Below are 72089 nucleotides of genomic sequence, written 5' to 3'. Positions count from 1 at the left end.
ACTCTAATAGAGCTCGGAGTCTGTCCTGCTCTAATCTTGCCTGCGCTCTTTCTCTGTCGATGTCCGCTTGTTGATATTCTCTGTTGTATCTTCTTGCCTCTTCTAGTTGTGCACGAAGTTGGTCTTCTGATTGTATCCAATGGTCTTTTCCCTTCTTGAATTGTGCTATGTCTTCTTCGGATTGCCTATCTTGGCGTTCCTTATTAGATCTGGCTTCTTCGTTTAATTGTTGGATTCTTTCTTTTGCTTTGCTCAACGCCCTTTCGTTTGCAGCAAGAATGGAATCATAATCTTGCATTCTTTCAAAAAGATTGGCGATGGTTTTTTGATCCTTCCAACTCCTCATTGGTGTTTCAGAAGCCTTTTTCAATTTTTGAAATCGAGCATGAAGATTTTCATTCTCACAAGCTAGACTCTTCTTCTCGCCTTCGGCTTCTTGTGCTTGCAAATCTTTCTCCAGACTGAGGCTCCTCAGATTTTCCTTTAGGGCATGGATAGTTGCTTTGTACCCTTTTTCCTTTTCTCCCCAGATCAACCGCTCTTGGATTTTATCATTAAAGTTTTGAATATGGGGTCTTTTTGTTGGCCTTCTTAGCTCAGGTTCTGGTACATCATCCACGCGAGACCCTTTTTCAAACCACCTTGCATATCCAGGATTTATCTCACCCTTTGTAGTGTCTGGGACTTGAGTATCACTTTTCAAGTATCGACATCCATTCCACATCTGCTGAATTAGAGCCTCGGGAATAGTGGCTTCTGGGTGTAATTCGATTACTTGCATACTCAAATCTTCATCATCAGGAACTACTTGGTATCTCCCTAGTTGTCTTAGGACTCTTAGGGGTGCATATGGCTGGATGCTTCTCAATCCCAATAGTAGCAAAAAACTATTTGAGGTTGACATGTGTATCACTTCCCTCATCGGGAGCCATCCCAAAGTCCACTCAATTTGATTTGCCGTTAAAGCCCTTAGATGAGATACCCATGTTTTTATCCCTTCTGGAGACTTATAATCTTTTATTCTTTCCTCATAACTTTCGATGCAATTATCATTGCTTGGCCCATACTGTATGATCTTGGGCTGTTGTTGAAGATGTTCAATCACCCACATTTGCAACAAAATTTTGCATCCTTCGAAGACTTTTGCTCCTGATTTACATAAAGTCAACGCCCGATAAATGTCTGAGAGAATGATGGGGACAAGGGTGTGATTTTCCTTGGTGGTGAGGACTTGCACAACTTTCGCGGTGCGAATATCAATTGTTCGCTCTTTGTTTGGGAAGACCATGATTCCTAGAAAAGCCACCATGAAGGCAAAGCGACGGTGAATCTGCCAAGTGTCTTTGTTTTGCTTGTTAGTAAGGCCTTTCTCATGAATTTCGAATCCATCTGACTTTCCGAACCTTGAATATAAGAAGTTGAAAGAACAACATCCGTTGATGACATTGCTTTTCCTGATTTGATTACTGATGTTCAGAAGACCGAAGAATCGATGTACCGAGGGAGCCTTTGTGAATATCAGGCTTTGATTTCTTAGACTTCCTTCAAAACCAGCATATCCAGCTATCTCCTATAATGTAGGAGTAAGCTCGAAATCAGAGAAACGAAAGACATTGTGAACAGGGTCCCAAAAAGTTACTAGCGTCGTAATCAGATCATCACGGGGTTTAACTTTCATAATATCTGTGAGATTTCCCAAATGCTTGACGACCCATTTTTGAACATCTTCGCCAGAAACGAAAGACATTGTGAACAGGGTCCCAAAAAGTTACTAACGCCGTAATCAGATCATCACGGGGTTTAACTTTCATAATATCCGTGAGATTTCCCAAATGCTTGACGACCCATTTTTGACCATCTTCGCCTAATTCATACCACCACATTTGAAGCTGAAATAGAAACTCGTCTGTATTCGTGGATGGGGGGTTTTGTGTGGTGCTCATTTTGTATCTGAAATTTAATTTTAATAAAGTCAAGACTCATTTTGAAAATATAAGAAAAAAATCATTTTCAATTTTTTATTTATTAAACACCTTTCTTTCAAGATTTAAAACTATTTTTCTTTTGGGAATTTCTTAAAACAACCCATTTTATTCCTCGGTTCTCACAATGATTTCAATTAAGCTGGTCAACAAGCATATTCGAGGCAAATGAATGCACAGGTAGCAAGTAGGATGCATCAGGATGGTCTTTTTATTTCGGGTTCACCTGTCCTAGACAGACCCAACCCCTGTGTTGAGTCTCCAAGGTCAGATGTACATGATGCAAATAGACGTTCCTACTAGGGATCCGGTACATGGCTGAGTTATTCTAGGTAAAAACCTGAGGCATATTGTTCTAAACCTGGCTTACCCAAACGGACAGTTTGAGCCGAAGTGGGGGCAACGTACCGGGAGCACGAAAGTCTACCCGGCCTAGTTACTTGTCCCAACTTCGTCTTATTTGGTATGACTTTAACAGAAAGGTGGGCCACGCGCACGTGTACACCATAAATTCAGAAGACTCAGAAAGAAGGGGGTTTCGTAGCAGTTGTATATATTCACAATTCAAATAATATTAAAACGGTAAAAAGCAACATTTAGCATATTAAGCATATAAACAGTTGAAAATCATATAGTAAATAAAGCCAATTATCACAGTTATTTTAAGCTCGAATTCATTAAACCCTGAACCAGTGGTTCTGGGTTATAGGTTACCCCAATATTGTCCCCAGCAGAGTCGCCAGAGCTGTCGCACCTCCTTTTTCCGCGCCCACGAGGGTTCGTAGGGAGTTTTCTCCAATTAAAGGACAGTCGAAACGGGATTGGTTTATTTGTTTCAGAGTCGCCACCTGGGAATTTTAAGGCGTCCCAAGTCACCGGTTTTAATCCCTGAATCGAGGAGAATATGACTCTGTTTGTTATTCTGCGAACCAGAAATCCTGAGTAAGGAATTCTGTTAATCCGGAAGAAGGTGTTAGGCATTTCCGAATTCCGTGGTTCTAGCACGGTTGCTCAACTGTTTTTATTCTTGGCTTAATTATCTTGATTTTACTAAATACATTTTTATTGCATGATTTTGTTACCGCTTTTATTTAGATTGTTTACAATTATATAAACGAATTACGCGTACGTATACTCGTATCATATACCTTTTATAATCATAAAGAATCATGCCACGCATACGTGTACATAAAAAGGTTGATAAAATTTTTTATTTTTTTATTATAAAAAAATCATACGTTCGAAGTTAGAAATAAAATTAAGAACATCGTCGCCCTTGTATGATTAAACAGTGAACTGCACATCTCGGGTTATATGAAATTATTTTAACATCCTTGGAGAAATCCCTTTTATTAAATATTCGCTCGAAGTTGCGCGAACGCATAATCCGAATTTGCTTTTAAAAATATAATCAGGTTACGCGAACGCATCACTAATCGCGCAAAATATTCATAATGGTATTATGGATTTTCCACAAATTGTTTATTATATCCATACATTTTTATGTGAAAATCATGAGAAATTCCCATTTTTGAGATGCCCTTAAATTCTTCGAAAAGAATTCACAATTTATTAAATGTTGACCGCTGATTATATTTTCCGCGTATGAATTACATTCCTCCAAGCTATTCAAATTTAAAGATAAGAATAAACATATGATTAACACTATTTTTTATTAAATACAACATATGTATACTAAAAATGTGAATAGCGTATGAAACTAAAAAAAAATCAATTCTTGAAAGGAAATGATATTTTCGAAGAATTCTCATTATTCTTTTTGCAACGAATGCTATTTTTGCACTCTTAAAATTGTTACATGTTATAAATCTAATCTACTTCTACATCGCTTGTTCTTGATCCTATATGCATGATTATTTTAGTTAATTCTGCTTATGATTGAGTTTGGGATATACATAATCGAAACGATTTCTATTCTCAACCTATGCGAACTATTGGAAAACGCTAACTTTCGCATTGTAAAATTCCTAGGCCATTTGTTATTAAGAAAGAGAACAAATCTACCTGTTGACTTAATAAAATGATATTGCATACAACATTATTCGCCATATTTTGACATTGTGAACATAGCGGATTTTACTAATGCAACTTTCAACTATTGATTGTAAACATAACCATTGTTATGCCATAATATAGCAAAATGCAACCAACATCACCTAACTTTAAACAACAACTAACTAACTAACAAAATAAACCAATAATGTATTTTTTCCTTGATATTTCCATATTATGTTGTACCTAACTAACAATACCATAAAGTTTAAATAATGGCCAACTTTTTGTCATGTTCCTTATTTTGACAGTTCAAATATAACTAAACTAATGAGATTTCGAAATGGATAACATTATTACAAAGCTTTTATACGAATTTCAAAATAAGACAATTAACTTATAACCATCATGTCGAACTCACTACTAGTTAACCAACATGAAGCAAAGCTGAAATTTAAACTAATGAACTTAGACGAATGGAAAACAGAATTATAATTTCCAAACTTCATTTATTTGTCATGTTGAAGCTCTTCACAATATGAATTTAAAAGATATGTACCTGGAAATGAAGGTAGAAGGAATAAATTTCAGCAGTAATAGCAGCAACAAAACACCGGCAGAATATATCAATAACACAGCAAGTCTGAACAAGACTCGTTAACCCGGATGAACAGTGACAGAAATTTGAGGAAAATTTCAGATTTAAACCGAACAATATCCACAAACAAACAACAAATAGATTCTAGAAAGGTAACACTTCAGTTTTCAGTTTCTTTCTTCTATCTGTTTCGGATTCCTATTTCTGATTTTTCTGTTCAGTTTTCCTCTCTTAATTTCTTATCTCTTTTTTTAAAAATCTGAGTTCTTTTCTTTTCTTCAAAATCTGAGTCTTTAAAATCAGTCTTCCAAATCAGTCCCTGTATTTATACAGGTCTGCCTCTCTTTTTGCAGCCTACTGTCTGGACCCCTTTCTTCTTTTAAAAATCAGAAAGTCCCATTAAAATCTGCTTTTACTACTTTAAATCCCATTAAGTGATCTTATCCTGACTTTCAGCAGCCCATTACCCTTTGTTTCCCATTATTCCATTAAATTAAAAGCCATTAACATTCCACTTTCAACCCACTATTATTATCATATTACCCTCACTGTTTTATCCCAGAAATACCCTAGAAATCCTACTGTAATTACTGTTATTACTGCCTTTAAACTAAAATTCAGAATCTGATACAAACCAGATTTTAAAATCTGTCCAGGTTTAATTATCCTTCTGATTTAAACAACTAGAACCAATCCTAATCAACTTCCTAACACAGTTGTATCTAATCAACCCTTGTAAACTTGAATTCAAACTTAACATCACAATAACATTACACTGAATTTAGCACAATAATTCAAACTGAACTTCAACTTTGAACTAAAATCAAACAAACACAGGAGCATTGTCAATATACTGACAATGCCCTGAAACTTAATGTTCAGGAAACAATATATACACAACATTTATTTTGACAAACTCATTGAAATATAAACAAAGGTGATTTAACTGACGAGTATTAATTAAACTGATTATCTACAACATTTGTCAACAAACAATCTATAAAAATAGAAACAAATTGTTTCAATCAGTATTATCATAAACAAGAATTCATAATATAACTAATCGACGAACTTAATCGAGTCAATTACACACATTGTAAATAATCATACTGACAGAAACAATAGTATAATTCTGATCAAATAGACGGGTATGAGACAGAATCAAAATAAAAGATGGGAAAATTACACAGACTAATGAAACAAACATAAAATGCACGTAGAATACACAAAAGAAATAGAAAAAATACCTCTGAATCTTCAAATTTATTCAGACACAGACTCAACTTGGATTCGGACATTTTTGAGGCTGAACAGACTTTATTCGAAGTATTCTCAGTTGAGAATACCTCGATTAAAGTCTCTTAGACCTTAATCCCTCGCTTGAATTGAAAAAATTCCAAGATTGGAAATTTTTTAGGGTTTCAGATTCGAGGATCTTAAATTCGAACACTTCTGGGCAGATTCGAAGGGAACCAAAGATGACACAAGGGTGAGGGAAGCCTAGAGGTCATTTGGTGTTAATTTGGAAGGAATCTGAGTGAGTTCATATTTGGCTCGAATCTTCAAAAGAAGATTCGAAGAACTCTGAGGTGATTCGAGCCAAACCAACACCAGATCCATAGCTAGGGTAGTTAGGGGAAGCTACAGTGTGAATTAGGGGCTGTTTGGTTTAGATCTGAGTTTGGCTCGAATCTTCAAATGAAGATTCGAGAACCTTCAAGAGGATTCGAGTCAAGTGGCTAACAGATTCGGATAGAGGATGTTCAGGGGGTTCCGGGGTGTTAAGGTGGTGACCGGTGGCGTTGTTGCCGCCGGGTTTCAGGCAACGGGGAATTAGGGCGGCTAGGGTTAGGGGTATGTTTTTTGGAGACGATGATGAATAGTGGAGAGGGGGGTGTTTAGTTAGGGGGCCGGGGTATGGGTTTAGGATTTATATAGGGAAGGGGTGGATGGATATTTACCGTTAGATCAAGTAGAATGGATGGATAGGATCTATTCACTTAACCAAACGATGTCGTTTGGTTTAGGTTGGGGAGACGGGTTGAACCGGTACTGGATCGGGTAAGGATCACGGGTTAGGTTTGTAAGATCTCAGCCGTTGGATGGATTTGATCCAACGGCCCTTGATAAAACATGACCAAACGTCGTCGTTTGGTTTTGGTTGCATTGGACCGGACATGGGTATTTGGATTGGGCTGTGAGGGGATTAATTGGTTTGGGCCTGGATTTTAATCCAGGTCCGATTTTTTTTTTATTTTTTTTTCAACCTATTTTCCATTTCCTAAATTTATCCCTAATTATTAAAATCCTAATTAAAATTATAAAAACAAAATTACCCTTACAAAGATATTAATTACCTTTTTAACAACTATTAACACATAGACAAAACATTAATCACACAGTGGAACATTTAAAATAGAACAAATGCATATTTTTTGTGATTTTATTTTTAAATCAATTATTAAGTGCATAATTAAATCCTAGATATGCATGAAACATGTATTTTTATTTTAATTTTGTTTATTTATAAAAAAAACATTTACGGACAACACAAATAATTAACAAACACCACACAAATTCTAAAAATTGCACACTAACAGAGATTTGTTTTATTTATTTTTGATTTATTTTGGAGTTGTTTTCGTGAGGCAAAAATCACGTGCTCACAAATATCTGGGAAGCGCTCATAGAACCAAGCACATAACGGATATGGAAATCCACCAACTTTATACTCGGTTGAACGAAATTTGTTCTGCTTGTCCAATGCATGTTTTAGTGAGTAAATGAGCTTCTCATAAGCCATATTACCCCAAGGATATTCAGCACAAACCTTATCATCTTCAACAATAGATGCATATTCCTCCAGCACAGATGACTCAGTCTTTTTCCTAAACAAAATAGACTCTATAACAAGAATTTCCATAAGCTTCACAACATCATCATCCCTCTCGCATACGTGACTGTGATTCACAGCATTCTTTGGAATTTCATTCCGAGTCATAAAATCTCGAATATCCTTCAAGGTCACACCCTTGGACTTACCAAAAATAGCGCTTCAGAATATTGCTCTCTTGATTAATTGGTTTTTTAACATTATGTGTTGTGATCCGCAAACCGCACATAATGTGAAAGTCTTCAAGGGTGAAGGAAACAACACGGCCAAAAATCTTGAAACTAATGGAGTCTCGATCATTGGTGAATATTTGAGAAAGACACAAACAATGAACCAACTTCATGCTGCATTTGAAATTCTCCATAGACATAATGTATCGAAATGTACCATTATTAAGCTTATCCTGTTGTGTAGGAGTCAAGAAACTTGCAATTAAACTCTTCAAATTGTGGTTCCCCTTCTAGTAACCCTTACAGTTAAACCAATCTCGAAACTCAAAATATCTTTGCCCTGGTCTTGTAGGTCGAGGAGCAGGGACATAAAGACCTGGGGGTATTATAGGTTGTTTAGGTTCTTTAGGTGCATTAGCTGCATTAGGATCTTTAGGTGCTTTAGGTGCCATCTATTCAAAAAAAGTAAAAGATGCAAAAAATAACATCAGGACATTATCAAAAAGATTAGTTAAAACTTCAACTCTAAGAAGGCTGAAGTTCCACAGTTACAAAACAAAAACTTCAGCTTTAGAGCTGAAGTTCGATAGTTACAAAACAAAAACTTTAGCTCTAGAGCTAAAGTTTGCCAGTTACAAAACAAAAACTTCAGCTCTAGAGCTGAAGTTCACTAGTTACAAAAACAAACACTTCAGCTCCTAAAGCTGAAGTTCACCAGTTACAAAACAAAACATTCAGTAAAAAATATGTTGTAGTTTTTACAAAAAAAAAACACAAATTCAAATCCAAAAATAATGCTGAAGTTCATTAAAAAATATAATAAAAAAAATACAAAACATGAAATAAAACTTCAGTTCCTATCTAAGGTATCATTGAACTATTATAAACTTCACACTTTAATAGTATCATCTATTTAACTCTCAAAATTTTTAAAAATTTCGACGTCTAATCACTAAAGAATTTATAGAATTTTCATCAACAACATAAACACACGTTCAAAAAACCTAAAAACACAATCGTAAAAGTAAAACTAATGCACTTATCAAACTAAACCGTAAGAAACTATTTGATCATAAATATGACTATCAAAACTAAAACCAGAAATTAAATCGTAAAAATTAATACTAAAATAAAATCCAGAAAGTTAATGCAATGTACCTGTGATTAAATCGTATTGTTATTGGGAAACAATAACAAACTAGCAGTTGAAAAATCAAAAAACAACGACGAAAACTGTTTGATTTTAGAGAAGAACAAATCAAAAAATGTGACTAACGGAGAGAGAGAGAGAGACAGTAGAGGACTAGCGTATACTTGGAGAGAAAATAGTCTTTTAATAAAGAAGGGCAAAATAATATTTTTAAAAGGCATTTAACAAAAAAAACGGGTACGGGTGCAAACAGAAAAACAAAGCCGCTACAAGTTAAAAAGGGGTGCCCAAATAGGGCGCCCCATGCAATTTTTACTCTAAAAAGACAAATGATGGCAAGTCAGAAACATGCATTTATTCATGATATGCGAAATTAACAAGAAGTTACAAGAGAAATTTTCATAAAACACTATCTTTTAGTAGTAATTAGCATCTATAGATACCATTTGCTATATTACAGATTATAAATACCTTTTATGTGGTTATAAGATGTATTTGATGTATTTAAGCTATTGTATTCATGAATACAGTAGCAAAAATAGGCGTGAATCAGGGAAGTCTAGCTAATCAGTTGTTGTATTCGAGTGTATTCGACTGTATTCATGGAGTGAAACATGGAATTACAGCTGGACAAATTATTGTATTCGACCGTATTCGACTGTATTCACGGCGTGAAATAGGGGATTATACTATTTTTAAAACGGAAAGTGAATCAATTAACATAATAGACTCCTAATAAAATCAACAAAATCAATTATAACATACAAATTTTGTATTTTCAGTTATAAAAAAGATTCTCAACCGAAAAATACCCCAAAACATAGTAATCTTCAGAGAAATTATATAATACATCTGAATACATAAATTATATTAATTTAAAAAAAACTTATGAATACATTCATGGCATATAGTGAGACAGTGAATACAATGAAATACATAGAATACAGCGGGATACATTCAAATACAATGAGCAAAAAAGGCAGTGAATACAATGAAATACATGGAATACAACGAGATATATTGAATTACAATGAAAAAAAAGATAATGAAATATATTAACAGAAAATCAAGTTGCTCAGCCCCAAACTCCATCGTCTTTGTTCAAGATAACAGTAGGATCTTTTGTTATCTGCCTATTTGGGCTGAATTTTCCGATGCTATTTTTGACATATGCATATCTAAATGCAAAAAATCTTCATAGTTTTCTTTGTTGCTGCACAATGCCGATTCTCTTTTCTTTCCTTTTGCAAATTCCTGATCAACAAATAGAGACTCTGGGTCATGCACATTCGATATCTGCCACATGATTCTATGATGTCAAGCCGAGACCTTTTTTTAGCTTTGCTTAAACTTTACTATACCTATTGGTATGCGGACCTGTACTTCTCTGTTATAAGGCTCTTTCGTACTTTTTGTTTGCTCGCGTTGTTGATTGTACAGACTCCTGCTATTTGGTTAACTGCTTGATAATTAAGCGAGAGTTTTTTCTATTGTAGGTGGTTCTCCGAGTAGATCAACTCAAAGCCATTACTCCGTCAACTAGTAAGATCAATCCAAATAAGGAACCCTAATTGGATCAATAGAGATCGAGAAAGTGAACCTGATCTGAAGTGGGCTTTGCACAAATCCGGTGGAAGGAGGAGGAGATCGGAAATTTTAATGGGATGGGGAAAGAGAATGGGATGTATCAAAGTAGAGAGAGAAAGAAAAAAGTGTAATTGATTAGCGTATTTTGTTGCTTAGTGTCACGACCCTAAACCCGAACCCGGTTGTGATGGCGCCTCTCGTGAAGACAAAGTCAGCCAATTAAACCCAATTCACTTTTTAAATAGTTAAATAACATAAAAGCAGTCTAAAACATGATATAGCAATGCTAGGTAGCGGATAATGTCAATAAAGTGTGGAAGTACAACCCAACACAACCCTAACCGGGGTGTCACAAGTCATGAGCGTCTATAGGCCATAATATAAGTCTGCTAAATCCATAAACTAGTACAAATGTTTGAAGGTAAATAGAAATGATAGAAGAGTAGAGACACGGGGCTGGGACATCAACAACTACCTCGTAGTCTCCGAACGCTCACCTAAAACTAGAGGGATCAGCACTCAGGAGCGGGACCAGCTATGCCTGAATCTGCACACAGGGGTGTAGGGAGTAAAGTGAGTACTCCATCTCAGTGAGTAACAAATGTAAATAATGACTGAAAGTAAGAAAACACGTAAAGCGCAAGGCATTCTATATCGAAACAGTAAAACCACTTAAAATCAGTAAAACAAGTAAAATCCTCATTCAACCAGTAAACAGGTAATTTGATAGATAATTAAGATAAAGTAAACAAATAGAGGTTTGCCCCTCGGGCACAGTATCAACAAATCTGCCCCTCGGGCAACATCTCAAATTAGTACCAGCCCCTCGGGCTCAATCTCACATCACAATGGGTACCTGCGCTCACTGTGGGTATGCAGACTCCTAGAGGGGCCCCTTACGGCTCAAGCACAATAACAAACCATCTCGTGACATCAGAACTAGGCCCTCAGCCTCATATCAATCAAACCACCTCGTGGCATATATATATATATATATATATATATATATATATATATATATATATCAGGCCATCGTCCTCAAATCAGTATCAGTGTTTCCTCACAACTTAGCCCCTCGGCCTTACTCAGTCAAAAATACTCACAAGCCCCTCGGGCAATAGTAAAACAGTATTTTTCAGCCCAAACATCATTTAAAATATCATTTAAGTCTTAAAACTGAGTAACATGGCTGAGTATGAAAACAATGAAAAATAACATGACCGAGTTCAAGTATAAAGTCAAAATAGTGAGGAAATAGCAACGAAAATCTCCGAAGGGTTCAAATAGTTAGCACGAAGCCCAAATATGACATTCAGCCCAAATAATGATGATAGCAAATAGTTTTCAGTCAAATACGCGTTAAAATCATCAACTTGGATGGACCAAGTCACAGTCCCTAATAGTACACAACCCCACACTCGTCATCAAGCGTGTGTCTCACCTCAACATAGCACCACGATGTGCAATCCGAGGTTTCAAACCCTCAGAACATCATTTACAATCATTAATCACCTCGAACTGGCAAAATCTCTTGCTCATGACGCCTTTGCCCCTTGAATCAGCCTCCACACGTGTCGAATCTATCCAAAATTAGAACGAGGACGTCAAAATATGCTAAGGGAACAAAGCCCAAGCGAAAACAATCAATAAAGGGCACAAATCCCGAAATTAGCAAAACCCGACCCCGGGCCCACATCTTGAAATTGAGAAATTTTTATACCAATAGATTCCTTATCTTCTCATGAGTTCATACATGTCAAAAGTACTCAAATCCGACCTCAAATGGTCCTCCAAATCCCCAATCAAAAGTCCAATTTCTCAAGCCCTAGTTCTTCAATTTTAGGCTTAGTTTTCATGATTTTCTAGGTAGATTTTACAATAGAATCGAGTTTTAAGTCTGAATATCTTACCTCCCAATGATTCCCCTTGAATCCCTCTTCAATCTCCTTCAAAATATCCCAAAATGGCCAACTATGGAGGAAATGAGCCCCAAAATCGCGGACAAGACGAGTTAAAAACAATCTGCCCAGGCCTTAATTTCCATCTTCGCGAACGCGGTCAAACCCTCGCGTTCGCGAAGCACAAACTTACTTTGACCAACTTTCCTTCTACGCGATCGTGACCAAGCCCTCGCGAATGTGATGCTTCACCCAGGCGACCCTTCGCGAACGCGCTCCATCTCCCGCGAACGCGAAGATCCACTTGACTTCCAACCCAGCTGACCCAGTTCTTCTACGCGATCATGAACACCTTCTTGCGAACACGATGCACAACCTCGCAGCCCTTCGCGAACGTGTCACCTGCCTTGAGAACGCGAAGCATAAACCTTCACCTCCCTCAGCAGACTCTTCGCGAATGCGAGGGTCCTCCCGCGAACGCGAAGACCAAAAATGTCTGCAACTGCTGGAACTATTTTTCTGCAATTTTTCAAACTCCAAAATGGTCTGATTGACCACCCGAAACTCACCCGAGGTCCCCGGGATCTCAATCAAAAGCACCAACATATCCTATAACCTTATTAAAACTTGTTCCAATCATCAAAACACCTCAAATAACATCAAATCACCCAAAACACATCGGATTCAAGCTAAGTTTCTAAAATCTTCCGCAATACGTTTTTGATCAAAAACCCAACCAAACCACGTCCGAATGACCTGAAATTTTGCACACACATCAAATATGATATAACGAAGTCATTGCAACTCTCAAAATTCCATTCCGACCCATATATCAAAATCTCTCCTATCAATCGGAAATCGCCAAAATATCAACTTCGCCAATTCAAGCCTAAATCTACTACGGACCTCCAAAATTCATTTCGATCACGCTCCTAAGCCACAAATCACCTCCTGAAGCTAACCGAACCATCGGAACTCACATCCGAGCCCTCTAACATATAAGTCAACATCCGGTTAACTTTTTCAACTTAAACTCACTCTAAAGAGACTAAGTGTCTCAAACCTTGCCAAGTCTTTTCCGAACTCGATCCGACCAGCCCGATACCACATAAACACAGATAATTAAAGCATAGCAAAACAGAAATAGGGAAAATGGAGCGGCAACTCATGAGACGACTGGTCGGGTTGTCACATCCTCCCCAACTTAAACAAACATTCATCCTCGAACGAGTCAAGAAACATACCTGAAGCCTCAAACAAGTGAGGATATCTGCTCCGCATCTCCCGCTCGATCTCCCAGGTAGCCTCCTCCACAGGCCGACCTCTCCACTGCACTTTTACTGAAGCTATATCCTTTAACCTCAACTTTCGAACCTGACAACCCAAAATAGTTACTGGCTCCAAATCATAAGTCAAATCATCATCCAATTGAACCGTGCTGAAATCCAGAACATGAGACAGGTCCCCAATAGACTTCCGGAGCATAGAAACATGTAATACCGGATGCATACTCGACAAGTTGGGTGGCAAAGCAAGCTCATAATCCACCTCCCCAATCCTCCGAAGCACCTCAAAAGGTCCAATGAACTACGGACTCAATTTCCCTTTCTTCCTAAATCTCATAACACCCTTCATGGGTGAAACCTTCAGTAGAACCTTCTCGCCCACCATGTAAGACACATCTCGAACCTTCCTGTCAGCATAACTCTTTTGCCTCGATTGTGCTATATAAAGCCTCTCCTAAATCACTTTCACCTTCTCCAAAGCATTCTGCACCAAATCTGTCCCTAATAGCCTAGCCTCACCGGGCTCGAACCAACCAACTAGAGATCTACACCGCCTCCCATACAAAGCCTCATATGGAGCCATCTGAATACTCGAGTGGTAGCTATTATTATAAGCAAACTCCAAGCGGTAGAAACTGATCCCATGACCCTCCAAAATCAATAACACAAGCACGCAACATGTCCTCCAATATCTGAATAATGCGCTCGGATTGCCCGTCCGTCTGAGGGTGAAAAGTTGTGCTTAACTCAACCTGAGTACCCAACTCTTGCTGCACAGACCTCTAAAATTGCGATGTAAACTGAGTGCCTCTATCTGAAATGATGGAAACTGGGACACCATGCAAACGAACAATCTCCCAGATATAGATCTCTGCCAACCGCTCTAAAGAATGTGTAGTACACATAGGAATGAAGTGCGCGGACTTGATCAGCTGATCCACAATCACCCAAATAGCATTGAACTTTCTCAAAGTCCATGAAAGTCCAACAACAAAGTCCATAGTGATCCTCTCCCACTTCCACTCAGGAATAACCATCTGCTGGAGCAAACCACCCGGTCTCTGATGCTCATATTTCACCTGCTGACAATTGAGATACTGAGCTACGAACCCCACAATATCTTTCTTCATCCTTCTCCACCAATAGTGTTGCCTCAAATCCTGATACATCTTCGCGGCACCCATATGAATGGAATACCACGATCTATGGGCCTCCTCCAGAATCAACCCCAAAGCCCATCCACATTGGGCACACAAATACGACCCTGTATCCTCAACACCCCATCATCACCAATGGTCACATCTCTAGCATCATCATGCTGAACTCTATCCCTAAGGACAAGCAAATGCGGATCATCATACTGGCGCTCTCTGATGCGATCATATAAGGAAGACCGAGACACCACACAAGCCAATACCCGACTAGGCTCTGAAATATCTAACCTCACAAACCGATTGGCTAAGGCCTGAACATCAATCGTAAGAGGTCTCTCCCCAACTGGAATATATGCCAAACTCCCTATACTCACTACCTTTCAGCTCAAAGCATAGGCCACCAGATTGGCCTTTCTCGGATGGTACAATATAGTGATATCATAGTCCTTAAGCAACTCCAACCATCTCCGCTTCCTCAAATTAAGATCCTTTTGCTTGAACAAATGCTGAAGACTGCGATGATCAGTGAACACCTCACAAGATACGCCATACAGGTAATGCCTCCAAATCTTCAATGCGTGAACTATGGCAACCAACTCCAAATCATGAACGGGGTAGTTCTTCTCATGGGGCTTCAACTGACGAGAAGCATAAGCAATAACGCTACCCTCTTGTATCAATACATAACTAATCCCAACTCTCGAAGCATCACAATACACGGTATATAAACCTGAAGCTAATGGTAAAACCAACACTGGAGTTGTGGTCAAATTTGTCTTAAGCTTCTGAAAGCTCTCCTCACACTCGTCTGACCATACAAATGAAGCACCCTTCTGAGTCAACTTGGTCAAGGGCGATGCAATAGATGAGAATCCCTAAACAAACCTGTGATAATAGCCTGCCAAACCAAGAAAGCTGCGAATCTCTGTGGCTGCGGACGGTCTGAGCCAACTCTGAACCGCCTCTATCTTCTTCGGATTAACCTGAATACCCTCGCTGGATACCACGTACCCCAAGAAAGCCACTGAACTGAGCCAAAACTTACACTTAGAGAATTTTGCATAAAGCTTCTCCTCCCTCAATCTCTGCAACACGACTCCCAAATGCTCCGCGTGTTCCTCCTGACTATGCGAATACACCAGAACATCATCAATGAAGACTATGACAAATGAGTCGAGATAAGACCGAAACACGCTGTTCATCAAATGCATGAACGCTGCTGGGGCATTGGTCAGCCCAAAAGACATCACCAAGAACTCATAATGACCATATCGGGTCCTGAAAGCTGTCTTAAGAATATCCGAGTCCCTGATCTTCAACTGGTGATAACCTGAATGGAGATCAATCTTGGAGAACACTCTCGCTCCCTGAAGCTGGTCGAATAGACCATCAATGCGAGGCAAAGGATACTTGTTCTTAATTTTTACCTGGTTCAATTGCTTATAATCAATGCACATTCTCATTGTGCCATCCTTATTCTTCACAAACAGAACCGGTGCACCCCAGGTGACACACTAGGCCGAATGAACCCCTTATCTAGGAGTTCCTGAAGTTGTTCCTTCAATTATTTCAACTTCGCTAGTGCCATATGATACGGCGGAATAGAAATGGACTGAGTGCCCGGCACCAGGTCAATACCAAAATCAATATCCCTGTTCGGTGGCATGCTTGACAGATCTACAGGAAACACATCGGGAAAATCCTTCACAACTAGAACAGAATCAATACTGGGAGCCTCAGCTCCGACATCCCTCACAAATGCTAGATATGAAAGGCAACCCTTCCCAACCATACGCTAGGCCTTCAAGAAAGAGATCACTCTAATAGGAATATAATCAGTCACACCTCGCCACTCGATCCGTGGCAACCCTAGCATAGCCAATGTGACTGTCTTAGCATGACAGTCCAGAATAGCACTACACGGAGATACCCAATCCATGCCCAAAATGACATCAAAATCCACCATGCTCAATAGCAATAGATCCACTCGGGTCTCCAGACCCTTAATAGTCACCACACACGATCGTTACACACGATCTACAATAACAGTATCACCCACTGGGGTAGATACATGAATCAGTAAAGCAAGAATCTCACGGGGCGTACCCAAATAACGAGCAAAGTACGATGACATATAAGAAAAAGTGGAACCGGGATCAAATAATACAGAGGCATATCTGTGGCAGACTGAAATAATACCTGTAATAACAGCATCTGAAGTGATAGCATCGGGTCTACCTAGGAGTGCATAGAAACGGGCCTGACCGCCCCCTGATCGACCTCCCCCTCTGTGGAGACCCCTGGCTGACTAGCCTCCATCACTAGTTGGCTAAGCGGGCGGTGGCGAAGAAACTAGCGCTGAAGCCGATGACTGACCCCTCTACTAGGACGAACTAGCAACATGACGAGGACACTGCCTCGACATGTGGCCCATCTCACCACACTCATAACAACTCCCAGGTGTTGGAGAAGGGGACTGAAGAGAACCCCTCGCACCGGAGTGACTAGCAGATGCACTCGGCATAGACGAGCCTTGAGCTAATAGAGCACGGGATGAACTCTGAGCTAGAAGGGCGTTGAGTGATGACTAGCCCTACTGAGATCCATGATAACCATGACGCGAAGATGCCCCACGATAACCTGGGCGAGCTGACTGAGCAGGCCTGAATGAACGGCCTCTGTTGTGCTGAAATTGGCCCTTTGAAGGAGCGCCACTATAGCTGCTAGATCCTCGAGGCCTCCTGGCCTCCTTCTTCTCTCGCTCTTAACGGCGAACCATCTCAATCTCACAAGTGATATCCACAACCTCCTCGAAAGTAGCACCAGTCACCCTCTCCCTAGTTATAAGAATACGGAGATGATAAGTAAGACCATCAACAAACCTCATGATCCTCTCTCGATCTGTCGGAACCAACCAGATGGCATGACGAGCCAACTTAGAAACATCAACTCATAATGTGACATAGTCATATCCCCCTGTCGCAACCACTCAAACTGCCTACGTAGCTCCTCTCTACGGGATTGCGGCACATACTTCTCCAGGAAGAGAACGGAGAACTGTTGCCAAGTAAGGGGCGCTGCACCAACAGGCATACGCCTCTCATACCCCTCCCACCAAGTGAAGGCAGCCCCAGAAAACTGAAAGGTAGTAAATTCCACACCACTAGTCTCAAGAATCCATACTGTACGAACCATCTGCTGGCACTTATCCAAGAAACCCTGGGCATCCTCGCCCTCTGTACCGCTAAATGTCGGAGGTTGGAGTTTGCCAAACCTCTCAAGTCGACGCTGCTCATCATCCGGCATAACTGGTACCACAAACTCCTGAGCTGGTGCAACCGGCTGGGCTGGGGGTGCCCCTAGCGTCTGAAGTCCCTGCACAACCTGATCAGGTGTGCGAGCGGCGGGAGTCTGATTGCCTCCCTCGGTCTGTGAAGTAGTTGCAGCTGTAGTGGCTGAAACCACCTGAGCTAGGCCAGTGCAAACTGATAAGATCTGCGCCAAGACCTCCTAAAGACCCGAAATCACGATGGGCACAGTTGATGCCTGAACTGGTGCTATTGGAGCATCTACAGTTGGAGCCTAATCCTGAGCTGGGGCAGCTGGTGGATCCGCAGGTGCTGTCCTTGCTGCTCTGCCTCTACCACGTCCACGACCGCGTCCATGGCCTCTGGTGGCCGTAACTAGTGGCACTGGTGGTCGTCCACCCCGTCTGGTAGCGCGTGTCCTCACCATCTGTGAGATAATAGAATAACAAAAGTTTAGCACTCAGATCAACAAGTTCGCACGACAAGAATTTCAAGAATATGAAGTTATTCCTAAAGGTTCTACAGCCTCTCAAGGATAAATATAGACATCTCCATATCGATCCGCGAAACTCTACTAAACCTGCTCATGACTCATGAGACCTATGTAACCAAGGCTCTGATACCAACTTGTCACGACCCTAAACCCAAACCCGGTCATGATGGCGCCTCTTGTGAAGATAAGGCCAGCCAATTAAACCCATTTCACTTTTTAAACAGTTAAATAACATAAAGGCAGTCTAAAACATTATATAGCAATACTAGGTAGCGGATAATGTCAATAAAGTGCGGAAGTACAACCCAACACAGCCCTAACCGGGGTGTCACAAGTCATGAGCGCCTATAGGCCATAATACAAGTCTTCTAAATCCATAAACTAGTACAAATATTTGAAGGGAAATAGAAATGATAGAAGAGTAGAGACACGGGGCTGCGGATGTCAACAACTACCTCGTAGACTCCGAACGCTCGCCTGAAATCAACACTCGGGAGCAGGACCAGCTATGCCTGAATATACACACAGGGGTGCAGAGAGTAAAGTGAGTACTCCAACTCAGTGAGTAACAAATGTAAATAATGACTGAAAGTAAGAAAACACGTAAAGCGCAAGGCATTCTATATCGAAACAGTAAAACCACTTAAAATCAGTAAAAGAAGTAAAATCCTCTTTCAACCAGTAAACAGGTAATTTGATAGATAATTAAGATAAAGTAAACAAATAGAGGTTCGCCCCTCGGGCACAGTATCAACAAATCCGCCCATCAGGCAACATCTTAGATCAGTACCAGCTCCTCGGGCTCAATCTCACATCACAATGGGTATCCGCGCTTACTGGGGGTATGCAGACTCCTGGAGGGGCCCCTTACGGCCCAAGCACAATAATAAGCCATCTCGTGGCATCAAAACTAGGCTCTCGACCTCATATCAATCAAACCACCTTGTTATATATATATTTGGCATATATATATATATATATAAGGCCCTCGGCCTCAAATCAGTATCAGTGTTTCCACACAACTTAGGCCCTCGGCCTTACTCTGTCAAAAATACTCACAAGCCCCTCGGACAATAGTAAAACAGTGTTTCATAGCCCAAACATTATTTAAAATATCATTTAAGTCTTAAAACTGAGTAAACATGGCTGAGAATAAAAACAATGGAAAATAACATGACTGAGTTCAAGTATAGAGTCAAAACAGTGAGGAAATAGTAATGAAAATCCCCGAAGGGTTCAAATAGTTGGCACGAAGCCCAAATATGACATTCAGCCCAAATAATGATGATAGCAAATAGTTTTCAGTCAAATACGCGGTAAAATCATCAATCAAGACGGACCAAGTCACAATCCCCAATAGTATACTCCCCACGCCCGTCATCAAGCGTGTGTCTCACCTCAACATAGCACTACAATGTGCAATCCGGGGTTTCAAACCCTCAGAACATCATTTACAATCATTACTCACCTCGAACTGGCTAAATCTCTAGCTCGCAACGCCTTTTCCCCTCGAATCGACCTCCACGCGCGTCGAATCTATCCAAAATCAGAACAAAGACGTCAAAATATGCTAAGGTAACAAAGCCCAAGCGAAAACAATCAATAAAGGGCACAAATCCCGAAATTAGCAAAACCCGACCCCCGGGCCTACGTCTCGAAATTCAAAAATGTTTGCACCAATAGATTCCTTATCTTCCCACGAGTTCATACATGTCAAAAGTTCTCAAATCCGACCCCAATCCAAATCCCCAATCAAAAGTCCAATTTCTCAAGCCCTAGTTCTTCAATTTTAAGCTTAGTTTTCATGATTTTCTAGGTAGATTTCACTATAGAATCGAGTTTTAAGTCCGACAATCTTACCTCCCAACGATTCCCCTTGAATCATTCTTCAATCTCCTTCAAAAATCTCCCAATATGGCCAACTATGGAGGAAATGAGCCCCAAAATCGCGGACAAGGCGAGTTAAAAACAATCTGCCCAGGCCTTAATTTCTTTCTTCACAAACGTGGTCAAACCCTCGCGCTCGCGAAGCACAAACTTACTTTGACCAACTTTCCTTCTACGCGATGGCGACTAAGCCCTCACAAACGTGATGCTTCACCCAGGTGACCCTTCGCGAATGCACTCCATCTCCCGCGAACGCGAAGATCAACTTGACTTCCAACCCAGCTGACCCAGTTCTTCTACGCGATCGCGAACACCTTCTAGTGAACGTGATGCACAACCTCGCAGCCCTTCGCGGACACGTCACCTGCCTCGCGAACGCAAAGGCTAAACCTTCACCTCCCTCAGCAGACTCTTCACGAACGCGAGGGTCCTCCCGTGAACGCGAAGACCAAAAATGTCTGCAACTACTGGAACTGTTTTTCTGCACTTTTCCAAACTTCAAAATGGTCCGATTGACCACCCGAAACTCACCCGAGGCCCCCCAACCTCAACCAAAAGCACCAACATATCCTAAAACCTTATTCAAACTTGTTCCTATCATCAAAACACCTCAAACAACATCAAATCACCCAAAACACATCAGATTCAAGCCTAAGTTTCTAAAATCTTCCGAAATACGCTTTTGATCAAAACCCAACCAAACCACTTCCGATTGACCTGAAATTTTGCACACACATCCCAAATGATATAATGAAGTTATTGCAACTCTCGGAATTCCATTCCTACCCCTATATCAAAATCTCGCCTATTAACCGGAAATCGCCAAAATATCAACTTTGCCAATTCAAGCCTAAATCTACTACAGACCTCCAAAATTCATTCCGATCGCGCCTAAGCCACAAATCACCTCCCGAAGCTAACCGAACCATTGGAACTCACATCCGATCCCTCTAGCACATAAGTCAACATCCGATTAACTTTTTCAAATTAAACTCACTCTAAAGAGACTAAGTGTCTCAAACCTTGCCAAATCCTTTCCGAACTCGATCCGACCAACCCGATACCACATAACACGGATAATTAAAGCATAGCAAAGCAGAAATAGGGAAAACGGAGCGACAACTCATGAGACAACTGGCCGGGTCGTCACACTTAGGGCTAGGAGGTAACCAAAATTAAATATTTTGCTATAAACCTTAAAAGGTATCTATAGAATATAATTTTTTTAAATGGTATTTATTTAAAATAAATAATGTGTTAACCTTTGCTATAGGAGGTAAAAATTCCAAGTTACAAAGACTTGATGCGAACCAATATTCAATTTCTAACACGACGCTAACAATTACTACAATAACAACACAGACCTTATTTTCCCCGTGTGAAAATAGAGAAGTTTTTTTTGATAGATCCCCGGCTCAATAAAAGTAAAATCACAACAGTTATGACAAAGAACTATGACATAATGCTAACAATTGGAGGAAAAAAGAAACATAGTCAGTACTCAGTATGGAAAGTGAAAGTCGTTTCATTTAGTACGCAATCGCTTCACACCTCGCGGTACTCACACCTCTCGCCTATGGAAGTTGTGTTGAAAAACCTTGTCCGAGAACTTGTATAGAGAAGAATTTCTAGCGACGCAACAGTTCTCCATACCTACTTAGCTACTCGTACTGCTTAAAAATCTGTAAAAAGATTAAAAAAAAGTGAAACTATTAAATTATAATTAAAATTCATCATGAATTAATTAGTTTTACGTGGAATGTCAACATACACCATCCTTCTTTTTCTTGAGCACAGAATTAATTATCAAAATTGAAAAACTATAATTTTTAATCTAATGGATGTGAATTTTTAATGGAATTATGGACGACCCCATTTGAGGTAAAGAGTCGGAATTAGGAAGAATATTGGGCAAACATATTGGCCAGTCAATTAATTTTTTTTGCATTTGTTAGCCAAAAACTATACAAAACAAAGTTATTTTTTGTATATAATACACACACATATATATATATACTATTTGTCTGTTATTATTTTTGGGAGCCATTAAAATTATATACATTTCTTAAGAATATTCGAGTTTGTTTTGCAAGTGTCAATTTGGTCTTTTCCCTTTATTTAATGGATGTGGATATTGAGAGGGAAGAAGATATTGGATGATGTGGTTTTAGAAGCTCCCCACTAAAACTGTGGTGAAGATTAAGATTAACTGCTTTCTTCCTCTGAGCGCGTGGTGAAAGCTCTCGTTCGCCGGAACTTCACCGCCGGCAACTTCTTAGGTAATTTCAGAACAAGTTTAACGTCACTCTATTTTCTATATTCTTCACATTCTCTGTTCTGTCTCTTGTAAGTTGTAACCATAATTTTATCCTCTAGAGACGTAGGAGTAACAATTTGGAAATTTGTAGTTCGAATTCCCTCTTTAATAACTGCTCTAGACGTCCTATTAATTGTCGGGATTTTCATGCTTTCTCTTTCTTTTCTGGCAATCTTCCAGCACCTTGTGTTAGTATAACATTACAGTGTGAGCCGGATAAAAGTTGTTTACTGTAATATTATGCGTACCTGGTTGGCATGTCACACTTGTAAGAAGTATAAGTAGTAATGTTTGAAGTTGAACAAATTTTAAGTGTAGTATAACCTTTTTCAGAGGCGGAGCTGGGTTTTCAATTTTATGCGTTCTGGATTTTAGAACTGACGACATTAAGTACTAATAACTGGGTTCTAAATTTAATATTTATACATATTTGATGAGTTTCTTAACACAAATACACTGTTTGAGCAAAAGCTAATGGGTTCGGTGGAACCTGTAGCCGGGCTTCTGGCTCCACCCCCGACCTTTTTGCCCGACTACCACCTATGTGGTTGCAAAGCATAGCCAGTCCAAAGACTGGGTAAAGGATTTGTCATTATTTGGCCGTTAGCCTAAGAACGATCTATTAATGCTGAATCCTCTAAATACTGACCTGGAATTGAAACGTGATTGACTGATATAACCTTTTCTACCACATATAACCTTGATCAAATTGAAAATCTTGAATTTTTAGTTGCCTATGTAGTAGAACCTTTTTGTACCTTTTACGTCATTCATTTTTGTCATTTGTCTATAGCTGTACTGATTCATACTTAATAAGCATGTATAAACTCACAAGAGCAATATCCTTAATTACATGACTGAATTCATGAAGATGCGGTCACCTAGTTGTAATAACATTGACTGGCTTAGATTTTTCTCATACATATCTGAATTTAAAACTTTGCAGGTCTGCGTTACTGCTTGAAGAGATGGTGTCTTTGCAGAAGTTTCCATCAGTACATCATGCATATATGTTAAATGCATCCCCTCAGGTTCGACCGTCATCCTTCTTAACTGACTGTAACCCTATACCCGTTGTTTCGAAGTTCCTCTTCATTTATAAAAGTGGCTTTGATGCATCAGCAAGGATTGTTTAGGAACAGCCCCAACGGAAGAGGTCCTGGCTTTATCAGATCAGAACAAGTGTCTGAAGTTTCAATTTCCTCTTGCCAAGGTAAACTACCCTAACATGATATGAAAGAAGTCTAATGAAGTGGTTTAGTCGGTTTACTGTCAGTTACCATCTATTTGTCAGGCAACCCAAATTCAGATGGGGGTCTTTGGCTCATGACGAGCAATGTTTCTAACTTCAGGAGCATTTGAGCTTTTCAAGGATCATTATAAGTTCAATGATTTTCACTCCCCCCTATATTTTCTTCTCCCAATTTTTTTGCTCTAGAATTAATCTCATTGATGTTGCTCACAGCCAACTTTTTGATGTGAAAGTTGAGAGAAGAGTACACCAGTTAGACAGTTTAAGCTACTTGATGTATTGTGTGTGATCTCATTTGCTGTTTTTACATTAACTTGAGTGGATACTCTCTATGCTGCCCAATGCATGGGTGAGTTAGTCCGATAGTGTCATCTCTACCATATATAAGATGGTGAAATCGATCCAGTTCAATCTGTTGAAGTGAGAGTTTGCTAGTTGGAGTCCTGGGGTTTATGGTCTTTGAGTTTAACGAGTCATCCTACATACCCAATATTTTCAGAATAGGCTATTTGCTTATTATATTGATCCACATGCAGAATAATAAACCTGCTTGTCCTATTATGATAGACCTTTTAGCACCAAAAGTAAAGTGGTTAATCATATCCTTTTTATTTGTTGTTTTCCTTACAGATAGACCTGGAAGACGTCAATTTCTTGCCATGGGATCAACAATTGCCCCTTTGTTGCTAATGTCTTATCAGACACCAACATCATGTAAAAATCTTCTTGCAATGTACTTAAATGTCCTTACATGTTAAATCACTTCAGTTTCATTTCTCAATATATCCCTGCTGTATTAGTGTTTCCTAAAAACTGGTGTTGCAAAGTTATCAAAAACAATTATCTTCCATGCACTTTACTGCTTCTTGAAATTTCAATGGCTGATATCCTAAGAGTACACCCTTTGATATGGCTCAGTTGCTGCAGAATCTAAGAAGGGATTTCTGCCCGTCACAGACAAGAAAGACGGATACAATTTCGTCTATCCTTTTGGGTGGCAGGTCCATTCCCTATCTTGATAACAATTGTCTGTTACTTTATGTTTTGCAACTTTCTTTTGCTTTGTCTTTTAGTTGCACAAAAAGTTGCTGGGAAAACTCGTGTTCTGGAGCTGCTTCTGTGGATTTAGCAGTTCTGCATATCTATTTTATTTAATTTCCTTATGGAATTTCAGCTATCCTTCAAGGGAGTTAAAGGAGCCCCTTTCCCCAGTTAGCTTAGGGCAGGCCTATCTCAGTTATTCTTCTTATCTCAAAGACATAAGGCCTATATTTCCCCTCCTAGTTTTTTCCACCTAATTTCTGTTTCATCGCATCTAATACAAATTATTTTAAAAACAAAATCTGCAGTTAGAATTTTCTAGTCCTTAGCCACTTTGTATTTGTCATAATTTCACTATTACCTTGTAGATTATTTTTATTTTTGGTTTATTTACTCTTTGCTTGTTCATCTTCTTCTTTTTCATTTTTCCCCTTTTCTCCTGATCCAGGAAGTAGTGGTCGAAGGTCAAGATAAGGTTTTCAAAGATGTTATTGAACCACTAGAAAGCGTTAGTGTAAATGTGATACCCACCAGCAAACAAGATATTCGTGATTTTGGTTCACCACAAGAGGTTGGTAGGAAATTCTAAATTATTTTTCTTTTGGTATTTATGAGAAAACAGCCTAAATTTCCCTGCAAAAGTTTCCTGTTTTGCTGGTTTTCTATGTACTGTCTTTTTAGCTATCTGGATTTTCAGTGTAGTTAGAGTTTTATGGATCGTGTATTGGCTTTTGATTTGAGCCGCATTCCAACATTTTCTCATCTGCTAATATTCACATTGCAGGTTGCTGAAACTTTAATAAAAAAGTTTTTATCATCACCTTCTCAAAAGACAAAACTAATTGAAGCATCAGAGGTCTGTGTTTTCTAGTTCCCTTCCACTGAAAGTTTTTTTTATACCTTGATCTTAGAGTGTTCGTCATGCTATTGCTGTTGTTGTTCAACTAGCCCATCAGAACCTTGAAATGTTTGATGTGTAAATGTCAATGTCAAACTTCGTCTCAGGACTAAATTCATCTGGTTGACATGTTTTGATGTTCCTAAAAAGAAGCAAGCTTGCTAGTGAACTAGCTTTCTCCATGGCTGAAGTTAAATTTGGGCTAACTACGGATCATGTTAGTAAAGCGTTGTTTATCATAGCACACGGTCCAGTTTTAGTCACCATGTCGCTGGTATATGTTAAAATTTCTATGAACTTGAAATAAGAAGGGAAATCATTAATTTGCATAATGCTATCTATATTAGAAGAAGCATCAATACTGGCTAAAAGATTTTATTTAGCTTTTCAAGTTCCCAAAAAAAATAAAATTAATAGCTTCTCGAGTTCCCCATATAATGTTTTTAATAGCTTTTCTTATTGTGTCTTCTTGAAACAGGGAAATGTTCTCTTTCTTATGTTAAATTTCATGATGATTATGTATTACTTACAATAATTTGGCAGGTGAGGGGTGGGCCCGTTATCCACCGAGTTTCAAACTGTGTGCACCTAGACCTCAGGGATTTCTCGATTATCAATAATAATAAAAATAATAGTAACAGTCAATTCGGTATACACATTAGCAACAAAGGATTGGGTTTCAGAAAAGGACCTTTCTATAACATAAATGTAGAAGTCTAAAAGGGAACTATATTTTACCATAAAAAATTTTGAAATGCAAAATTGCCACTTATGTTCAAGGAGAGGTAGAGGTAGGCCGAAAAAGTATTGGGGAAAGGTGATTAGGCAAGATATGACATTGCTCCAGCTCACTGAGGACATGACCAGGGATAGGAAAGTGTGGAGGCTGAGAATAAAGGTAAAGGGTTAGAATAGGTCGCCTAGCGTTGTCCTTGTCTGTAACAGTAGCTTCCGTACATGAGTTAGCATTATTTATGTATTTTCGTATTCCTTGATTTATGTGATTACTTGTCGTTGCTATCATTTCGGCCTTTTGATTACAATATTCAGTTTTAGTTTTATATCTTTGTATTTTTGCTTCGGTTTTATAATCTGTGTGATTGTTGTTGCCTTTCCTTTTATCTTTCCTAAGCCGAGGGTCTTTCGGAAACAGCCTCTCTGCCTTATTGAATGTAGGGGTAAGGTCTGTGTACATACTACCCTCCCCGGATCCCACTTGTGGAATTACACTGGGTCTGTTGTTGTTGTTGTATGTTCAAGGCGTGGCCTCTTTTTTTCGCGAGAATAAACTTTGAATCCTCTCGGCTTATTGTTATGCTGTCTTCACATTTGATATGCAATTACTTTAGGAAAAAGGCTAGATATGGGATGAAAACATCTTCTAGCAATTTGATATGGCGCTGTTAACATGGTGTTATATCATGTCAGCTATAAATTCGGTTACCACTTCAATATGATTTCCGCTCTTCCTAATGATAATTTCCAGGTATTCATGGATTTCCTAGCAAGGCTTCAATTAGCTTAGATTCGTTTAGTCGAAAGAAAGTTAAGTCACTTGTCATAATATTGAGAAATTCTCAGTTGGAAAGGTTTAAGTTGCTACCCTGTGTCCCACGGTCCATCTCCCTTTTGGCCAACAATTTGAGACTTTATGGGAGCTGCTGATATCGTAATGTGAAGTAGCTATGATTATGACTGCATATCACTCTCTTGCCATGCTTGAAAGACGCCAATGGAAAGAAAGAACCAAGAGTTTTCCTTTGAATGAAAAAACAAGTTCATATTCCCTCTAAACTTTTATCTTATCAAAAAAAAAGTTCATATTCCCTCTGTCATCCTTCATCAGAAGACCGTCTCTTCCCTTCTTCCAAAAGAGAAAAGGAAAATATATTGACAGAGTCAATATTCCGCTGATACTATCGTTCTAGTTGTCAGGACCTCCTATTTTTGTTTCGTACTAAAGAAGGAATAATTTCTGGCTTGCCAAAAACAGAAGCAACGATCTTTTACATCTGATACACATGTAAATTTGACATTGCCGTGAACAATTTCACAGCTTGACTTTTTTACATCTGCTGTACTTAAATAATGCAGAGATTCCTCTTAGGAACCGGTATAGGCTTACCATCTGATTTGTCGAATAATCAGTATATTCTTGGTGCCTCAAGTGTCTGAAATGAAATGCAAGAAAAATCGGTATCTAGGTGAAACTCATTATGTCTTGGCGACTTGGCCTAATTCTCTTGGCCTGTCAATTTCAGTGTCCCATATTGTAGACCGGATGTTTTCTATTTTTTTCCTTGTCATGTTTGTGTTTTCCAGCATGAGCTTATATACTATTGCTTGATGTCTATGAAGTTATTTGACAATCTTTCTCTGATCATACTGTAGCACGATGTTGAAGGGAAAGCCTATTATACATTTGAGTTTGTTGCACAAGCCCCAAATTTTACTCGCCATGGCCTCACTGCAGTCTGCATTGGCAACGGTATGAAACTTATGGTTAAACGGTCGTGATTTGTTTGGTATGAAGTTCTACTTTTTGTTTACTTGAACATTTCAAGCTCGCCTTGACCAAGCCTGATGAAAGAATGGTCTCGAATCTTCTGCCTTTCAGGATTAGAACTTAATTACCTGCCAATTACTTGCTTCATTGTAGTTTTAAAATAAGCATCATTTAAATATCATTTATACATTCACGAGCCTCAGAAATTGGCATGCCAATGACTATTTTTGTTAACTGGCAACTTGATTTAAAAAGGATATTGCTAACCAGCAAGAATTTCTGACATGGCAAATACTTGTTCATCTCCATTAATTTTGTAGCACTATATGTTGGCTTCTGCAAATAAGGTTCAGAGGATACGCATGGCTGGTTTGATATACAATAAAGATGGGGGTTCCATTTAGTTAACTTTTCCGCTCAAAGATCAAGAATCATGCAAATGATGGACATCACTCACCATCTTGGGGTCAAACTCTGTAGCTTTCTATTCGTAATATCAGGGATAATAGAGAAGTGCAGGAAGAGAGTTCAACCTGCACACCCACCTCCTTTAGAAAGCCCAAAATGGTTGCAGTATCAATGTTTTCTATTGTTAACCATAAGACCACATCATTCTCAGAAAAACCATAAGAAATACTTTAACTGGCCATTAGATTTTCTTCTGTTGAATTTCACTTTCCCTCAAAAGAGTTGCTATTTGAGAAATAAAGCGCTGATCAATAACATGATTGCTTCAAATATGAGAATACACCAGTTGATATCAATTTGATGATATTATGATTTGTTATTACATCATGTAGTTAGTTGACCATTTAAAAACTCCTTGGTTTTTAATTGTTTAATCCAACCCCATTATGCAAGGGTAATCCATATTCTAGTAATGCTTCCAAAGTTCCATCTTACACTACTTTTATAACTCGCAGATATCCTTCCCATTTTCTCGTTTGTGAATTCTGCATTCAGATCAATGTCGTTTGTCAACCTCTTTCTTTTTCTAGTAACTGGGAATTTACAGAATGTTGCACATGTTTACCTGACATTTTCCATTTGAATGTTGATTCTAATGCAGGAAAGTTCTATACATTGACAACTGGCGCAAATGAGAGGAGATGGGAGAAGATGAAGGACAGGTTACATACTGTAGTTGATTCCTTCCAAATTTTCAACGTCTAATGTACTAGAATTTGAATTGTTATCTCGCTTCCTGGTGATAAGTTTCCCAGTTTTTATCTTCTGCACATTCAGGAAAAGTATCTAACATTAGAGGCTGTATAATCTATGTAGATATGAGCTTTCTCCTTTTGTGAATCATTTCGTGCAAATTCATTACACATTTTGTAAAAACAGCAATTGCTGAACATACTCTGTACAACTTCAATGTTACATGTGTGTTTGCTTTATTGCACTCAATATCAAATAGGGATGGCAAGCGGTGCGGGGTGGGTTTTCTCTTAACCCGCAAAATTGCAACCCGCGTCCACCCGCCCCGCATCCACACCCGCGTCCACCCGCCTCGCACCGCATTAGTATTTTTCTTTCCTTTTTTTTTGGGTTAGTTTTAATTATTTTTAATCTTGGCTGGAATTTTTTTTACACTTTTAGTATATGTACTCGTGTTTTTTAAAAAAAATTCTAAAGACCTGCCTGGACGATAATTTGGCCTCATCAAGGAGCTTATCCCCGTGCTATCTGTACAAGAATACTAAAGAAAAAAAAATTGAAATATGCATACACGTATCATGATAGCACTTAAGTTGTAATTGCCTTTGAATAAAGTGCTCTTTCAATAAAATATAGAATCATACATGAAATTTTGGCCTATGGTATGATAACGCCGATAAAAACATGATCATTCGTCATGTTGATAAAGTTAGTAGGCATCTGCTCAGAAGATCTTCCAGCCTCAAAGGATTCTGGCAAGGTCAGTTAATGTAGAATATTTTTTTTTTCCAGCAATCCGCTAGGCAAGCGCCTAGGGCTATTTTTTTTATTAATTAAAAAAAAAACAGAAAATATAACAATTAGGAACAGTACAAATAAGGGGGACAATAACACCGGTATTGTTACCTATATGCCTTGGCTATATAATCACTCCTCTGCGCCTCACATTGCGTTATGGCAGCCTCATGTAGAGGATTCATGGTGTAGCTGTCGGCAATGTCTCACGAGGGCATATAATCTCATAGCCGTGTGGATATTTTTCCAAAGGCATAGGACCAAGGCAACTCAAACCGGGCTAAACCTTACCTTACTAATCTTATTGAGGCAATGTAGAAATTAAATCTTGTACATATGCAAAAAAAAAAAAAAATTACTTCACAAAAATCTTTTTTTTTTTTTGGCAATCCGCTAGGCAAGCGCCTAGGGCTAGTTTTTATTAATAAAAGAAAAGAAAAATACAACAATTAGGAAATGTACAAATAAGGGGGACAATAGCATCGGTTTTGTTACCCATATGTCTTGGCTAGGGGTGGGCATTCGGTCGGTTCGGTTTGGTTTGAAGAAATTCGGTTCGGTTAATCGGTTTTCGGTTTTGTAAAAGTAGTAACCGAAACCGAACTAAAATAAGTTCGGTTCAGTTCGGTTTTCTAATTTCGGTTCGGTTATTTCGGTTCGGTTTTCGGTTTGAATAATATCATATCGGACTCCTTCTATGTAATAATACGACCGGTGAATTTGTTGATTTTTCTCAAAACTTCGAAATTGTTGGAAATATTGTGTTTATAGAAAAAAAAAACAGATTAAACTTTGCACACTATTATGGATTATAAAATTCAAACATAGTGTAAATTACAACTCTGTGTGAAATTCTCCCGGTATCTATCACATATGCTATGGAAGTTTTAATAGAGGGAAAGTCTTTGAGATTGGAAAGTTGATGGACTTACTTAATTGGGTTGATTCTTTGATAGATTAGACCTAATAGTATTAATTTATTACCTATGGGCTTAGCCTATATATAACTTAAATAACATATATACTAATAATTCGGTTTTTCGGTTAACCGAATTTAAAAACTTAATAACCGAAAACCGAACCGAAAAACTGAAATTTTAAAATTTTAAACTGAAACCGACCGAACAAACCGAATAACCGAAACCGAAATAAAAAAAAATTCGGTTCGGTCGATTTTTTCGGTTCCGACCGAAATATGCCCACCCCTAGTATTGGCTATATAATCACTCCTCTGCGCCTCACATTGCCTTATGATGGCAGCCTCATGTAGAGGATTCATGGGGTAGCTGCCGGCAAAGTCTCACGAGGGCATATAATCTCATAGCCGTGTGGATAATTTCCAAAGGCATAGGACCAAGGTAACACAAACTGGGCTAAACCTTACCTTACTATTCCTATTGAGGCTTTAAATAGCCTCACCTACCAACATGCATGTAAAAAATAAGAACTGAAAAGTACCAAATATTCAATGATCATCACAGAGTTTATAACATACTCTGTGATGATATTACAAATGAGAATACTAATATAATGGTAGAGTAAAATGATGAAGGAATTAAAGTGTTGTCCCTTCTTGTCCGAACTTGTAATTTCTTCAATTTGTAACTCTTTTTCATCACAATCCCAATTCTTCAAAATGTATTCAAAATTCATGATTTCTTTTTTGAACGATTAGACTTTGTAGATGTAGTTGGGGCGGCCTTCTTTTGTTTGGCAACTCTCATTGGAGGTCGCCTAACATTTAAAAAATCACTAACCTTGTCGTCCCGACTATTTTTCCTTGTATGAGTCTTCTTACCTTTGCCGCTATGCATTGGTGATAGATCCCTTTTTTTTTGCTGCCTCTACTCTACGCTGTTGTAACATTGCTTCTTCCTCTCAGTCTTCATACAAGTCTCTCCCCAGGTGCACTGGTTGTGGAACATTTTGGTCGATAACAATTGTCTCCAATGCAGATTGACCTTGTGTATTAGTCACCATTGTCTTGCTTTGATGATGTTCTATTTTTTGCAATTTGTTTCTGCTCTTACTCAACATTCCAGTGCTAGAAGCAGTAGGATTTACAGGATTTAAGGGATTAGAACTCACCATTGCATCCAAGAGTCTTCTTTCCTCCTCTGAAATATCTGGGATGGTTGTAACAATTTGGTTCTTTCCATAATTTGTTGTTGTGACTTCTCGATCACCTAGATGAGTATCAGCTGGAATAACCTGTCTTGTAGGTATTATTGCATGAAGACTTGTTGTCACAATTTGGATCTGCCCAGATTTTGATGTTGTTGTTTTTGTTCGCTCACCAGTAGGAGTAATATTTGAAGTGTTGGGATTAACTTGTTGCTGCTGCACAGTAGATGTAGGTGTTCCAACTACTATATTTTGAATAGCTGGAGATGAAGGATTTCTTGGAATGAAAGCAGGAGCATTGGAGCTCAAATTGCTCATTGGACTTACTGCTGGCACTCGTTCAGATTTTACCATCGCTAAGGAATCAATCTCCTCACCTGTACTATCATGATTAGCCTCACGATCCGCTTCTTCTGATGAATAACCAACAAAACCATCTCCCCAATCCTCTTTATCATCATCCTCCCGTTGATCTAGCCAAAATTTGGACTTGATAGCCATCAACCTCAAATTTCCTTGTGTAACATCATTGTTATTCCCCGTTGATAACATAAGTTGTCTAGTTTCACCTTCAACCTCTCCACAAGATTCCATTGACTGCGAAAGAACCTCAAAAACAGATTTGTTTAAGGTGACCAAAGGTTGTTTGGCCATGGGATTATTCATCATCATTTATTTTTGAACATCTTTAATGATTTGTTCAACATGTTGATTGGAGAAGTGCAATGTAGGTGCATTGGATCTGTGTGCCTCTGCATTTTGCGCATCAACTGGAACAATGTTCTTCGAAGTAATGAGTCGTTCACCTGTGTTCTTGGACTTTTGTTGTTGTGTGTTACTGCCTCGAGCTTGTGGCTGCCCATATTTTGGAGTTGTGTTGATCATCATAGCTGCATGGGCATTCTCTACCATTTTATCTAGCTCTGTATTGGAAATGTGCACTGTTGTTGTAGGATCATCAGGTATTTGACTTTGCTCACCAAAGTGATTTTTATCTGTTGCAGTCCCAAGTCGAGCATCTAAGTCCTTTACATTTTCTGTTGAATTACATTGCATGTAACTCTTGTTTTTCCACCAACTGATTGTGTCTCATCCTCCCTATGTTTCTCCTTACTTTTAGCCTCATTCACATCATGCTCACCCTCATTGACCAATGCATCAAAAGAGCTCAAGACTCTAATAATTGTTGATGGATGAATCTGATTTTGAATAACTGGAGTTTGCTTCTTTATTGGTGATTTACTCACCACTGTCCAATTACTGCTCTTTGTATCAGATTTGTGTGGTGAAGTAGCAACAACATCCTCCTTCAAATGCCCAGATGTTTCAATCTTTGGATCAACAGTGAATTGCAAAACGCCAGCTGATTTTGCCATAAACTCCAGCTAAGATGTCGTAGCATTTGTCCATTCCAAAGCCTCAACACTTGCATGTTCATATCCTTCTCCATTTAAAGTAGCAGCTTTGTCACCTGCTACTTTACAAAATTGTTCAGTTGTAGCATTTATAGGTTGACAACCTCCAGATGTCCCCACTTCTTGTTGTATCAAATTGTTGACATCATTTGCATTCACCATAGCATTGTTGTATAAAGTTGACTCCACAGCCTCTGTACCTCTCGCTACAGTAGAAGAAATATCATCTGTAATCTTGGTTGTAGCTCGATTGGTAGGGACTGTAGCATGCTTCTTGGAATTAGCTGCTCGATTTACTACTGTCCAGACTGCACCCATCGAATGTTGCACAGTTTGAGCACTAGGTTTTACAACATCACCATTAATCAATGTAACTGTTGGTTTTTCAACTGCAGTAACTCGATCAAATTTTTATTCAATGCAATTGTACCATCCAAATTCGAAACAAAAGAAGCTTGTTCTATCAGTTTCTGTATAATAATTTGCTCATGTCCTTTAGATAATTGATGCCCAGCTTCAGCAAATTTTTGCCCAGTATGTGGACCCTCATGAGCACCAATTGGACCGCGATCAAAATCAGGACCTGTAGTTGCAATCTCTTCACACTCCAATGCATCACGACTGTCGCTATATCACTGACAATCCCTCGATTTATTGACACCCTATTTCTTGCTTCATCAGCCATAACTTGAGACATCCTGGCTAAGGCACGATCAACAGGGACAGTAGCCAAATTCTTTGAGGTCCCTGGCTTGTTGGGATTATCGTGGATATTAGAATCAGCTAAAATTGCTTTTGATCTATCTGTTCTTGCTGCCTCAATTATACCATGCAATTGTCTCTTTTCATTGAGCATCTGTCTCAAATCTCCTTGAAATTTTTCCACAATCGTGGGATCATCAGCTTCCTCGATATCACCATTCAATCCACTATCCTGATTATTTGTTGAGATCAAACGACATGTATTTACATCATGACCTTGACGCTTGCAACAAGTGCAATACAGGGGCAGATTATCATAAACAAATTTTTGAAGATGCTCGATCACCATACCAGATTTTTCATCCACAAATTTGATCCTCAAAATCTGTGGCAGCTTACCTAGAAGATCAAGCTCGACCTTGACCCTAGCTGTGCTAGGTCGTGACTTCTCTTGTGTTGCTTTATCTATTTCCAATGGTTTACCTGCTGCCGAAGCTATCGAAAGCAAGGATTGTTTTGCAAATAACATAGGAGGCAAGTTAGGAAACGATATCCACACAAAAGCTTTGGAGGTCTCCTCTTTATGATTGAAAGTAATAGTCCATGGAAAAATTCGCATCTGTAATTCTTGTCCATTAGCTACTAAGTAATTAACAGATTTTGCAGCAGCAAGATCATAATCGTCATGTCTATCAAACATGATCAAAACATGTCTTCTTGCAAGCCATCCGACGAGGCAACGACCTTGAGTTCCAAAATGTTTAGGCAACATCTTTCGAATATCTTGTATATCATATTGATCTTGTGAGAATTTAATCACCAAAGCTTGATGTAACCCTTCCTCCTTAGCATATTGATGTACTTCCTCCATTGTAAATTTAATCGTAGCTTCACCATGGACGAACTCCACCTGCTTAAGCTCGATTTTTGCCGGAACTTGTCCAGATTTTTTGTTTTCCAGTAGCGATGCATATGTTGAGTTCCTCTCTCCCACAGCCAAAGGCTGGGGAGAGGACGATGCAGCCATGAACTGATTCAACACTCCATTGATGTAGAAGAAACAAAAGAAATCCAAAGAAGGCCAGAAGCGCACAAATTTCTGAAAAATTTTTGCTCGCTACAGTAGATTGCGAAATAAAATTTAAGATCTGGAAAATTTTGCTATGGATTTGAGGATGAAACCAATTGGGGATTGTTCTCTAAGAGAAGGAGGTTCTTTGAGACCAATCTTGTGATCTTACCTTGCCGGAAGCTGGAGTTATGACCGATGAATAGTTTCTATTGGAGTTATTGTTCAGACTTCACAAAAATCTTGGATATCATAATACCTCTTTTTTTTTTTTTTTTTAACTTTTTATATTTGATAAAAGTATATATTACATGGAATCAATTTCATCTTCAGAAAGTTAGAAAGTGAGTTTTCTTCTTTGATGAAGTTTTTAAACTAGCACCCGCATAAATTTTAAATTTTTTCCTTTTCCCCGCAACCACATATGTTTAAACCCACCCCGGCCCCCATGTATCTAAACCCGCACTGCCCCGCACCCGCACCACTCCATTGTCACCCCTACACTCAATGGTTGTTTGTTCTAGTCTACTTCCCCAACCTATAGATCTTTGAAGTTCGACAAAAGTAAACAAGAAATCAAAACAAGGAGAAGCAAAAAAAGAGAGACAGATAGAGAAGCTGCACCATCGTCCAATAAGTATATGATTATTTGGCATACCGCTAAAATCAGCTTATGAATTACTAATATCAAGACCTGCATGATTCTTCTCTTTCCCTTTATAGTTCCTTTTTTACCTTTCCTTTTTTTAAAACACTTTGTCTTTTCTTCTCTCTCCCTTAAGCTAATTCTTTGTTGAACTCATCAAGAAATAATGATCTCAAAGAAGGGGTTTCTCAAATAATGTAGTTGAACTTTTTGCTTCAAAATAAAAGAATAGATGAAGTTAACCTACTTCCCATCATTTTCCATGACTAGGAGATCATGTTTTGCAGTTTTCGTATATACTATTTGTTAACTTTATTTCCTTATAATTAAGCATGCCACCATTTACCCCTTAAACATCATTATTTTCATGATGCTCTACTAGGTAAAGGCCAAAAAGCAAGTAAAAAAGATGCATAATTGGCAGAAAATTATACCCAATACCCTTGAAAATGGGTGGCCTTGATCTTTTGATCCTTATTTGCCCGAGGGGCAAACCTTTAAGGTTAAAAGTCAAAACTCAAAAGTGTTGCTCATGGGGCAAGCGAGGAACGACATTTGTTAAATTTAAAATTTTGGGATGGGCAAATGAGGTAAAACAATTAAGATCATCCACTTCCAAAACCATTCTTGGAAATCACCCACAGATTTTGATGGGATTTCTTGTGGAACCTCATTCACACACTAGGAAAGAAGAGCAGCCAGGCAAGTTACCATAAACTCATATGATAGTTAACTCAGAAGTTTAAAACTATTCACTGACAGTATAAAATATGTACTATCTAAACAATCAGGTTATTTATAATTAAGATAATTACAAGTAAATATTTATGATATATCAGCATTACATGGCGTCCTGGTAAAAATGGTACTAATGTTTATATCAAAGCTGACTAAATTATATGTCAGTGTAAGAAATCTATATATTTCGATTTACATAACTTTAATCCTTAATTAATTCAGAATGCATAAAAATGCCCTACAAAGTTTCAGCTGGATCTTTAACATGTTGCAAATTGGTCTAAAACAACACAGAATGATAGCAAACACCTATTTTATTTAATCACAGCAAAATAGTTATCATTTATGGCTGACACATATTTTTATTATTTTTTATTTCGAAAAAGGGCCAAAACTGCCCCAAGTATCAAAATTGGTACAAAGATGTCCTCCGTCTACCTATTTAAATAAAAATACCCCTACCTTTATTTGTTTTGGCTCAACATTATCCTTATTACTAACAGAAAATTCTGAAGAAAAAAAGAAGAAAATTTAATTAATATCTACGTGTCACTGTTCTATTAGCCTAAGTTGAACTTCAACCAAAATATAATTAAACTCATATGTAACTCGTCCGAATGTTGACCCGCTCCGATTTTAAAACACAACTCTCTCTCTCTCCTCCTCCTCGTTGCTACTTGGCACCGGCGGATCAACAAGAAATAGCAATAAATACAGCAGCCCTTCTCACTTGCAAATTATGGATAGAAATTTATTTTTATTTTTTTTAACTAGACTTAGCACAGTAATCTAATAAAAAAAATTAAATCCATGATAATAAAAATGATTTCAAAAGAAGAAAATAAATATTAGTGGAGAAACTATCTAAAAATTTGCCAACTATTATTAGCACATCATATGAACTCAGTGCATATGAAATGTGATAATTGCACAATATCCGTTACATAGAGCAGAAAAGCTTACATATTAACCGAAAAAATAACAAAATAAATTAAAAATAGAAATACACATTACATAAACTATAAAAAAATTGAAAAAAAAATCCTCAAATTTTCATAGAGAAATAACAAAAAATAATGAAGCAAACCACCAGAAATTTCAAATAAAAAAAATACAATAAATTAAGAATAAAACAAAAAGAATCTAAACTTTTTACATAAAGAAGAATATGACAGTTCCTTATATTTTCCATAAAAATTATTCTAATAGAGAACTCTATTTGCTTCATGAATAGTCGTTGACATACACTCCTAAAAAATTGCTCATTAAAACGAAATGACGAAGAGGTAGAGGTGAGAGAGACCGAGAGAGAAAGACTTATGTTCTAAAATTGGGGTAGGTCAATATTTGGGTGGGTTACAGTTGTGTTTAATTATAATTTGGCTTAGGGTTTAAGCTAGGCCAATGGGACGGTTGTCACACCTCCTTTTTACACACCCGAAGGTATATAAGGGAGTTTTTCCAATTTAAGTGACATTATTCGAAATGAGATTAATTATTCAATTCAGAGTCGCCACTTGGGATAATTTATTTGGTGTCCCAAGTCACCGATTTATTTTAAATCCCAAATCGAGGAAATTTCGACTTTCCTTTTGAAGTCTGCGAACCAGAAATTCTGAGTAGGGAATTCTGTTAACCCGGGAGAAGGTGTTAGGCATTCCCGGATTCCGTGGTTCTAGCACGGTCGCTTAAACTATTACAATTGGCCTATTATCTGATTTTTAAAACATGTTTCAACCTATGGTATATTTTTAACTTATTAGTCGCTTTTAATTAATTTTTTTTTTGGAAAACTTCAACGTCATATAAAACACGTATTGAACCACGTCACATGAAATGCACCCGCAGTCCACGACACATTTTATCTAATGTTGTTGAGAATTGGATTTGAGTCACATAAAATGCACACCCGAGTTTAGGAAATTATTTTGTTTTTAAAAAAAATAGCGCGCCTAAAGCAACTACGCACTTTCAAGTTTGCGAGGGCCATGGAAAATTCAACTAAATGGCACGCCTCGATTTCTAAGGATTAAAATTAATTAAATGAGGTCCATGAGTTTTGAAATTTTATTTGGCATGGCGCGCCTCGATTATTCTAAAAGGATTGTATTCAATTTAAAGCAAACTACAAATATTCATGATTATGTTTCTTCCTAAAACTACTTTGAGATTATTGCAAGGTCATGATTTATGAATATGGAATTATTATTGAAGAAATATATGATTTGAGTTATTATGGACCTAATCACCCATGTCGGTATCAAATTTGCTATTGACTTAACATCCTTTAATTTGGATCCAAGCTATTACATCGTTCTCTCTCCATTTTGAATACATTTTCCTATCTTTCCCTATGAACTACAATCTCATTGAAGAAACTCATTCTGTCTTTCACGAATTCTATTTCTTGATGCTCTTCCTTCATTTTTTTTGTTCATATCTTTCAAGTTGGTAGATAACCAAAATATAATATACAAATCAAAAGGAAATACGGTGAAAGAAAAATAATGGAAACATTGGTTAAGAAAAGAATGAACCTTTTATAGATGAAGATCTTATTCAATACATATGGAGCAAACAACCATCAAATTTAATGTGCAAATGAACCACAATCAGAGGCAACGAGCGGAAACCTTTCGAACCGAACTCGACTTCGACCTCTTCGGGCTAGTATTTTGGGCTATCTTTTAAATTGAGTTTGAAGCTTTTGGATTTGATTTTTGGTGTGATTTAGCTCCTGTTTTTGAGGTATTTTTTTTAAACAAGGTAATGAATGACTATATGTTTTTTTTTTTGTTGAAAGAAATAGGTAGAAAGAATAAAACTAGTAGAAATTCTCTTTAGCATAGAAGAAGAAAATTTGTTTTCTCTCAATATTCTTCCCTCTTCTCTTCTCTTCTTTTCTTCAAATATTTCTCTTATATTTATAGGAGAATTTTCAAAAAATTTCAGATTTTTTTTAATTTATTTATTTTTTTATTTAAAAGAAATCCCACTTACATTTTGCTTTTCTTTTTTTATAAAAAGAATTACCACTTTTCTTTACTTTTATTTTTTAAATTTCAACTTTAATTACTTTTATCTTATTTAAAATCTCACTTTTTTACCTTTTTAAAAGAGAATTCCACTTATTTTACTTTTCTTAAAAAAACAATCCACTTTCTTTTACTTTTCTTTAAAAAATTCTACTTTATTTTTAATTTAAATTTTTTAAAATTTTCAGCTACCTTTATATTATTTTTTAATTCCAACTTTCTTTTACTTTTTATTTTTAAAAATTTCCAAAAACTTTACTTTTATTTTTTTAATTTTTCATTTTCTTTACTTTTTTAAAAGAGAATTCCACCTACTTTTAATTTTTTTTAATTCCATACTTTTCTTTTTCTTATTTTTTTAAATCTCTCCCGAAAATTTTAGAAAAAATAATATTTTTCGGATTTTTTTATTATTTAAAAATAAGAATAAAAATAAAATAATATTAATAGTAATAATTCACCTTCTAAAATTTTGTATTTTTAACCTATAATAAAAAGTATAACAAAGCTAAAAATTTGTATGTTAAAACCCCCTAAAATATTTACATAGAAGAAGTGACAAAAAAAATTAAATATTGTCAAAAATTAGGTTCTCAGAGTTGCCCCTCTTTGCTTGGAAACATGAAGTGTTTTCAAGCAAAGATAAGGTGAGCCATGTGACTAATTTTTGAACATATCTTTGTTCAAAAGAAAAGAAATAAGGATAAGAGAAAAGAGAAAGAGTGCAACCGAGTCTTGGTTTTGGACAACCTACATATCCCGGGTTATAAGGGAATCAGGTCGCGTGTAGTTCAAGAAAAATGATGGAATGATGAGTTGAGGAGTCGAGTGAGGTTCCGTCGAGGCTCCGGTCCGCGATTCTGTTATTATATCAAAAATCAAAGAGAAACTAAACAAGCCTATCAGCTATGAGTTACAAGATTCCTATCTATGAGTCTTGTGAAACTTGTCCTTGATCTTGACTGGTTCTTCCTGCAGACTCTGATCTGAATCTTGATGCTCGTTAGCTGCAACTGCTGGTTCATTCTTTTTTAGCTTTTCGTATCAGGGCGGGACATGCAAAGCTTGTGACTTCAATCATATCTTGAACAATCCACATCTTTCTCCACATCAACACTTTGAGTTCATTTCTTTTTGCTCCTTTTCTTCTTTTCTTTATTTTGGATTGAGACTCATTCTTTTGGTTGTCTCAGACCTTGTGCCTCGAGGCCAAACCTGCTCAGACACCAAAACAAATAAACGAACGAAATTTTTCTGCCCCAGTTTTCACTAGGAAAATTGCGTAAGTTATTTGTAACTAAAATCTAAACTTTTTGTTTGTTTGTTTTGAAAGCGGTAAAATAAGGATTGCATGTCTTTAGGAGGAAGAGATTAGGGAATGGAGCCCTATATCTAAAATAACTTCGACTAGGGAACGGAGGCCCTATGTCTAAAAATCTCAACTCAGGGATTGGAGCCCTAATGCTGGCAAAATGCGACTAGGGAACGAAGGCCCTATGTCTAAAATCTCAACTCAGGGATTGGAGCCCTAATGTTAGCAAAAAGGTAAAAGATTGATTTTTGGGCTTCTAAACTACCTTTTTTTTTATTTTCTTCTTATCTATTTTCTTTCAATTCATTTTTTAGTAAAAAAAAATGCAGGAAAGAATTTGGAGGAGACTTCCTTTTTGGGTTGATTATTGTTGCTAAGCTATTTCTAGCGCTTGCACATTTCTTTTTCCATTTTGGTTACACCTGCTTCTTGCACTGTTGCTTTGGATTGCACCTGTTTCAATTTTCAAACAAAGAACAATTGTTAGTTTGAAACGGTGGTCGTTTTGTGGCCTTCATTGTTTTTGATCACTTGATCTCGGCCCAACTCTTTTGGCGAGAACCTCTGCCGCTTGCTGGCTTTTCTTAAAGATTGGTCTCTCTCCTAAAACCGAGGAACTCAACTTTTCAAAATTTATCATGACGGCTCACCCGTATAGGGCTTTGGCCCTTTCATTTTAATCTGCTTCTAGGGGCTTTTGACTTTGGATTTCTTTTCATTTTCAATAACTCTGATTTCAGAGCATCGACTATCATGGCCAGTTGGGATCGACTTGATGCACCCACTGAGGCTGGGTACTTTTCTTTGGACTTGGCTTTTATTAAACAAAACCCTGTAAAACCAATCTTGCCACCTTTTCTTTGTATTAGTTTCGGAACAGAGTTAGACCGAAAGGGATTCAAGGAAAAGTAAAGAAAGGACAAGAAAAAATGAATTTAAGGAGAAGCGTCCCTTTTGGGGGAAAGAAGGACTTATCTAGGGTGCATGCAGACTTCAATAGACATGACATGCTTCTTGGACTGGATACCCGATATGCACAACTATCCAACTCATTGTGAACCACATCTCCAAATCGAGAAACCTGGCCAGGACTCTTTCAGTGGTGGGGGGTGTCTTCGTTTCGATCGACGACGCCCTTTGCGGGTTTTCGCCAATCGACCTCTCTCATTTCTCTTCTCACCGTCACCTCATAGTACTCTTTACGAGTTTTCACTAACCAGTCTGTCTCATTTTCAATTTTTCTGCTCACCGTCGCTTTATGGTGCCCGTGTGGGTTTTCACCAATAAGACTATCTCATTTTGTTTCTCTCATTTTTATTGCATCGGATCCAAGCAGCTGTATTCTCTGATCCTTGAACATTCTCACCTATTGATCGGAAGGACTTGAAAGGATTTGGGTAAAAATGATTTGGATCGAATTACAACTTTGGAACCATTCAAGCGGGGTTATCGCAGGACCATTACAACATCTGCCCCAGTTTCACTTTTGAGGGAATTTGGATTTTTATTTTGGTGTGACTGAACCCCATAGAGAGGCTGCCTACGTATCCTTTCGGAATCAAGTCGAACGTAGTTCAGGAAAACATCTTCTTCTTTTTTTCATTTCTTTTTTTTTCAATAACACTTTCAAGTTCCAAAGAGGGCAATCAAAGAAGAGTAACCGGCACAAATGGGTTTGCAAAGGGTAGATAGTGTTTGGGTAGAGAGAATAAAAGCCTTCGTCCTCCCAATCGGACAATGTTGTTGTTACAGAAAGACTAAACATAGTACCTTTTGACTACATCCGCATTTACAGTTGCTTCAGGATCATTTCTTTCGATATCGCCCAAATACAATGCTCCTCTCAGCAATATCTTTCTGATGATGTATGGGCCCTTCCAATTAGGAGTGAATTTTCCTTTTGCTACCTGGTGATGGGGAAAAATATGCCTTAAAATGAGTTTCCCCACTTCAAAACTTCTAGGCCGCACTTTCTTGTTATAGGCACGAGCCATCCTTTATTGGTACAACTGCACGTGGCAGACCGCAGCCATTCGCTTTTCATTGATCAAGGTTAATTGTTCCAGACGAGTTTTAACCCACTCACTGTCTTCAATTTTGGCTTCAATAATGATTCAGAGAGAGGGAATTTCAACCTCGGCGGGTATTACGGCTTCCGTGCCATAAACCAAAAGATACGGGGTGGCTCCAATTAATGTGCGCACAGTAGTGCGATATCCCAACAATGCAAACGACAACTTTTCATGCCACTGCCTGGAACTTTGAATCATCTTTCTCAAAATCGTTTTGATGTTTTTGTTTGCTGCTTCAACGGCACCATTGCCTTTAGGCCGATAAGGAGTAGAGTTCCGGTGCATTATCTTGAATTGCTCACATATCTCCCCCATCAAATGACTATTCAAGTTTGCAGCATTGTCTGTGATAATAGTTGCAGGAATGCCAAAACGGAAGATAAGATTGGAGTGCACGAAATCTACCACAGCTTTCTTGGTGACAGACTTGAGAGTGATTGCTTCAACCCATTTTGTAAAGTAGTCAATGGCAACTAGTATGAATCTGTGTCCATTTGAGGCTTTTGGCTCGATTGGCCCAATGACGTCCATGCCCCAGGCAACAAATGGCCAAGGTACAGACATGTGATGCAGTTCTATGGGAGGTGCATGAATCAAATCACCGTGCACCTGACACTGATGACACTTCCGAACGAAAGTAAAACAGTCCTTTTCCATGGTCATCCAGTAATAACCCGCTCTAAGGATTTTCTTTGCTAAAACATACCCATTCATGTGGGGACCGCATACTCCCGCGTGTAACTCATGCATGATTCTTCCAGCCTCTTCTACGTCAACACATCTTAACAAATTGAGGTCCGGAGTTCTCTTATACAAGACATCCCCACTCAAAAAGAAACCACTCGCGTGCCGTCTAATGGTTCTCTTTTGGTCTCCACTGGCTTGCTCGGGGTATTCTTGAGTTTTCAGAAACTTTTTGATGTCATGGTACCATGGTTGGGTATTTGGTGCTGCTTCAATTGTATTACAATAAACATGCCTTTCCCGAATTTGAATTTCCAAGGGATCTATGTGAGCATTGCCTGGATACGGCAGCATTGAGTCCAAAGTAGCAAGTGCGTCGGCTAATTCATTGTGACAACGAGGAATGTACCTGAACTCTATTGACTTGAATCGCTTGCTGAGGTCTTCCACATGCTTCTTGTAAGGGATAAGCTTAACATCTTGGGTTTCCCATTCTCCTTGGGCTTGGCGGATAATCAGATCTAAGTCTCCCATGATCAACAACTCTTCGACATTTTGGTCGATTGCCATGTTTATACCCATAATGCAAGCTTCATACTCGGCGGTGTTGTTTGTACAGAAGAACCGAAGCCGGGATGTGGCTGGATAGTGCTGACCAGTGGGTGAGATCAAAATTGCCCCAATTCCAACACCTTTTGCGTTTACTGCCCCATCAAAGAACATTTTCCAAGCATGAGTGTCTTCAGATATTGCCTCAACTGAATTTACTTCTTCATCTGGGAAGTATGTTCTCAAAGGTTGGTACTCATCATCAATCAGGTTCTCAGCCAAATGATCCGTTAATGCCTGGGCTTTCATTGCCATGCGAGTGACATAGACTATGTCAAACTCCGTAAGCAAGATCTGCCACTTTGCTAATCTCCCAGTGGGCATTGGTTTCTGAAATATGTACTTTAAAGGATCCAACCTGGTTATGAGGTAGGTGGTGTAAGCTTGCAAATAATGCCTCAGTTTCTGAGCAACCCATGTCAAAGCACAACAAGTTCTTTCCAATAAAGTGTACTTGGCTTCATAACTAGTAAACTTCTTGCTCAGATAGTAAATGGACCGCTCCTTCTTTCCGGTCATGTCATGTTGCCCGAGGACACAGCCAAAAGAATTTTCCAAGACGGTCAGGTACAAGAATAGAGGCTCTAAGCACGTGATTTTTGCCCTACATGAGAATTACTCCCAAAAAATTCAAAAATAAAATGATTTTCCTTGGTGTGCAATTTTGTGGTATTTTTGTGTAATTATTTGTATGTTTGTCTATGCATGTTTATTTATTAAATTATTAAAAATACAAAAATATGTCGCATTTTTGCATGTAGGATTTAATTCTACAATTGTTAGTAATTAAGTTTGTTTTACAAAAATTAAAAATTACAAAAATAGGCATCTTTTGCATTTTTAGCATTTAATGTCCAAATATACAATTTTATGTCTAATTATTACTTAATTGTGCGTTAATTGTTATTGGGAGTTAATTTGCGCTTTTATAACTTAGTTTAGTTCTTAATAATAATTTAAGTATTTTTATAATTTAGTTTTAGAAAAATAAAAGAAGAAAAGAGAGCAAAAATACAAAGAAAAATCGGAATTGGGCCTCTTCTTCAAATTCAAGCCACAGGCCCAAAAATTGCCCAACCTTCCCCATGACCCGGTCCATTTTAAACCGGGTCGACCCGGTCCGCCCTATAACTAAACCTTCCGCCCGACCCCCTCCCATTTTTCATTTTTTCTTGTTGAAACCCAAAAACAAAAACCCTAAAAAAACCTAAGAGATCCGCCCCCCCTCTTTCTTTCTTCTTCTTCTCCAACTCCCCGAGCTCCCCAACCATGGCAGCTACCCTTTCCCCCTCTGCCTCACCTTCGCACACACGCACAACCCCTCATTGGACCACCCAAGTCGACCCCCCGTCCGCCATTAAAACCAAACGACCACCTTCAAGCTTCGACATCCATGGCTGCCCCCCCCCCCCTTGTTTCTTCGTCGTCTTCTCCACCATGTCCAGTCTTGGACGACTTCAAACAGCCCCAAGCAGCCATGAACGAGCATCCATGACGAGCAGCAATGACTCCCAGCAGCTACACCATCGTCGTCGCGTCCAAACGGCCATCGTCGCAGCTGTTTCTGCGTCGTCCATGTCGCTGCTGCTGCGTCCTTTTCTCTTCGCCATTGCTGCTGCTTTTTGTCCTCCATTGTTGTTGCGTTTCCACTGCTCCATCGACGACGAACAGCTCGTCGACCTTCACCAAACATGCTTCCCGCTGCTGCTGTTTCTGCCTTCATCTTCTCCATCGAAAATCTCCAGCTGCTACTGTTTCCTTTTTTCGCTACATCCAAACAGACCCCAGTTGCTGCGTCTTCTTCACGTCCAAGTGCTGCTGCTGCTCACCATAGCAACTTCCACAACTACACGCACACACACGGAGGAAAAGCAAAGCAGTCCGGTTAAAGTCCGGCGAAGTTCTGTCAAAGTTTTGTTGGCTTCGTTTAAAATTCGTTCGAGTTCGTCGTTGGTCATTTACGGTTAGTTGTTCTAAGTTTATTTTCGTCCGTAATTTGTTTGATATTTTCAGATTTGGAATTAGTATAAGTTTGCTTTATTTTTCTTATTTATTTTAGATAAAAATTGTTAGTTTAATTATATTGTTGTTAGATTTAAGTTGAAGATTCAATTTAATTATTTTCCAGTTTGTTTTATTAATTTTAAGAGGATTTAGTTTTAATATAGAAAGGTGTTAGTTTAAATCGTTTAAATCCATCGTTTGTTGTTAATATAGATTTAGTTCGTGTTCATCTTGTTTGAAGTTCGTTTTTAATTCAGTAATTTAATGTGAAGTTATGTTTTGGTTTTTAATTTTTTTGGAATCACGTATCTTTGTTATAATTTTGTTGGATTTAATTTTAAAAGATCAATTGATTATTTGAAGTTTAGTGATTTGAATAAGTTTATTTGTTTTGTTTAAGCTTAATACAAGTTTAATTCAAATTTGAATAAAACTTGCTTGTTATTGTTGTTGAATCTTTTCATTTATGTCCATACTTTGTTTGATTGTTCTTGAATCCGAAATTAGTATAAGTTTGATTTTTCTTGTTTATTGTTTATCATTTATGATTATTTCTTGAGTTTGTCTCATAATCTTGTTTAAGTTTAATATAGGAATTGTTGGTTGTAATGTTGTTAGATTTGATTTTAAGTTCAAATGATTATTGAATTTAGAAATCTGAATATACTTGTTTGTTGTTGTTGTTGTTGAATCTGAAAGTAGGTTTGTTTGTTGCTAAAAATATTGTTCAATCAAAATTTTAGTTGTTCATCATTTAGTTTGAATTTGTTGTTCGAATTTGTGTAGAAATTGGTCATATTGGCTATATTTTGGTTAAGTTTGATTAATTGATTGGTTATAGCTGATGAGGGTAGTTTGGTAAATTGCAGTACGTGCAGGGGTAAAATGGTAATTGCAATAAGGTCGGAGGGTTAGTTTAGGAATTGTACATTTTGTAATTCTTTATGTTAAGCATGGGGGACAAAATGTAATGGGGGTGTGGGTGATATAGTTGTTTAATATAAATGGGGGACAAGACAAAATGTAGTGGAGGGGAATATGGTAATTGTTTATGGTAGGCATGGGGGACAAGATGTAATGGGTTGGTTTGATATATTAGTTTAATGTAGTGGGGGATGAGTGGGAAGATAATGAGTTTGGTAGGAGAAAGTGTGGTTTTATTAATGGATTAAAGGGTTTGGGATGAGAAATAAATAAGAGGTCTTGAATCAGAATAAGGAGGAAGAGAATAAGAAAAAGAACGGACAGAGAGAATAAGAGAGAGAAAAAAAGAGGTGAATATTTAAGAGAGAAAGAAAAATTCCGAAAAATATTTAAACTTTCAAATAAAAAAAACTAAAAAAAATCTTCTGCTTTCTTTCATTGTTTGAAATCAGCATTAATTGTTGTTGTTTCATCGAAGCTTGAAGTTTTTGTTTTGGGATTACTACTCCACCGGTTTGCAAACTCAGTTCCTAGGTTATTACTATTGCTGGACTGTTGTTTCTGTGCTGTATTGTTATTACTACTGCTGATTCTCATTTTCATCTTCTTTTGTTTCCAATACTAGGTACACGACTGTAATACTAGCTATTGCAAGCTAATAATGTGGAAGCATGAATACATATGAAGAATGAAATTTTGAAGTTTTAATTTCGTTTTTCTTTGTTCCTTTTGTTGATTGTATTTAAGCTATTTCATGTATTACTAAATAATAATTGGAATAAGAAAAGATATCATAAGTTAGTCTTTAATGAATCGGTTTGGCAAAACGGGTTAATTCACTAGTTATGAAGGTTTCAAGATTATCAACAGTAGGTTAATCACGAATAAGTAACTAAATTTAGCTAAGACATGAATTTAAATTAAATTTCGTAAATTAGGCATTAAGGCATGATTTGAGTTCAAACAAGATTAGAAGAACGTTTAAGCCTAATAAACTTTCTAATAAGCTTTAGTAATTATGGTTAAATCTAGTTTCAAATGGTTGTGAATAATTAATCTCAATAATTTTTTTATAACAATGCTGAGTTGTATTTGATTCTTTTGGATATTAGTTGTCGAATTTTTATTTTATTTATAATTTCGAAAATTTGAGTAAAATTCCTTTTCATCGATATTTGTATTAATCTAGCAATTAACATGCCATGTTTTCTTAAAATAATAAAAAAAAGCATGTAAATAATTAAGAGATTTTCTTTTATTTTAGAGACGAACTTAATAGAAAATATAGTCATTGTAGGTTTATCCTTTAAAAATAAAAATGAGACGAGCCTCGCCAAATAAAACGTATAGATTGCGGGGCCCTCACAAAATGTATGGTTTAATTAGAATTCGGAAGGACCGTTTAGCGAATTTCACGGTCTTCCCCAAAATAATAACGCGATAGTCTCTTTAGGCGCGTGTTTAATATTTTACTTTCTTAAGCCTGGGTGTGCATTTCATGCGACCCGAATCCAAATCCCAAAACATCAAATAAAACGTGTTCCGGATTGTGGGTGCATTTCATGTAACGCAGTCCAAAGACGTGTTTTAAGCGATGTTCATATTTCTTTTAAAAACAATAATAATAAAGCGGTTAAAAGATAAAATTTGCACATAAGTTCATATTTGTATAAAATCAGATAATCAAGCCGAATATAACAGTTGAGCGACCGTGCTAGAACCACGGAACTCGGGAATGCCTAACACCTTCTCCCGGGTTAACAGAATTCCTTATCCGGATTTCTGGTACGCAGACTGTAATATGGAGTCATTCTTTTCCTCGATTCGGGATTAAAATTGGTGACTTGGGACACCCTAAATCTCCCAAGTGGCGACTCTGAAATAAACAAACAAATCCCGTTTCGATTGTCCTTTAATTGGAAAAACTCCTTCACCCCTCGCGGGGGCGGAAAAAGGAGGGGTGACAGAGGCCTCCCTGGCTCAGGTGGGACCAAGACTGGCGGATTTGACAGATATTCCTTGATTTTATCAAAAGCTTCTTGACATTCAACTGTCCATTTGATTGCCGCATCTTTCTTTAACAACTTAAATATGGGTTCACACGTGGAGGTCAACTGAGCAATGAAACGACTGATGTAATTCAATCTTCCCAACAAACTCATAACATCTTTCTTGGTTCTTGGAGGAGGCAAATCCCGAATAGACTTTATCTTTGTTGGATCTAACTCGATGCCCCTCCGACTGACTATGAATCCTAAGAGTTTGCCGGATGGTACCCCAAATGCACATTTGGCTGGGTTCAGCTTCAAATCATATTTGCGCAGCCGCTCAAAGAATTTTCTCAAGTCCCGAACGTGGTCGTCCTAGGTTTTGGATTTGATGATTACATCGTCCACATATACCTCTACCTCTTGGTGAATCATATCATGAAAAATGGCAGTCATGGCCCTCATGTAGGTTGCCCCGGCATTTTTCAGACCAAATGGCATGACTCTATAACAGTAAGTGCCCCAAGGTGTGGTAAAAACTATCTTTTCTGCATCTTCTTCATCCATCAACACCTGGTGGTATCCTACGTAACAATCCACTAAAAACTGTATTTCATGTTTGGTGCAGTTATCAACAAGGATGTGGATGTTTGGCAAAGGGAAATTGTCCTTGGGGCTTGCTTTGTTCAGATCTCGGTAGTCAACGCACACCCGGATTTTCCCATCTTTCTTTGGCACAAGAACTATATTAGCCAGCCATGTGGTGTATCGGACCACTGGGATCACTCCCGCCTTTAACTGTTTTGTGACCTCTTCTTTAATCTTGTCACTGATATCAATTTTGAACTTCCTCTATTTTTGCTGGATAGGGGAATAATCGAGGTAGGTTGGCAACTTATGGACCACTAAATCGACACTTAATCCTGGCATGTCATCTTATGACCAAGCAAACACAACTTTGAATTCAAACAAAAGTTAGATCAATGCGTCCCTGGTTATTTCATTAGTATGAATGCTTATCTTGGTTTCTTTGACTTCTTCAGAGCTACCCAAATTAACCGGCTCGGTTTCATTTAAGTTTGGCTTAGGTTTATTCTCAAATTGTTCCAATTCTCGATTTATTTCCTTAAAAGCCTCTTCTTCATCATATTCCGGTTCTTGGTTCATTATTTCACAGTTAGACAGCGTGTTTGGATCTGGTCATGAAGTCTGCAAGCATGTCATGTTATTTAAAGCCACATTATTAGAGCTGAAAGAAAAAAGAGAAAAAATAAAAAAATTAGAAAGAATAAAGAAGGATGGACGATGAAATATGATTTCATTTCTTTGAATTTGAAGATAACAGGATTTACATTGGAAAATAAAAGACAAGAAACTAAAGAAAAACATCCGAGTTACACCCTGACATAACTCGCGATGCAGAAAAAGTGGTAGGACAGGTCTACCGGGACTCCCGCCTGATTGGGAATGGCGTAGCCTTCCAATTCTGCAGCTTGGCATTGGGTCCGATATACAGCACCTCAGCGGTGCTTGAGCCCTCCCCTGGCTGGATCATGTGGGTTTCATATAATATCTTCCTCATTGCCCCATAGATCTCTTCAATCTCTTCGGCAGTAAAGGCCTCATCTTCTTCTTTCTTCTGGTATTTTGGCTTGACAAATGTTCTATACAGATGCGGAACCGGCTGAGGCAAGACCCAACCATCATTCTTTCTATCATCTGCCTATCTTATATTAGCTGGAGTGGGTCGGAAGCCTACCCCGAAGAACTTTTCACTGGTGGGCAGGGTGATAAGTTAAACTATCCCTTGCAATGATTTCCCAAGTCCCTTCCCCAGTTTAAAGCCATGTCAGATCATTTCTTTGGCCACCATGATTGATGCATTAGAAAGGAAGGGTTGGGGGAAAAGGTTTCCTTCTTTGTACTGGTCTGCAACCACAATTTCAAAAGCCTGATAAACTATGTGCTCACTCCCTCTCTTGCTTCAAGACATGGGACTGATGAGTCCCGATAAATTGATTGCTCATCTTCTCCGTGGACTACGATCTCTTGATCCTCATGCTCGAACTTCACCATTTGATGAAGAGTAGAGGGTCTAGCCCCCGGTGCATGAATCCATGGCCTCCCCAAAAGAAAGTTGTAGGATGTGTCCATGTCTAAAACCTGGAAGGTTACTTCAAAGTCTACTGGGCCGATGGTCAGAATTAGATCGATCTCTCCAATTGTGTCCCTTTTGATGTCATCGACACGTATGCAGACATTGTTGGGTCGGATTATTTTGGTCCCGATTTCCATACGCTGTAGAGTTGAAAGTGGGAAAATGTCTACTCCAGAGCCTCTGTCCAATATAACCCTTTTCACGTAGTGCCCTTTGCATTTGACTGTTAGGTGCAGGGCTTTGTTATGTGCGGCCCCTTCTGAGGGCAAATCATTTTTGCTGAAAGTGATCTGGTTGATTGCGAAAAATCTTTCTGCCATTCTCTCCAACTGCTCTACAGAAGTGTCAACAGGAACATATGCTTCGTTAAGGGTCTTGATCAATACCTTCTGATGTTCGGCGGAGTTCATCAACAAAGCCAACAAGGAGACTTGTTCGGGAAATTTTCGAAGCTGGTCAATCACCTCATAATCTGCCATTTTCATGTTTTGAAAGAAAGCCTCCGCTTCTTCGGCACTCACGAGCTTCTTAAGTGGGAAGCGCTTTCTAGTAGCGCTTTTCACCTCTTCCAAATTGGAATACTTTTCAACAGGGTTATTTTCTTGAACTTCTCCTGGGATTTCTTTGCCCTTATAGGTCACCACCGTTTTGTTGTATTTCCAGGGCACAGCAGTAGGATCTTTCATGGGCTTCTGTGGCGCGCGTCCAATAACCACGGGCTCATTCAGCCTCGATGGCTTAATTGGCCCCCGCATCACATAAGCCCCATTGGGCACATACATCTGGGTTGTTTTGCTCAGCTCGAATATCCTGGGAGGACTCAATGTCATCTACTTTTCTTTACGGCCTTGAGGGACGTAAAGAACAACATCTTTGGGAGGCGTTGCCCCGGTCTCAACTTCAATTTTCTTCTCTGACTTTGGAGGGGTGGTTTCTTTCTTTTTCTCCCCTTTATCTTGCTTCGGGGCAACTTTTAGTTTCTTTTCTTCGTCAGCAATGGAAATGATGGCCTTCAATGCTGGGTCAAATTCCTTATCCTCACAAATCATTCCAATTACCGACCTGTTGTTGTAGGCTGGCAGTGGGTTGTTGGTCACATTAGGAACATCTTCATCCCTCAGCACTATCTTCCTTTGTTCTATCAAGTTCTCCACGACTCTCTTCAGAGTCCAGCAATCATCCGTGTCATGCCCTTCTGCCCCTGTGTGAAAGGCGCATCAGGTACCGGCTTTGTAAGCGGGTGATGCTGGGTTTTGCCTGGTTTGAGGAACAGGTTGTAGCAGACCCATTTGAACAAGCTTTGGTAACAGGCTGGAATAGGTTTCGCCAATTGGTGTGAAATTTGGACTCTTGGGCGGTTCATGAGGGTGGAAATTATTTTGTAGAGGACGGGGGTTGTAGTGGGTTTGGTAAGGAGGTTGGTTTCTAGGAAATGGAGCTTGATTTCTGTTGGCTTGTTGTTGTGGTCGGACATAAGGCTAAGCATTCATCACCGAGTATGGCTGAGGAGTATAGGCCAAGTCTTGGTGAGGGTAATAGTGCTGCGGGGTCCTTTCTGAGAAAAGGGATCTGGGAGTACAGTTTCTCCTTGCACCCGACACTGCCATGGATGTTTCTTCCTTTTTCTTTCCCTTTGCTATTCCTCCAGACCCACCCTGAATGGCTTGGGAGGTAGCTCTGATAGCGGATTGGCTTAGAATTCGACCCGTTTTCAGCCCATTTTTAACCATTTCGCCAATCTTGATAGCTTCAGCGAACGGTTTACCCATTGCGGACATCATATTTTGGAAGTAGTCAGCTTCCTGAGCTTGAAGGAAAACTGTGACCATTTCAACCTCATCCATCGGAGGCTTTACCCTGGATGCCTGCTCACGCCATTTAACTGCGTACTCTCGGAAGCTTTCTGAGAATTTCTTTTTCAAATTTGGCAATGAGTTCCTATCTGGAGCAATATCAATGTTGTACTGGAATTGCCTGACGAAATCTCTAGCAAGATCATCCCAGATGTACCAGCGGGATATATCCTGGTCCATGTACCATTCAGATGCGATGCCAACTAGACTTTCTCCGAAATAGGCCATGAGTAGTTCTTCTTTTCCACCGGCTCCTCGCAACTGATTGCAATATCTCTTGAGATGAGCAATAGGATCACCATGCCCATCGTACTTCTCAAATTTTGGGGTTTTGAATCCCAATGGTAGGTGCACATGAGGGAACATGCATAGGTTGGCATAGGATACACTTTTCTGTCCACTCAAGCCTTGTATGCTTTTGAGACTCTGTTCCATACTCCTCATCTTCCTCACAATCTCTTCTTGCTCGGAGTTTTGGTGGTCTTTCTTGCCCCGCAGTGAACTCAAATTGGGGTGGTTGAGGGTAAGTATTGTGAGCACGTGATTTTTGCCCTGTACGAATTACTCCCAAAGAATTCAAAATAAAATAATTTTTATTTTTGTATGCAATTTTGTGAATTTTCATGATATTTTCTGTTATTGTTTGCATTTCTTTGTGCATGTTTATTTGTAAAATTAATGAAAAATACAAAAATAAATATATTGTAGTTAATTTTAGGATTTACTTTGACATTTTGGAATTAATTAATAAATATATGAAAATTTAAAAAAATAGGTATTTTGCATTTTTAATGTTTAAGTTAAATTGTGTGATTTTCTTTTAATTCGATATTTAGGTATTTTGCGTTGAACTCTTATAAGAACTTGAATTGAAACTGTGTTGATCAATTGTTTGGACTACACTTCCGTTAAAAAAGCTTGGGACACAATAATATTAGTTAATAAATACTACGTTAGTGGGATTGCAAAAAAGGAAAGACAACTAGTAGTGAAGACAACACTTGCTGATTTTAAGGGTTAAAGATAGTATAGTTAATTGTCCACTAAGGCTTAAAATCAGGAGAAAAGAGATTTGAAAGCTTATAAGACACAGAGACCCTTCCTAAAAAAGAGGGCGGCGGCGATTCGGATTTTGGCTCTTCTTCCTCATTTTCTCGTGGGCGTCAGGAGAGAACAAAAAAAAACAATCCTCTCTCACTCCTAAGAACGACCAGACCTCTCTCACTCCCTCCCCATTTTCTTTTTCTCACTCATACACACAAAGTCATAACCAAAATAGTTAAAATTTCTGAGTTTAAGCTTTACACTCTAGATTTAAAAAAAAAATACATCTAAATAAAGAGTAAAATAAGAGTGGTCTCAATTTCTGCTGCACTACCTTGTGATTTCTGAGATTTTGAGCTATCTTTTGGGCTTGGAATTGAAGCCGCTCTTGCTGGGTTTGCTGTGGCTAAACATTGGCTGGACTAGTAGTTGATTCTTCATACCTAGTTTCTCTTTGACCTTTATTTGGTCGTGGATTCTCTGTTTGATTTCAAGTTACTAGGTATGTGACTATACCTTTGAGTTTTGTTAAAATGTTAATCAAAAATCTGAGTTACATGTTAGTTTGTTATTTGATATGACATTTATCCACACTGGTGTTAGTTTGTGCTTGTTATGAATATTCATGCCGTCACTTGTTTGAGTATAAAATGGAGTATTGAAATAGTCTTTAAGATTTCTGCTCGTTGGTGAGTTTAATGCTTATTTCCTATCTCAAATTCTGGTGGCAAGATTTTGAAAGAGAATATGGCTTCTTTGGGGCAGCTCCTTCAAGTCATTTTTCCTTTAAAAAATGGTGTATATTATACTGATACATGGGGTGAAAATGATCACTCCTTTAATTACCTCCCTTGGTCTCTGATCTTGTTTAACTCTTGAAATTGTTGTCGAAGGCACAATACTTAAATAAGTAAAGGTGAAAATAGAAAAAAAAAAGCAAACAAAATTCCATAAAGAAAAGAAACAGAGGGATATATATGCTTAATTACTGATAGCTGTTTTATTATGTATGTTATCATTTAAGTTTAATATGCACCTGACCTATCCGTGTGCTCTTTCAAACATAATTCAAGAAGAGTTAGAAGTTTCTCTTTCCAATTCAATCACAATGGGAAAATATTTATAAAGTTACTGTTGGCATGGACATAAAAAGTGAAAGGAGCAAATTTGGCTTCAAAGATTTTGCTTGAATGTTATAAACACTTGTTACTTCCGGTCAAGTATATTGTTTAATCCTCACTGAATTTTCAATTTCTTAATAACTAAAGGTGATAATCTGGTTAGTTTTATTACTACTATTAGTGATAAGATCTGTTTCTCCCAGTCACGTGAGTTTTGATTTTATCTAATGTTATTAATGTGTTTGGTTGATGAAGGTTTATGGTAGATCCTTTGCCGTATTCAACTCCTTCATTCATATCATTCACTGTTTGTCTTCTCCCTTATGGCTTAGGAGATGAAGAACATATGAACATCGTAGATTGCTTTAGGCGCGATTAATTTTAAATCATTGTGGTCATGGGTACGGTTCCCGTGGCATGGTCATGATACGTAAATCTCAATCAAGGCGTGCCATTAGTTGAATTTTCATGGCCCTCACAAAGTTAAAAAATGCGTAGTTGCTTTAGGTGCGTATTTTAAAATTTACCTTCCTAAACTTGGGTGCGCATTTATGTGACCCAAATCCAAATCTCAACAACATTAGATAAAATGTGTTGCGGACTGCTGGTGCATTTATGTGACGTGGTTCAAGACGTATTTTAAATGACGTTGCAATCTTCCTAAAAATGAATAAAAGCGGTTATAAAGTTAAAATTGAACCATAGGCTAAAACGTGTATTAAAATCAGATAAATAAGCCGAATATGACAGTTGAGTGACCGTGCTAGAACTACGGAACTCGGGAATGCCTAACACCTTCTCCCGGGTTAACAGAATTCCTTATCCGGATTTCTGGTTCGCGGACTGTAATACAGAGTCAATCTTTTCCTCGATTCGAGATTCAACCGGTGACTTGGGACACCATAAATCTCCCAAGTGGCGACTCTGAATTAAATAATAAATCCCGTTTCGAGTGTCCTTTAATTGGAAAAACTCCCTCTGCGCCTTTGCGGTGGTGCGGGTGAAAAAGGAGGTGTGACAGCTCTGGCGACTCTGCTGAGGAACGAACCCAGAATCTCTGGTTCAGGGTTCAAGAGTTCGAGCTTAAAATAATTGTTATATTTGGATTTGTTTATTATCTGGTTTTATTACATGTTTGGGCCTAATGTGCTAAATGTTGCTTTTTACCGCTTTGATATTATCTAACCTGTATATATAAACTGCTACGAAATCCCTCTCTTCTCTCTCTTGAGGAGTGCACGCTGGTCGTGACTTCTTTCTGTTAGTGTCATATTCCAAAATAGAACGAGGATTCAGAGGAGTTGCAAAACTGGATGATCTTTTGGTTACCGGTACGCAGCTCCCATCCTCGGCTCGAGTTGTCCGCTCGGGTAAGCCAGGTCTAGAACAAACACCCAGGATAAACCTAGTATAACAAAACCTCATGCCGGATCCCTAGTAGGAACGCTTATTTGCATCATGTGCACTTGACTTAGGGGACTCAACACAGGGGTTGGGTCCGTCTAGGACAAGCGACCTGAAATGAAAAAGACCATCCTGCTGTATCCTGTTTGTTTCACGCATTTATTTGCTGTAGACTTGCATGCTGACCGACTTTGGAAAGTACTGGAATATCGGAAAAAGAGAAAAAGAAAATAGCGGTGTAGAGAGATAATTCTGAGTTACCGGCGAACTCTGCCAATATTTTGTCAAAAGAAAAATGTTTTTTTAAGTAGACAAGTCTTGTTTTCAGAATTAATTTATTGTCGTTGCCCGAACTATGCCGGTTTGATTCTCACAGGATGTGAGATACGTAGGCAGCTCTCATCGGGTTCAACCTCCCCTTTTGCAAAAATAGCCAAAAAATGTCAAAATTTTAATCTTTCGTCATAAATAAATCGGGTGATTCCTTTTTTGTAAAAATAGCCGAATGTCCTTAAAAAGACGCTGGAAGGCTGTTTTTGCGAAAATAGCCACTTTTGGTCATCTTCAATGTTTTGTCCGGTTGGTAAAACACAACCTTTAAATCATCTTCGAAGTGCTGAAAGGCCGTATTGACAAGACCGGAGTTTTATTTAAATGTGTGTCAATTTTAGTTTATTCTTTCTTTGAGTCCAATGAGTGTTAATCACCACAAACAAACATGCAGAATGAGCCCAGGTCCAAGTTGACCGGTAACAGTTAGGAGCAAGATCCCTTTGGAGTTGCGCTTATGGTGGGAGGATTTGGAAAATTCAGAGCGAGATAAGATCAAATCACATCTGTGAGGCCTCACCAGTTTGTTGAACGTCAGACCCAGATGTGACATCATAAAAGCTTTGGTTACATTTTGGGACCCAGCCCACAACGCATTCCACTTCTTGGATTTTGAACTCACCCCAACCTTAGAGGAGGTAGCAGGTTATATGGACATAACTGAGGGGCTAAGATACAAATATCTAATTGCTCCAAGAGCCGTCAATTCGCACAAGTTCATAGATCTATTGAAGATAAGCAAGGGAGTCCCGTACTCTGAATTAGATAGGGTTTTTTATACTCTGCAGTTCATATACCAGAGGTATGGGCATATAGGAGGGTTTGACGATCTGGAAAGCGGGGTTTGCAGCAGAGGGAATCAGACAAAATGGGATGAACATAGGCGGTTCGCCTTCATGGTAGCGTTTTTGGGCATTGTGGTGTTTCCTCGGAAAGACAGAAAGATTTATTTGAGGGTGGCTGGAGTCGTCAAGGTCCTGATTACCAACAACAAAGGCACGCTTGCCCCTATGATAGTGTCCGAGATATACCGAGCTCTCACAGCCTGTAAAGGTGGAGCAGATTTTTTCGAAGGATGCAATTTGTTATTTCAGATGTGGATGATCGAGCACTTGTGTCATTATCCTCAGTATATAAGCTATTGGTCTACAAACGAAGGTTGTATTGAAGGATATAACACGAGGGTTTCAGGGCTTGAACCGCCAGAAGGGTCTGAAGACTGGGTATCTTGCCTTCGCGCCATCACTGCAGCACAAATAGGGTAGACATTGGGTTGGCTTCCTGTTGAAGAAATTGTGTACATGCCCGCCACGGGTCCTTACTTCCTCTTAATGGGACCCCGAGGATAGTTAGGGAGGTGTTAGGTGGTACACCCAGATGAAGATCTCAGTGTTTATGCAATCGAGGTTAGCACCAACGACCAATTCCCTGAAGAAATCGTTCGTTCTATATGGAATGAATGCCAGTATTTAATGGTAAACACTCGAGTGCGTGACCTATCCAGAGACGAAGTCTCACCTGCTTATATCACTTGGCATAGGAAGAGAGACGTTTTAAGGGACGAGCCAGAACGGCCAACCAAAAAACCTCACATTCAAGAGTTCGTTGAGGCGTTACAAGAACCATGGGATTGGTTGGCCAAAGAGCGCGAATACCAGGCCGAAATAGGCAAGCTGAAACAACAGATTAAGGATCTGAAATTTGAGAACAAGGTGCAAGTTGATGCCGATGAAGGAGATAAGAACAAATTAGCTCGGGAAAGCGAGATCCTCAAAGCTCAAATCCGAGAAATGAAAATAGCTGCCAGAAACCCGAAGAGAAGCCGGGCTGATGAAAAGCTCGTAAACGGTCTGAAGAAGAAAGTCCTCGAGTATCAAGAAGACCTGGAAAAATCTAAAGCTGGTCTAGCAAGAATCCAGGTGAAATGGATAAAGAAGGCAGAACATTGAGCACTGTCTATGCAACAAATGAAGAGGGACTACGAAAGGAGCATCGCTCTATTGAGAGAAACAATATCCACTCTCGAAGAGCGGATCTTCAGACAAGCCCGAGATGCCAAAGCAGAGAGGAAGCGCTGCTATGATCTAATGGCCCGAATGGAGAAACAAGTGAATGAGTTTCAGGATCAACTCCTTTACAATGCTCAAATGTTGGGGACGCGGAATCGACAAATAGAGCAATTGCTTATGGAAAGGGACATAATCAAGGGAAGAATCGACGATATCGGGCACTACATCACCATAAAGTGCCTAGCTTGTGAGGATATGTCCCGCACCACCTTCCTTACTTCAATAATGATTTATGTCCACCAGATCATGGAAGATTTGAAGGATCTGCAAAGGGACCTTGTACCAAAACCCGCGGCAAAGCCGAACGACGCCCCGCGGGCGCCAAAATTCAAAACTCTGAAACATTCATAGCTTGAGTCTGTAACTTCCTTGTCTTCAGAGTCTGTTGACCGTCAGAGTTTGTATTTCCCGTTTTGGCATAAAATTCTGTAGTCTGTATCAAGTCTGTTAATTTCCTTTCAAAAATGTTTTGTCTTATAATAAAACGTTTTGTTAGTAAAGTTTGAAAAATCCAAAAATGGTGTCTTTATTTTCCGCACTTGTGGCAGAACTACGCCCGGTCTGATTCATGCAGGGACATGATACGTAGGAAATCCACATAAGATTCGACCATCACTAAAAAGAAAAAAAGAAAGAAAAGGCATTGTGAATAAAAGAAAGGAAAAAAAGGACATAAAAAGAAAAAGTAAGCCGGGATGACGCATGCAATCAAAGCAAAAACATGTTAGAAATGGTTAAACTGCCTAGGAACATTGCATTCCCCAATGTGAAATTGCAATATGTGTTAAACTCTAACGCTAACAAGTTTGTTGTTTATACCAGAGAAAGCTTTCGAAACAGTTAGCTCATTAGAACGTTCTGGCGGATTACCATTACCACACAAGATCTAAAGGGCCCATTCCGGAAAGTATGTCTGGTTCGGACAAAAGTGTTGAGGAGGAAAAAACAGAGATGCAAATGATGAAGGAGGAAGTAGACAGGTTGAGACAAGAGATAGTTGGGATGCACCGAGCCTGGGCTAAGGGACAAACATCACCAATACTTCCCCCTACTCCTACCTTCTCACCAGCTCGAACTCCGGAACACCCTTCCACTGGTCCATCAACGAGCTTCCCCATTGCCCAATACTATCAAGGGGAAACTTCCTATAATCCCCAAGCTTCACCACCCAAACAAAACCCTCCTCCACCAGTTGTTTCTGTTTTCGTGGCACCTCCACCCGCCACATTGCAAAAATCATCCGATGAACCAGTGTTTCAGGTTCACGACAACCAATACTATCCTCTTGAACTCACCTTCAAAGCACCAGAGCCATAAACTTACACCCCTCACCGTCAGCTCCCGACAGAAACTGAGAGGCCGACTAAGAATCCGGAGCAGGACGAAGTGCTCCGTAAAGTGAAAATCCTGGAGCAATCCTTCAGGAATATGCATGGATTGGGCAGCCAAGTTAGTGTGGCCTATAAAGATCCGTGTCCCTTCCCCGATGTTCAATTGCCGGCAGGTTTTAAGATGCCAAAGTTTGATCTATATGAGGGACATGGTGATCCCATGGCACATCTACGAGGTTTCTGTAGTAAGATGAGAGGGGCAGGTGGAAAGGATGAGCTGCTGATAGCTTACTTCGGTCAAAGTTTAAGCGAGTCCGCATTAGAATGGTACACGAGGAAGGATCCTAGCAGGTGGTATACCTGGGACGATCTAGCACAAGCATTTGCAGGACATTTCCAGTATAACCTTGAGATTGTCCCCGACCGTCTCACACTGTTAAAACTTGAGAAAAAGCCTGGAGAGAGCTTCAGGGAATTCAGATTCCGTTGGAGAGAACAAGAAGCAAGAGTCAATCCACCAATGAGGGAAGGTGAAATGGTGAACTACTTCTTACAAACGTTGGAGCCAACTTACTTTGGTCACCTGGTGACATCAGTTGGTAAATCTTTCAATGAAGTAGTAAAAATGTGCGGCATGGTTGAAGAGGGACTCAGGTCCAACAAGATAATGAGTTATTCGGTGATCAAGGCCACAACTCAGGCTATCCAAAGCGGCACGGGAGGTGCGCTCAGGAAAAAGAAGAGAGAGGAGGTCGCAACAGTCGAAACAGGTACTTGGTCCAGATCAAGAGGTCCTTACCCTCGCTACCAACCCAGACCCTATTACCCAAATTATCCACACACTCCATACAACCCTCCACAACCCTATTATCCACCACAAGAGCCACATTTCTCCGTCCATCACGCCCAAACTTACACCCAGCCTCCGGCTCGCCCGCAATGGCATGCGCCGGCTCCCCAACATACATATCCACCTCCACAAAACATATATCCACCTCCAAAAAACACATATCCACCACCAAAGGCCTACAACAATCCTTCAAGGCCAAACTTCCATGGGAATCAGACTTTCAGGAACGAAAGGATGCAGAGGTCGAGAACATTCACTCCGTTGGGAGAAACCTATACTACTCTATTCCACAAGTTGAGGCAGCTAGGCCTATTATGTCCTGTTGAACCCAAATTGCCAAATCGCCTTCCCAAAAATATGGACCACTCAGTAAGCTGTGAATATTGTTCAGGGGCTCCTGGGCATGATACTGAGAATTGTTGGAAGTTGAAAACTGCCGTACAAGATCTTATTGACACAAATAGGATCTAGGTTCAGGCACCAGAGGCACCCAACATCAATGAGAACCCGTTGCCGGTGCACCACGAGGCTCACATGATCAAACTAATGCACGAAGAGGGTGAGCCCAAGAAACCCTCACAAATGGTAATGATGATTCGTGCCAGTCCAAACGAAAAGTCGACCAGTGGAAAGGCAGTGGTACAGTTGGGAGAGGTAGATGACAAGCCATTTGTGGTAGTGCGGAAAAGTTCTTCTGTTGCTACGAAGAAGCCAGAGTTAGTCAGGGTAGTGCTGCAGGGAGTATCAAACACACCAGTGTTGGTAGTGAAAGGGGCCCGCATAGAACCAGTTGTTATCAGGTCAGTAATGCAGTTGCCGATAACAAGTGAGAAAGCTTTGCCATGGAGCTACAGTCAAGTGATAGTGATGCATAAGGGGAAGGAGGTTGTGGAAGAAGTATGCGAGGCCCAGGGGTTAACTCGTTCGGGAAGGTGTTTTGTTCCCGCAGAATTGAGAAGGGCCAATCCTGTAACAATAAAGAAGCCAGTGATGGAGGAAGAAGCAGAGGAGTTTCAGAAGATGAAGGCACAAGACTACTCCATTGTAGAGAAGTTGAGGAAGACCCCAGCCCAGATTTCATTGCTATCCTTGTTGATCCATTCAAGCGATCATTGTCGGGCATTAATGAAGATTCTGAACGAAACCCATGTTCCGGACAAGCTCTCCGTGAACCATTTGGAGAAAATAGCGCACAAAATCTTCGAGGTAAACCGAGTGACATTCTCTGACGATGAGTTACCGGTAGAGGGTACAGAACACAACAGGGCACTCTACCTGACGGTGAAATGCGAAGACTCGGTGGTCACTCGAGTACTGATTGATAATGGGTCAAGTGCCAATATCTATCCTTTGTCCATTCTGAACAAACTGAAGGTGGATGATGATAGGATTCACAGGAACAACATCTGCGTCCGAGGTTCTGATGGGGGCGGTACTGACACAGTGGGTGATATCGTACTGGAATTAACCATTGGTCCAGTCGAGTTCACCATGGAATTTCAAGTGATAGATGTGGCGGTGTCGTATAATATTCTGTTGGGACGACCCTGGATCCACGCAGCCAAAGCAGTGCCTTCTACACTGCATCAGATGGTCAAATTTGAATGGGATAGACAAGAGATTGTGGTACACGGGGATGACGGTACACATGCCATTAGTGATGCCATTGTGCCCTTCATAGAAACCGACGATGACCAAGGTCCATGGGTTTATCAGGTTTTTGACGCAATCTCAGTAGACAAAATTCCTGAGGGCAAGGGCCTGCCGACTCCCAGAATCGCAGCTGTGACCTTCATGATAGCTTCAGAAATGTTGAAAATCGGATTTGTACCGGGAAAAGGTTTGGGGGTTGATCTGCAGGGTATTGTCCATCCAGTTTCCTTGCCCAAGAACCTGGATACTTTTGGGTTAGGATTCAAGCCTACCGCAGCGGATGTAAAGTGGGCCCACAAGTTGAAGAAAAGAGTCTGGGTCCTTCCTAAGCCGATCCCATGCCTATCCAGATCATTTGTCAGAGCAGGGTTCAGAAAGTTGTCGGTCCCGAAAGTTCTCGGACCCCTGATCGGGCTAGATGGAAATTTGAATGAGGGCTTTGAAAAGATGTTCGCTGATGTCAACATGATAGAAGCTGGAGAGGGTTCCAGTAAGGCAGACATACAGTTTGTGGGACCTAAGGCCAAGGTCAACAATTGGACATCTACTCCTCTTCCTTCCCGGAGGGAGTCTTGGTAGTAGGCTTTGGATTTTCTTTCTTGTGTTTTGGGATTATTCAGAGTTGTAATCCGGTTTTAGTTTTATTTTTGTATTCGGAAAAAGTGTGAAACTCTGTTATCCCGCAGTTTAATAAAGTAAAAATTTTTCTCTCTTTATTTTTGTTTTTGTTTTAATTCTGTTTTCTTCTTTTCTTTTTCTGAACAGTTCTTTTCATACTGGTTCTAATGACATGGCATGCACAACGGATATTCAACCTAGTCTAAAAGATCAATCTGATTCCGAACTAACTATACAAGAGTTCGATTATGATAATGAATCGGAATACGATGAGGATGAAGACTTCGAAGAGATAAACAGAGAGTTAAGCCAGTTTGAAGAGAAATCCAAGCCCAACTTAAATGACACAGAAGCCATCAATTTAGGGGATGCAGACGATATCAGGGAAACTAAAATAAGCATCCACATTGCACCAAAAATCAGGGAAGAACTAATCAAAACACTTATTGAGTTCAAAGATGTTTTTGCATGGTCGTATGATGACATGCCGGGGTTAAGCACGGATTTAGTGGTTCATAAATTGCCCACTGACTCGGCATGCCCTCCCGTCAAGCAGAAATTGAGGAAGTTCAAAACAGACATGAGTGTGAAGATTAAAGAAGAAGTAATCAAGCAGCTGCAAGCTAAGGTTATTCGAGTCACTCGATATCCTGATTGGTTGGCTAATGTTGTGAAGGTGCCGAAGAAAGATGGGAAGATCAGGGTGTGTGTCGATTACCGCAATCTGAACAGGGCAAGCCCAAAGGACAACTTTCCTTTACCCAACATCCATATCTTGATCGACAATTGTGCCGGACGTGAGATCGGATCTTTTGTAGATTGCTATGCTGGGTATCATCAAATTCTGATAGATCAAGAAGATGCAGAAAAGACGACATTCATTACGCCATGGGGGACTTATTGCTACCGGGTAATGCCATTTGGTTTGAAGAATGCTGGGCAACGTACATGAGAGCAATGACTATTGTGTTCCATGACATGATACAAAAAGAGATTGAGTTGTACGTGGACGATGTGATCATAAAGTCCAAGCATCAGGAAGACCACGTAGCAGGCCTAAGGAAGTTTTTTCAAAGACTTCGAAGGTATGATATTAAGCTCAACCCGGCCAAATGTGCCTTTGGTGTTCCATCTGGAAAGTTGTTGCGATTCATCGTCAGTCGGCGAGGTATTGAACTGGACCAATCAAAGATCAAATCTATCCAAGATTTGCCATCGCCGAAGAACAAGACAGAAGTAATGAGTCTGTTGGGAAGGTTGAATTACATCAGCAGATTTATTGCTCAACTCACAACAACTTGTGAACCCATATTTTGACTACTGAAGAAGGATGCCGCGGTAGAATGGACGGTAGAATGTCAGGAGGCATTTGACCAGATCAAAGGATATTTATCAAATCCACCTGTGTTGGTTCCACTTGAGCCGGGGAGACCTTTAATTCTTTATCTAACGGTCCTGGAGAATTTGTTTCGCTGCGTGCTGGGGTAACACGACATTACAGGAAGGAAGGAGCAAGCCATCTATTATCTCAGCAAGAAGTTTACAGTATATGAGGTTAAGTACACTCAACTCGAGAAGACGTGTTGCGCCCTAACTTGGGTGGCCCAGAAATTGAAGCATTATCTGTCATCATATACTACTTATCTCATTTCACGCTTGGATCCACTAAAGTATATTTTCCAGAAGCCTATGCCCACAGGGAGGTTAGCGAAATGGCAAATATTACTCACGGAGTTCGACATCGTCTATGTGACAAGGACGGCCATGAAAGCCCAAGCACTGGCTGATCACTTGGCTGAGAATCCTGTTGATGAAAATACGAGCCGTTGAGGACGTATTTTCCTGATGAAGAAGTGATGCATATAGATGAGTTGGAATTACCCGAGGAACCAGGTTGGAAGCTTTTCTTTGATGGAGCCGCAAATGCGAAGGGAGTTGGAATACGAGCGGTACTTATCTCTGAAACAGGACGTCATTATCCTGTTACGGCTCAACTGCGTTTCTATTGTACCAACAACATGGCTGAGTATGAGGCATGCATTTTGGGTCTACGACTAGTTGCAGACATGGATGTCCAGGATGTCTTGGCCTTGGGAGACTCGGACCTCCTGGTGCATCAGATTCAGGGTGAATGGGAAACACGGGATTTGAAGCTCATACCATATCGACAATGTTTGCACGATCTGAGCAAGCGATTCCGATCAGTGGAGTTCAGACACATCCCAATAGTTCATAATGAGGTTGCTGATGCTTTGGCCACTTTAGCATCGATGTTGCACCACCCAAACAAAATTCATGTTGACCCATTGCATATCCAGGTTCGTGATCAAAAGATCAAAAGAGATCAAAAGATGGCGAGCCATGGTTTTATGATGTCAAGGAGTACCTTAGGATGGGGATATACCCGGAGCAGGCCACCAGAGATCAAAAGAGAGCCATTCGGCGATTTGCAAGTGGATTCTTCCTTAGTGGAGGAGTGTTGTACAAAAGAACCCCAGATTTGGGATTGTTGAGATGTATAGATGCCAGTCAAGCCACGACAATTATGACAGAGGTACATGCTGGAGTTTGTGGGCCACATGTGAGCGGATATGTATTGGCAAAGAAGATTCTTCGAGCAGGGTACTATTGGCTTACTATGGAGCGCGATTGTATTAATTTCGTGCGGAAATGCCATCAGTGTCAGATACACAGAGATTTGATTCATTCTCCGCCAACAGAATTGCATACAATGTCAGCGCCATGGCCATTTGTTGCCTGGGGCATGGATGTCATTGGACCTATTGAGCCGACAGCTATCAACGGTCATAAGTTCATTCTGGTGACCATCGACTATTTCACTAAGTGGGTTGAAGCTAAAACTTTCAAGTCGGTAACCAAGAAGGCAGTGGTAGATTTTGTTCACTGCCATATCATCTGTAGATTCAGAATCCCAAAGGTAATCATCACGGATAATGGTGCTAATCTTAACAGCAATTTGATGAAAGAGGTATGTCAGCAATTTAAGATTACACACCGCAATTCCACCCCATATCGTCCCAAGGCAAATGGAGCAGTAGAAGCGGCCAACAAAAACATAAAGAAGATACTGAGGAAGATGATAGAAGGATCCAGACAATGGCATGAGAAATTACCATTTGCATTGTTGGGTTATCGCACTACTGTCTGTACTTCGGTAGGGGCAACTCCTTATTTGTTGGTATATGGAATTGAAGCAGTAATACCGGTGGAAGTTGAAATTCCATCCCTTCGGATTGTCACTGAAGCTGAGATTAATGATGACGAGTGGGTCAAAACCCGTTTGGAGCAGTTGAATTTGATTGATGAAAAGAGATTGGCTGTTGTGTTTCATGGCCAGTTATATCAAAAGAGAATGGCAAGAGCACACAACAAAAAGGTGCGTCCCCGGAAGTTTGAAGTGGGACAGCAAGTGCTGAAACACATCCTCCCACATCAGGCTGAGGCAAAGGGCAAGTTTGCCCCAAATTTGCAAGGGCCATTCGTTGTAACCAGAGTGTTGTCCAATGTCGCTTTATGTTTAACAGATATCGAAGGGAAATGCGTCGACATGGTTATCAATTCTGATGCAGTTAAGAGATATTATGTATAATTTCTTTTAATTGTAATGGTTGTTTGTTTGTACTTGGCATTTATCGGAGAATGAAATGACGGAGGCAATTCTTTCTTCTATCGAAACACTTTAACCCTTGCTTACCCTTTTGAGACTTATTTATTCTTTCATATCCCTCTTTTGGAATCAGTAACGAAAACGAAAGAAAAAAAAAGAAGAGAAAAATAACGATAATAAAGACAAAAGAAAAGTCACAAGAAAAACAAAGGAATTGGGAACTACGTTTGACCTGATTCCTCAAAGAAGGATACGTAGGCGCCTCACGGCTCGGTCATAGTGTAACAAAAAACAAAAATCCCCAAGCAAGATAAAACTAGGGCAAAAGTTTGTGTTTATAATTTTGGGAAAGAAAGTTGATTTCAAGAGTTGTAATGTTTTACCCATCAAAATTATTTTGAACCTCTTGTTACCCCTTTTCTTTTAACCATACACAAAAACCCATATTGATGTCCAAAAAGACCTCCCGATCAGTATCCGAGAAGTGCCAAGTCAATGCAAATGGAAGTCGGGAATAACACTCTGTTCCCCAGCAGATAAGAGGATCATAAGTTGGAAATGAATTGGTAGCCGAAAGAATCCCCAGCAGAGAGAGTCATATCGGTAACACTCCAATCCCCAGCTGAAAAATATAAAATAAAATGAGAGAGTCTTACCGGTGAAAACCTCCACAGGCACCATAAGGCGACATAAGTTGAGAAATAAAATGAGAAGAGTCTTATCGGTGAAAATCTTCACAGTCACCATAAGGCGACGGGAGTTGAGAGAAATGAGAGAGTCTTATTAGTGAAAACCCCTCGAAGGGCACTATGAGGTGACAAAACAAGATTGGCGGGAAGGATCCGCAGTTGGCAAAGAGTTGAATGCCTGTTTATCCCCAGCAAGATGAGGCCGTCCGAAAGATTGATTGATATGAATAGACTGAGTTGATTAATCCGGAATGCACGACATGATCATTGGGATTAGTTACATCATTCAGATAAGTTCTTTTCTTTCTTTTTCCCCAACATTTGTTCAGAAAGACTTCTTCTTTTTCTATTTTTTGAAATCATCACTTTTTCATTTGGTTTAAAGACTTTACCTCCCCAGCAGTTTGTTTTTGAAAAGGATTTTCAGAGCTTACTACTAGTTGCCAAAATGGTGCAAAACAAAATGCGAATAGGACATGCCAAAGATAAGGCGAGAAAGCGAAAAGAAGTTGGTCGCAAGACTAAATGATGAATGGGTCTAGATCCCAAGAGGACCAAATTTCCAGGGGAAGTCGGAGAAAAACGGAAAAGCAACAGTTAAAAGGTTATGAGGATCCCCAGCAGATTTGCGAGATACAGGAACAACTCCGACAGATTCTCGACCAAGTTCCGCAATGGTCGGACAACACAGAGAGGGGAAGGAAGAGAAAAGAAAAACCATCCCCAGCAGGAATATCATCCCCAGCAAATAATATCATCTCCAGCAAGTTTTGTAGCAAAGTAGGGAAAGGAAAAAGGGAAAAACCATCCCCAGCAGAAGTGGCACGACCACTCACCGCGTTTTAAACTAACAAATTTTTCTTTGATTTGAAGCAGGGAAAGGAAATATTATTGACAGTAGGAAGACATGTCCACAAAGAAGATTATCAAACTGGGGCAGAAAATTTTCTCTCATTGCGAAAATTTTCTTGAAATCAGATACCCACTTGGGGAAGATGGAAGATAACACAAGTTTTGAAGGAAGTGAAATTCCCCGCAGTTTACGGGAGAAAGAATACAAGTTTTAAAGAAAGCAATCTTGGAAGAAGCAAGATAACCCAAGTTTTAAGGGTAGTGGTCTTCGAATCAGTATCATCCCCACCATTGTTAAAAGGGAGGAAAGTAACTAGTCTTAAAGAAGGAAGATAATTCCCCTGTAGTGTTATCCCCGGCAGGTTTCAGAGAAGTGAAAACACCAGCTTGAGGAAAGTAGCTCCAAGTGGAAGGAAGGCACCATCTTCAAAGGAAGTAGTCTGTGAAGAAGGAAAATAACATAGTTGTGAATAAAACACCGGTGTTGTCCCCAGCTGTTCGGAGGAATAAGACACCAGTTTTGAGGGAAGCAGTTGAAAGAAGATGATTCAAGTTAAAGGAGCCAGGAGCCCTCCTGGAAAATGGAGGCTGAATTATTTCAAAATTGCTAATAAAGTCAGGAGCCCGCCTAAAGAATGGAGGCTGGATTATTTTTAAGTTGTTGTTGGAGTCAGAAGCCCGCCTGAAGAATGGAGGCTGATTTATTTTCAAAGTTGCTGATGAAGTCAGGAGCCTGCCTGGAGAATGGAGGCTGAATTATTTTCAAGTTGTTGATGAAGTCAGGAGCCCGTCTGGAGAATGGAGACTGATTTATTTTCAAAGTTGCTGATGAAGTCAGGAGCCCGCCTGGAGAATAGAGGCTGATTTATTTTCAAAGTTGCTGATGAAGTTAGGAGCCCGCCTGGAGAATGGAGGCTGATTTATTTTCAAAGTTGCTGATGAAGTCAGGAGCCCGCCTGGAGAATGGAGGCTGAATTATTTTCAAGTTGTTGATGAAGTCAGGAGCCTGCCTGGAGAATGGAGGCTGATTTATTTTCAAAATTGCTGATGAAGTCAGGAGCCCGCCTGGAGAATGGAGGCTGATTTATTTTCAAAGTTGCTGATGAAGTCAGTAGCTCGCCTGGAGAATGAAGGCTGAATTATTTTTAAGTTGTTGTTGGAGTCAGGAGTCCGCCTGGAGAATGGAGGCTGATTTATTTTCAAAGTTGCTGATGAAGTCAGGAGCCCGCTTGGAGAATGGAGGCTGAATTATTTTCAAGTTGTTGATGAAGTCAAGAGCCCGCCTGGAGAATGGAGGCTGAATTATTTTTAAGTTGTTGATGAAGTCAGGAGCCCGCCTGGAGAATGGATGCTGATTTATTTTCAAAGTTGCTGATGAAGTCAGGAGCCCGCCTGGAGAATGGAGGCTGAATTATTTTCAAAGTTGCTGATGAAGTCAGGAGCCCCCCTGTAGAATGGAGGTTGTTAATTTTTAAGTTGAAGGAGTCAGGAGCCCGCCTGTTAGAACGGAGGTTGTTATATTTGAAGTTGATGAAGTCAGGAGCCCGCCTGCAGAACAGGGGAATGCACGTCAAGATCAAGTCAGAAGTCAGTAATGCGGAGGGTCAGAACAAAAATACCTCCAGCACGAATCCCATTTCAGAAATCAGAAAGAAGACTACAAGAGCAAGTCGAAGATAGATAAGATTTTGTAATCATTAGTTTAGTCTAGCTTTTATTTTCTTTCTAGCAATTGTGTAATAAGGAGGTCAGTAAGCAGTAGTAGCAGTAGTAACAGCAAAATCAAAGTTCCATGGTAGTCCCAGCTACCAAAACTTCCCGAACTACATTGACCTGATTCCCTTTTAGCCAGGGATATGTAGGAAACCTTTGAAGCAGAGGTTCGGTCAAAACTTGCAAAAAAAAAATACTTCACACGGAGTATTCAAACGGGCGAAAATCGCTCGTATCCGCTCACTTTATCTTTGCACGAAAACTCTTCGTGTTTCCGAACAAAGAGGGGCAGCTGTGAGCACATGATTTTTGCCCTGTACGAATTACTCCCAAAGAATTCAAAATAAAATAATTTTTATTTTTGTATGCAATTTTGTGAATTTTCATGATATTTTCTGTTATTGTTTGCATTTCATTGTGCATGTTTATTTGTAAAATTAATGAAAAATACAAAAATAAATATATTGTAGTTAAATTTAGGATTTACTTTGACATTTTGGAATTAATTAATAAATATATGAAAATTTAAAAAAAAAATAGGTATTTTGCATTTTTAATGTTTAAGTTAAATTGTGTGATTTTCTTTTAATTCGATATTTAGATATTTTGTGTTGAACTCTTATAAGAACTTGAATTGATACTGTGTTGATCAATTGTTTGGACTACACTTCCATTAAAAAAGCTTGGGACACAATAATATTAGTTAATAAACACTAAGTTAGTGAGATTGTAAAAAAGAAAAGACAACTAGTAGTGAAGACAACACTTGCTGATTTTAAGGGTTAAAGATAGTATAGTTAATTGTCCACTAAGGCTTAAAATCAGGAGAAAAGAGATTTGAAAGCTTATAAGACACAGAGACCCTTCCTAAAAAAGAGGGCGGCGGCGATTCCGATTTTGGCTCTTCTTCCTCATTTTCTCGTGGGCATCAGGAGAGAACCAAAAAAAAACAATCCTCTCTCACTCCTAAGAACGACCAGACCTCTCTCACTCCCTCCCCATTTTCTTTTTCTCACTCACACACGCAAAGTCATAACCAAAATAGTTAAAATTTCTGAGTTCAAG

At 39.2% G+C, this 72089-nt stretch overlaps 1 protein-coding gene across 1 annotated transcript; it reads left to right on the top strand.

Annotated features, from left to right (window-relative positions):
* Positions 1 to 22564: 22564 nt before the first annotated feature.
* On the top strand, positions 22565 to 29833 carry LOC104249728 (psbP-like protein 1, chloroplastic). The gene is made up of 9 exons (XM_009806207.2): positions 22565 to 22698; positions 23683 to 23767; positions 23859 to 23949; positions 24619 to 24702; positions 24907 to 24989; positions 25478 to 25600; positions 25814 to 25885; positions 28319 to 28415; positions 29503 to 29833. Exons 2-9 carry the CDS (start codon positions 23705 to 23707, stop codon positions 29604 to 29606), a joined length of 717 nt encoding a protein of 238 aa, XP_009804509.1. The 5' UTR covers positions 22565 to 22698; positions 23683 to 23704; the 3' UTR covers positions 29607 to 29833.
* Positions 29834 to 72089: the final 42256 nt, after the last annotated feature.

This window comes from Nicotiana sylvestris, chromosome 10 (assembly GCF_000393655.2).
Source record: "Nicotiana sylvestris chromosome 10, ASM39365v2, whole genome shotgun sequence".
Taxonomy (NCBI): domain Eukaryota; kingdom Viridiplantae; phylum Streptophyta; class Magnoliopsida; order Solanales; family Solanaceae; genus Nicotiana; species Nicotiana sylvestris.
This window is presented reverse-complemented; position numbering and strand designations above follow the sequence as displayed.

What these genes read in the sequence shown, in the direction of transcription:
- LOC104249728 (XM_009806207.2), top strand. Translation starts at nt 23,705, where the DNA reads ATGGTGTCTTTGCAGAAGTTTCCATCAGTACATCATGCATATATGTTA. An exon ending in TGTTAAATGCATCCCCTCAG is followed by an intron (nt 23,768 to 23,858) that starts GTTCGACCGTCA and finishes TTGATGCATCAG; the next exon opens with CAAGGATTGTTTAGGAACAG. An exon ending in ATTTTGGTTCACCACAAGAG is followed by an intron (nt 25,601 to 25,813) that starts GTTGGTAGGAAA and finishes TTCACATTGCAG; the next exon opens with GTTGCTGAAACTTTAATAAA.